Source organism: Akebia trifoliata, chromosome 9, assembly GCF_017979445.1.
Source record: "Akebia trifoliata isolate Shusen 1 chromosome 9, ASM1797944v1, whole genome shotgun sequence".
Lineage (NCBI taxonomy): Eukaryota > Viridiplantae > Streptophyta > Magnoliopsida > Ranunculales > Lardizabalaceae > Akebia > Akebia trifoliata.
The window spans coordinates 17,878,999-17,951,087 of record NC_141383.1 but is presented as its reverse complement, the minus strand read 5'-3'; the positions used below and the strand labels follow the sequence as shown (position 1 = coordinate 17,951,087).

General features: G+C 33.6%; 2 protein-coding genes and 1 long non-coding RNA gene across 3 annotated transcripts; all 3 read right to left on the bottom strand.

Moving 5' to 3' along the window:
* Positions 1–2,075: 2,075 nt before the first annotated feature.
* LOC147394472 (uncharacterized) lies at positions 2,076–13,292 on the bottom strand. Its single transcript, XM_086453748.1, is given in 15 exon segments — positions 2,076–2,507; positions 2,509–2,538; positions 2,828–3,133; positions 4,726–4,863; positions 5,184–5,459; positions 5,921–6,142; positions 7,825–7,959; positions 8,049–8,468; positions 8,768–8,908; positions 10,241–10,366; positions 10,872–10,961; positions 11,045–11,077; positions 11,605–11,712; positions 11,794–11,868; positions 12,975–13,292. Coding segments are annotated over 15 exon segments (2,478 nt in total). The 5' UTR covers positions 13,164–13,292; the 3' UTR covers positions 2,076–2,318.
* Positions 13,293–18,855: 5,563 nt separating this feature from the next.
* LOC147394471 (uncharacterized) lies at positions 18,856–26,787 on the bottom strand. Its single transcript, XR_015181587.1, has 5 exons — positions 26,613–26,787; positions 24,982–25,103; positions 23,564–23,630; positions 20,596–23,455; positions 18,856–19,198 (listed from the first exon to the last, which is right to left on the bottom strand). It is a non-coding gene; the product is annotated as an uncharacterized LOC147394471 (long non-coding RNA).
* Positions 26,788–35,123: 8,336 nt separating this feature from the next.
* Positions 35,124–39,044, bottom strand: LOC147394470 (uncharacterized). The gene is made up of 7 exons (XM_086453307.1): positions 38,850–39,044; positions 38,679–38,703; positions 38,049–38,212; positions 36,827–36,969; positions 36,214–36,430; positions 35,890–36,101; positions 35,124–35,376 (listed from the first exon to the last, which is right to left on the bottom strand). The coding sequence occupies exons 1-6, from the start codon at positions 39,042–39,044 to the stop codon at positions 35,901–35,903; spliced, it is 945 nt and encodes a 314-aa protein (XP_086309433.1). The 3' UTR covers positions 35,124–35,376; positions 35,890–35,900.
* Between the last annotated feature and the right edge of the window lie 33,045 nt (positions 39,045–72,089).

Genomic DNA, 72,089 nt, shown 5'->3' with positions numbered 1-72,089 from the left:
GCTTGAGAAACAGATTTGGTTGCAAGATGATTAAGAATATCTAGCAGATAGAGATGAAAATAGAGGAAAAAGATAGAGGAGCATTCCATTCTTAGAGCACTTTGTTGAGTTTAATCCCACGTCAAACACAAATTGCCTTGTCTCCCTCCTTATAAGCTCCCGGGCCTTTTCACTCATTGCCAATTGGTTTTGAGTTGGACTCCCAAATTTATGAAGGTATCTACTTCGGCCAAGCTTAGCCCACACGTGTGGAGACACGCAGTTCAAATCTCCATGTGCTTTGGCTAAGTCTGGCCCACACATGCGGGGGCGTGTTGAGTTTAATCTCAGAGCGGACACAAATTGCTTTGTCTCCCTCCCTATAAGCTCCTAGGCCTCTCCACTCATTGCTAATTGATTTTGAGTTGAACCCCCAAATTTATCACATTTAAAAGAGTTATGTTTCAAAATTTATGACCATTTAAATCAAATATAAATATAAATGTAACAAATGCAGGAGTGCTAGGAATTGGGAGGAGACTAAGAAAGAACAAGAGGTCTTTTGGGGTTTGAACGAACTGTGAACACAACCGTTTTACCCTATTAATAAATGAGAACTTCTAGGGGCACACCAATTTTTTTTTACTTTCAACATATCAATACTTTTAATTTTGATAATGGTTGAATTTCTATTTCATGAGCTGAAATGACAAAAGTCCGAGTTCAGTATATTGTTCATTTCAATTTCCAAAACATACATTTGTCATTTTTATAATCTACAAACTCATGAATTCATCAATTTTAGTATCTACTAATTCATAGATAGAACAACGAATTCATTCAAAATGTATGTTTTGAGAATTAAAATGAACAGTGTATCAAAACCAGAATTTGGACATAAGTCAGTTTACTTTTTGATGCGTCATAAGTAAAAGTTGGTGTGTTAATAGAATCTCTCATTTCAAAAGTTATACTTTCAACCTCATCTTTAATCCATCATTTTAAACCACAGCATAATCCCTTTCAGAACACTTTAAAATTTTATCTTAAAAAAATATTATATATTACTTTAAAAATCCAATCTTAATTTTTTTTTTAATAATTAAATTAGATTAATTTTAAGATTCCGAACAAGAATTAAAAAAAATTTACCTAAGAGATTGGAAATGAATGTTATTAAGGTCATTTTGCACAATGTCTATTAGATAAAATCAAGGTCATGAAGGCACGTTTGAGATAACATTGACTTAGGTCTTCTTTCGTAGACTAAAGAGAAATGATCTAAAAACCCATTTTTAAGCCTCTAACATAATAACAATAATAAAATTAAATTAAATAAAAAAAAACTTAAAATTTTCTCCACAAAGCCACTCACCTTCAATCACTTCAACTTCACCGGTCAACTCTAGTTTGCACCCCCAATAAGAAAATCTTGGCTCCACCCCTGAGTCGCGTTGTCTTAGACCTTCGATAGGTGGTTCTGGTACTTTTTAACGTGCTAATTTTCTAAAAATAATCAAATTAAGATGATATATAAACATCTAATTAATTACAATTCATTTTTACTAATGCACAAATTATTCGTAAATAGTCGAATTTTACCATTAATTGAAATAACTCAACCAAAGTCTTGCAATTTTATATCTAAAATTTGATTATTTTAGTCGAAATTTACTATTCACCAAAATATCTCGTGATTCCACTAAATATATACCAAAAAAAATATATCGGTTAAATTTCGTGTCGTGCCATATGAAAATGAAAATATTTCTGTATATTTCATGCACATATATCAAAATAAAATATTATGCAGAGCCCAACCCAAACACCAAGACAATTAGGTTGTGAGTTTGATAACCAGTATGAGTGATAATTCCTCGGGGCCACCCACAAGAGCACACCCTCACTTACCCGGTGCTTGTGATGTGCAGGCGTTGCACGTGCCCGGGGGATGGTGGATGGGACCCACACGCCTTGGCCCAGCCTCTGGCTCTGACTATTCCGGTCCCACTAGTCGGATGTAAGTTCAAATACCCCCATCGTAAAAAAAAAAAACCAAAACAAAACAAAACAAAACAAAAAAGACACCAAGACAATAAAATTGAAATAAGGATTTCAATTTCCACTGACAACGTTCAAGATCGACTTACATTCATTATGTAGCAGCTAACAATTACAACAGAAGATCAATGACACTTCAACTTGAAAGAGCTTAGTCTCTTATTTTATTTTAATTTTTTTCCTTCTTTTTATCAACTAACGCTACCTGTCATAAAATTTACATGGTAAGGATACAGAAACTAGAAGGAATAAATTCCGTGTAAAAAATCGTCACATACTTAGAGTTTTATTGATGTTTGAGGAGAGGGTGAAGAACGGAAAATTTCCTGACCAAGCTCATTTATCTTGTTGAGCAGCAATGTCTCCTCAGTCTCAAGTTGAACCAAGTATTCCTCCTGCACATCTTGAAGGCCCTCTATCTCATTCAAAGCCTCTGATAGTCCTTCAAGGTCCTCATCATCAATTAAAGGTTTGAAACTTCGACGTAATTTGTCTCATCTGTTCATTCTCATATATATATAAAGAAAACTTATTACGTAGAAATCATACAAGCATCTCCATGACAGATACACAAAGATGAACTAATAAAGAGAGCTTCTATTGCCACACTAACTTTTGCTAATGCCACCCTAAATGTGAGATACTTCTCTGGTGATTTACATAAGAATTGGGGTGGTGTTAGCAAAAGTTGGTGTGGTAATAGAATCTCTCCTTAATCAATCAAGGTAGGTTGGAAATTTTCCAAAGCCAAAAAAATAAATAAAAATTGTTCAGTGTGTCATCTTACCTGACCAGACATTTGATGGGCCTTACTTAAGGACGACATATTGGAATCCAAACTAGGCTTCTTTTGTAATTCTGGAATTTTTCTTGTTACTTGTATGTGGATCTCTCCCTTCTTCACTCCTTGGAGAGGTATCCACTTTTCCGCCATTTGGTTCGGAGCTAATCCTTGATATTCTACAATGCAATGACCTATACTTGATGTTGGCAGTACAGCATTGTGGTCCATCACATTCAACGATAAGGAGCTACCATCGTCGGGAAACTCTAAGATTTGGTTCCATTGAGGATGCAGAGTCCTATACATAACCTGCATTGCACGACAGAGCAACTATGGTAAAATACAACGGAAGAATAAGGAAGAGAGATTCTATTACCACACAATTTTTGCTAATGCCACCCCAATTCATATGTAAATCACCAAATAATTAACACGCCTCTTGGGATGCAATTAGTAAAAGTTGGTGTGGCAATAGAAGCTATCACAAGGAAATGCATCATGAAAAAATTATGGATATTGAACTTCATAACCTGCATGGAATGGCATTTCATATAGAGATTATGGTAAAGTTATCAACATATTCAGTCCTATTTTTCCTTATGCAAGCTTTCAAATGAAATTCAAGGGCCTCTTCTTTGAGGAATTTATCGGTAGGTGGGATGGTTGTTGGATATTTTCGTTTTTAGGCAGGTCTCCTCACTGACTTCTTGCATGCATCTCTCTCTTTTTGTTCTTATGACATCTAACACTCCAACAAAATATATTTTTGAAAGTAAAATTCATTTGAAGAAGGAAAGGCATCAAGAAAAACAAAAAAGAATAATAATATAGGTATTGCACTTCTAATGTATATTATAGTTATAAGATACAGGACAGAAACATCAACAATAACCTGGCTACCCTGCATTTGACCACATTAGCAACCATTATAGGAAAAAACAAAAGGATATGATGGAGAAAAAGAAATTACAACATATCTTGACTATTATATAATGAGAGAAGGTGTTGGACAACAAAGTTTGAGTGGCCATAAATGCCCCCACTTTTATATTTAAATTTAATATAACCAGAGTTATTTGAGTAAAAAAAACAAGAAAATTGCAACTTAGGATAGTATAATCACGTTTCTTAGTTTTCAAAATTACAAAAGTATCTTCTTTTTACTATGTAATCTTTTAAAACCCTTTAGTCAATTTTTTTAAATTACTAGGGCTTAAAACGGGTCATGTCCGGGCCAGATATGTGTCTTATCCATATCCGGATTTTTAATTCGGGTCCAAATCAAGATCCGACCGAATTAATTGATTCGGGTCAATCGGATCAGCTAATTTCAAACCACTTCAAAGTAACTTATTAAAAATTGTGACTTGATCTCAAGACCTCTCCCCTTTGAAGAGAAACTTTGACCACTACACCTGATACTCATTTGTTGATGAATGATAGACTAAAAAATATAAAAATATAACATACAACACACAAAATAATATATCATTTGGGATGGATCCGTATCCAACTCGGGTCAAGGGACATCAACCCATATCCGACCCATATTTTAATTCAGATATAGTTGAAGGAACCGAACCCGCTAAAATCGGATTCAGATCACTCAGATTTTGGATAAAATCCGACCCCTTTGATACATGTGTGTTTGCACATCACACCTTCTAGTAGTTCTAATAAAACTATGAAGCTAAATGCACAAAATATTAAAAGAAATTTATCGATAAGCCTATTTTTTATTGTTGGAAACAATTTGAGGATAAATCTCATGGGAACAAAAATGAAACATTGACTAGAAAATGCAATAAACAAAGATGTACGAACTACGAATGATGCAATGACCACCCAAATCTAAAGGAATAGGAACAAAAAATTTAAAATTAATAATAGTTCTCTCTAACCTTGGTTCTTTTCTTCATGTTTCCATATTGCACCCTCACATAAGGATCACTTGTTCCCCTCAAATCGGCAGCAATAAGGTCTTTTGCCTCGATTAGAACTAGTTCAATCCAACCACACCCCAATCCCCCATTTGCACCCTGCATAGATTTTAATTCATAAACTTGGCACGAAAGTAAGAAACTTTAAGCTTTCATCCATATATAAAAATTAACCGTTGAGATGAAAATATGAAACAAACATACCCACTAGAAGAAAATGAAAAAAAAACACACACACAAAAATTAAAAATTAAAGAGAACTCTAAATAGAGGACCATTGACAACCTCCACAAATAACATCTACAAAATTAATTTCTACCAACTAACAGCGAACAGTTCTCTTTGTATAATCCTTTAAAGTGTTGGTTTTATTTATATTAACTTTTATAACTAAGTTCATGGTTGTCTAAAAAGCATACCCTTGATCCTTCATAATCATCATTCTTCACTGCTTCGAGTTGAAGCCTTATTTCTCCTGTATTAACTTTTTCAAGAGGAACCCAGATATCCCTAATTGAGCCTTCTACAAGTCCTTCCAAATTTACTCTTGCACTTCCAATGCTGTCATCTGAAAAGGTGTCTTGACCAAAACACTTTATCTTAAGATATTCACCACCTCCAATCTCATCAAATTCAAACTTCTGATTCCACGCTGGATTCAAGACATGTGAGATCGTGCTTGTTCTATAGAGGGCCTGAAAACATTTCCAATAACATCAGTTATATAACTTTAGGAAAAAAAAAAAGGTTACATCTCCATGAACAATCTTTCAGGATTTTTATTTGCATACATGTTAAGATGTGCAAACACACATGTATCAAGATGGGCTTATCTGTAATTTAAAACATTGATTAGAGGGTTTTTGAATATTACATAGTAAAAACAAGAAAAGATATTTTTGTAATTTTGAAAACTAACCAAAGGGATTCTAAGGTCATGGGCTGCAGTTTTCTTGGTTTTTGACCAAAATGACCCTGATTATATTATGTTTAAATGTAAAGGTGGGGGCATTTGTGGTAGGATCCAAAATTTGGTGTCGAACCACTTTTACTCCACCTTCTCTCATTATAATAGTAGAGATATAAACCAAAAGTATCTGCAGTAGGTCGAATTGACAAACAAAAAAGAAATTAATTGTCAGAGGAGGAGATAAACCTTCCCATATTGTAGCTTTATATATGGGCTGCATTTTCCAAACTTATCTTTCCCCATCAGCTCCTTCCCTTCCAAAACAGTTATCTTGAGTTTCCTTCCGGTTCTTGGCTGAACATTTGATGAACCTCGTCGAGATTGATGAAATCCAAAAAGGGAAGAGTCGTTCAAGGTACTTGAACCATCAGAGAAATGCCATTCTCTCAACACAAGTCTCAAATTTATCTGTAAATTAGAAGATGGAAAAAATATATCCTTAAAGCCGTAGAAATATCTCAAGAAGTAGAAATATTCCATAACAAATTTCAAGTCTTACTATTCTAAAGAACGTAAAAATGGAGAAAAAAAATAAAAAATTCAATTGCCAGCAGAGGCAAGTAACATAAATATTCTAAGTAAATGGATTGGAAAGTTAGTTGTATTTCAAAAATTCACTAGGTATGAAAGTGACAAATGAATTAGGCTTCATTTTACATGGCGATTTCTCTAAAAAAATAAAAAAACAAAAAACTAAACCCAGAAAATGTTTGTGCCGAACGATGTATGTTGTATTTCCTAAAAAACAATTTGGTGTCTAAGAATTGTATTAATTTCTGAGGCTGTGATTTTTAGCATACATCCATATTGATATTGTCTGAACTAATGAACCTTATGGCATTTACATGTATAGGGAATTATCGTACTCATACCCCTTGTGGTCAAATTTAGATCTAGAAATTTAATGTATCTTTTGGTTATTCAGGTTAGATTACCTTATATATAAATTACTCAAGTATAACTCCTTCAACACACTTAAGATTTTCTTAGAAAATCTGTACAACTAATGCAAATAATCTCTTTCAGGAGGTTGATACTAATAATTGTGACATTATTGACATTCATAACAGAGTAATGAAGGGCTTAGCAGTTAGACAACCCAGCCTATGAAGCTCGAATACTAATTTTAGTTTTGGATACTACGGCATAATACACATTAAAGGAACTTTTGTATCCTGTTTCATAATATGTTTAAGTTTCAAGTCTGTGATAATGATATGTATGGACAAATTCTTCGGACATGTTTGACAGTAGACCAATGCATCATCAAGTGTTAAAAAGCTAAATAGGGTAATATTTGGATCTGAACATTAAGTAGTCCAAGAATGACATGAATGTAATGAACTACGCAAAATTAATCAATACATCAGTTCTTGATAAGCAATTCTTTCATCCACTATTTGATCTTTTTTTGTTGATAGGTGAGCTGCACTTGAATCCAAGATCTCAAAGTTGCTTTGCAATGTATCAAACCAACTGAGCCATGAGTCTAAGCCAATCCACTATTTGATCTTGTATTTTTGAGTAGGCAGAATACGTCATATAGTTCTCACCTATTGTTAGATAAGATGTACAAAAGAATCTTTATTCTTTTCGTTTCTTTCTCATTTTCAATCGGTAAGAGGATCGGAGAGTATTTAATGAAGACAGGTTCAACCACGTTTGTGACGTCAAGACAGACTACCAACTTTAAAGAGCTGGAAAATTTTCAAGAGAAGGCTTGTCAACAAGGAACAAGTCACAAGAATATCGAAGAATGTCAACTGCTTACAAGGCCAAAAATAAAAAGTATTGAATTGATGGGTTAAATACCAAAATCAATGTAAATTGTAATTTTACATCTTTTTCTCCATATTTCATGACTCCTAGGTAATTGGTTTCTTAAGCAAAATTTTGACATTTTGTACGTAAATCCTAAACTTTCCATAACTAATTCCAACTTCAAGAAAAACATCAATCCTGTTGGAATTTCAATAAAAAGAATTTTGATCTAATAACAATCATATACTGTTCAAGAAGAAGAGTGAAGGAGAAGGGAGCATTACAACTATGCAAAGTAATGAGTATGACAGATAAATTGAAGATTCTACCTCCCCTGAATTCATTCCCTCAAATGGCACAACGAATTCAACTTCTTGTCCAAGAGACTCTACCCGTTTGGCTAGTACACTTGATCCGGGTCCCACTGCCCAATAAATGGTGGAGTCATCCGCAACATATTTTACCTGTTAAAGTCCACAAGAACTATTACAATCAATGACAAAAAAAATTATCTTCCATACAGAACCTAAATTACCCAGTAATGAGCCATAACCTTTAATTCACAACTAGCTACATAGTCATGCTTCACACTGTTTGGAACAAACTCATAAAGATGAAATCTTAGAATCTCGCTGTCTTCATGAAAGACCATATTAAAAGTCACATCCCATCTAGGGTCTGAACCCGGACTCGCATTTGTTTTCCTCGTTAGTTGCCCAAGTTCAACTTCAACAAATGCTTGCGAAAATCCAACATTCGGGCTCCCTTCTAAAGTACCATTTCTTATAGAGCTATTTTGCCTTCCAGAATTGGATCCTTTCATGACACCCTTCACTAGTGAACTTGCTGAGATGACTGTTACAGAAATTATGCCTCCAACAGCCTTTTTATTTAAATCTATTGGCGGTAAAGAGAAACATCGGCGGCGGGGCTCAACCATTGCCTTAACTAAGGTATCAGTCAAAAGCTTCACCTGAGCAAGAAATAAAACAAATTCAAGGTAAAAATTACAGAAGATGAGCGGAATCTTTTAGTAATCTATTTTTTAAGATAACTTCTATTGCCACACCAACTTTTGCTAACACCACCCCAAATGTGTGCTAATTCTTTGGTGATTTACATATCAATTGGGGTGGCATTAGCAAAAGTTGGTGTGGCAATAGAAGCTCTCTTTTTTTTTAAGGTTTTGAAAAATAATATGACAGAGGTACAGAATACCTTGATAATTGTAGGGTGATTTCATAAAATTGAGAAACTAGTAGAGAAACGTACCAGCCAAGATGAAACACCTGGAACTTCTGTTGCAGGAAGTGATTGGCTCCCACTGCCAAAGGCAATACCTAACCTCACATCAGGAATTGATTCAAACGAATACAAAACAGCTTGTCCATCGAGAATCGGTATTAAGAAAAGCTGTGTAACATTGTATATTGGAAGAATATATGTTAGAAAGATATCATGTATCCCAAGAACCCTTGTATGCTTTTAGCTAAAACATAACAATCAGCAATTCAGAATCATTTCAGGACCATAACCAAATAAATTCTGAGAGAGCAACTCAGATCAAATGTGACATGAGAAGATACCATAAGTAAATTTGAAAATGCCACTATGTAACAGAAGATAGATTACATGTCTAACATGTCAATATCAAAACAAAAGAAAATGGAGTATACTTGTTACATAGATCAGTATAAGAATGAGTATGCTTGTTACTTGGACTACAATCCTTTTGTAAATTCCATTGAGAAGCCACAATTACAATCACTGGAAAATGAAAGATGTTCTCAAAAGTACGTATTACTTCATTCAACTATGGATATAAGAGGGTGGTCACAAGACTTAAGTGGGGTATGAAACAACCTGAGAGTAGAGGAAAATACATACTCAACACTCCCCCTTCAACCATAAGGGTGGAAAGAATCGAACCCATGACCTATACGAACCTATCACTCTAATACCATGTTAACCAACCAACTACTCCAAAAGACCGATCTGTTGGAGAGGGGGAGAACTATGAATATAAGAGGGCCACGAGAGTATGACACACCCAAGAGTGGAGGAAAATATGTACTCAACACTTTTCTCCTATATTTTTTCGCTTTCTTCTAATGTCCTTTCTAGTTCGTAATTATTCACAAGAACGCTCCCATTGCCACCTTGTCTAGTACCCAGTGAAATCATCCACATTCAAGACCTCTTATCTGGTGAAGACACTAAAAAGCTATTTCGAAAGTGTAACAGAAGAAAAACTAGACTGACTGAAGCGCCTAATAATACAGCTCCATGGGCCATGCTAAAGAAAACAATGTGAATGTAACATTCACCAAGAATATGAATGCCACAAGAATAGATACCAAATTTGATAAATAAGATTTGGGTTTGGAAAAGGAAATCATATGTTCACAAATGATCACAACCATGTAAATGCACAATCTAACGGTTGGGATTTATCTTAGAGATATTCAATCTATTTTCGAGAGATGTATTCTATTCTAACCATTGGATTTTTCATTTACACAATTGGGATCATGTGTGAGCATATGAGCTCCTTCTCCATGAGTCTTCGGATCCAAACCCATAAGATTTTATAGTAAAATAACTTAAATAAAAGTTTTCTTATGATCTTAACTGTGAAGTATCAAATCAAACTGACAAATATGTTTAAGCTTCATCAGAAATAGATCCACATAAAAATAAAAAAGCAATACAATCTAGAGGAGAGAAAAGGGCTACTTTACATACATCTCCTTTAATGTGCATGCTATTGATAAAAATCCGAGCAGTTCCAAGTAATGGCTTTGCCAACTTAGCGAGCAACATAATATTAATGTCATTTGTGTCCCACTCAAATCCCATACGCAAGATTAGCTGTTAGCATAAACAAAGTAATGGTTACAAACAAAATCAAGATAGATGAAAATTCATGATTATAAGAATTCGTGATCTAGTAAAAAAAATTGCAGTGCTAGAAGGAACTGAATTACCCAATAGCATTATATCATGTTAGGCCATGTTAAAAATTAACACATTGGCATTCAACCCTAAATCAGATCATGTTTTTGGAGTAATTAACAGCGGGAACGAACAATATACATGCATTATACTTATAAATAAAAATGAACAATAAACACATAGTTAAAAATTTTGAATGCTGCTCTTATATATTTTTTTAAGTAGTTAGGTTTGTGAAGACATTTGTAGTCCTGTATCATCCCTTCCATTCATAGTGTATTAATTGCCTCCATAGAAAAATAATTGTTTTTAATGAAGGCTTTTATAGAGATCAACGCACTTCTTTATCCCCAAATCGGTAACTGGAATGCGAGAATCTTAAAGGTGAACAAAACTTCGAAAGCAAAACCAGAAACCAAACCTGATCACCAGAAGTAAACCAACGTGTCCCTTGCAGTCCCAAGTTAGGTGGGCAAGAACCTAGTGAGAACTCCTGCAATTCGACTCTTTCCTACAATAAAACACTTTTATCAATAAAAATATTTTACTGATTTTCGATCAAGAAGGGTAATGATTACTAAAATAAAAACTCACAATAAGCCTTGGTTTTCGGTGTTTTAAGCGTTTCTGCACCAATAAAAGTCATTTAATCAGAGGAAATAATTGTTATATTATAGAAGAAATTATAAGCAATATTGTATATTCTACATAAATAGGGACTCATATTCATCTTTTGCATTGTAACACAACCAGATACATAATACTGCCAACATGACTAGATCAATAAATAAGTGAAACATTCTATATTAGATGTGAATAAGCTTGGGTAACCATGAATACTTGCAAAATTGCACCTCGTATCAACACAAATTCGCAATCAAATTAGAACTTGAAAGTCCAAAACATTAGTTGAATTTACTTCAAAACGAAATGTATGTTGGCGTGTTTGTTAAAATTGCAGTGAAGTTTCCCTTTTTTTAGTTTCTATTAGTGCAACTATATCTTTACTTATCAAAAAACAGAAACCATGAAGGACTTTTTTGGTAAGAAATTAGACAGAGCTAATGCTAGTAACACATCTCTATTATACTATGAAAGATAAAAAAGTAAAAAATAAAAATTTCAATCTACAGGAACAAGTACTGGAAGCTCACCACAACAATTGATGAAAACCTCTTTGAAAGTTTAGGATTAACGAAATTGGGCCAAACTTCCATCAAAAATTTGTTTAGCCATTCACACTGCTCTAATGGTGTCATGGGCTGTAAATTAATCAAAAACATTATAAACGATTAGTTTGTACCTCCACTTGTATAAGATCTGCAATTTAAAAAGGAAAGTACCGATGTCTTCAATATGACTTGCTTCCATCTTTTGTTCAAATCATCTACAAGAAGCTGACGTTGAAACCTTCCATACTGCAGATGAGAAGATTTAAATTCATGATTAATTCCATATTAGTTTCTAATTCCATCGTTACAAACATTTAATTTTGGAAAAAAAGAGATACAAATAGAAAACAGAAGATTAATGCCTCTTGATTGAAAAATAAATGAACATATGTAGTTTGCCCACCTATTGATCTCTCTTTTGGATGTCGAAATGTCCAAGTACCAATATAATATCACAATTGACCACCCCATAGTTTTGTTCTTAACATTTATTCCAATGTATTATCTTAACATTTAGTCTACCTACTTCTTCTTCTCTTGTCAAAAAATCGAAGCTCAAGGTTGTCGAGCGTGGTTATCACATTGTGGTTTCTTGTTTGTGACAATGGGAGTGAAAGCCGGATCATTTGTTTGGGTTTTTCTAGGGTTTGGTGTAGAGGTCTTGGTGGGTTTCTCTGGTAAGCATTAACCTCCATTGTAATCTCCTTCTTGAGTGCCGTTAAGTGCTATTTCTCTACTCTGTTTATTTCTTACACTTGCTTTGCACACACTCTTGGGATTTTGGTTGTTGGAATTAACCTATTATTTATTGGGGATATTAATTTCGATAACCGATTTTCCATGTATGGTGGGGATTTAGCCACAACAAAATCCCGATCCAAATTCAATCTTCAACAATCAAAAGAACAGTGTATCAATTTTCAAAAAATCATTCCAAAGAGGCAATAAACAGAAGAAATTTGAATCATCATGTAAACCAAAATGGAAAAATTCAGAGTACCAATGTATAAATTTCTATAACAAAGAGAGAAATGGAAAGAAATCTGAATCCAAGCAACAAGAATGAGTGTTGGATCAAAAAGACAAATACCCATCTGAATTACAACCAGAACAACCAAATTTAAACTACCCATTAACAAGAAAATTCAGTAGAAACTACAAAATTCAACCAATAAACAGATAACAACTTAAATTTCTCAAACCATAACGTCAAAATTATGGATACCCAATATTCTAAAACTAAATGAAATTTCCATAAAAAGGGAAAAATTAAATTAAAAAGAACTAAGAACAAATAACACCCAAAGTATCTAACTAGCAAAGCCAGAGTTTATTTCAGAGAGAAGAAGGACCTGAATAGTTGCCCACACCGAAACAACAAGTGGAACCCAATTTGATAAAGGCAGAACCCATCGTTCTATTGCCCAAGCAACTAAAACTAGAGGAACCAAAAGGGGAAAAAGAGGCCTATCTGCCATAACATGGTTCAAGAACTCTGTAGCCTCTTTTGTGTAAAAATCTCTCTTTCCTTTTCCCGACATCTCTCTCTCTCTCTTTCTCTCTCTCTGAGAGTACAATTCAAAGAGAATCAGTTACTTATCAGAAAAAGAATGAAGCTTAAGCTTACAGAGAATTCAGAGAGACGCCTGTCTTTTTGGAATGAAAGAAGTCAATCAGACAAAGTAAATATAGTTATAAATATGATGATATTGCCAAGCATGTTTCTTACATTACCAGGTTATGTAGAAGGGTCTCTGTTAACGTGTGCCCTAAATACAATTTGAAAATTGAATACCCTTAAAAATCTCATTTTACATAAATACCCTTAGATTCCAATTACTAAAATGTATTTATTGCACTTTAACCATTTTTAAATAATTTCTTTTGTAAATAAATTGTAATAACTAAAAATTTGATTCTTTTTTCCATATCATTTATTAAGTTCACTTGGTAGAACTAATTATTTGTTCCGCTAAATTATAGTACATGAGCAAATTCTATTGATCATGAGGCCTACGATGTCGTAAAATCCAAATGATTTGTTTAATATTTTGAAAATATTAATCTAGTTAATGAAAACTCAACCAAGTCAATCGGATTTTGTGTTTTTTATATGAAATATTTATTTTAAGGGTAGCGTTCTTTTGACAAAATCTTAAATAATATTCTAAATAAAGTATTTTATCTTAAATGGGCTAAAAGTTTCAGAATGGGCTAATTTTTTGCGAGGATGATTTCTATAGTAAGAAAATCATCCTCATAAAAAATCAGTCAATTCTAAAATTCATAATCTTAATTTATAAATTAAAGAATCGTGAACCATCAACTTTTTACTGTTAGTTTGTAATAATTTTTGTAAGAATGATCTACTCATTATAAAGATCATCATCATAAAAAGTCAGCCCATTCCAAATTTTTTTAATCATATATAACAAAACTTTATCTAGAACATTGTCTAGGATTTTGTCAAAATAATCCGACCCTTATTTTAATTATTAAAATATTTTATTATCTATAGAGTGACTAGAAAATTCACCTTAAAATAAAGATTGTAGTATATATATTAATAAATAATTTTAAATCGATATAAAGGATTTTACTCATATGAGTTAATTCAATGTTAGTGGAGAGTGAGATGGTTAGTGACTTTGATCAGATCAAGTTTTACCATATTTAAAACAAATTTAATAAAGTTGTTGATGTCCTAACTTCCTTGAATATGACCCATGGTTGCCAGGTCATTGATAGAACTTCGTTAAACTATGCTATTTGCAATCTTTTTAATCAGTACAAAAGGGGAGTATTCTATCTTAGGATGCAACGTGTGGGCTTGTCCTTGTAAAGCTTATGTTTGTTCTTTATCCAACGGTTGGGGAGCCCATTTATCTTTCGAAAAAAAGAAAAAAAGAATGCATATATGGTTTAAAAATCCTTTAGAGACCAAGATGACACATCCCAATTCGGTATTATTCATGAGATTTGATATGACTCATTCAATATTTTCAAAATATTAGTTTTGAACAAATTAGACTTGACCAAGTAAATTGGATTTTTATACCTCTCAAAAAAAAAAAAAAAATCAATTTAAATTGGGACTAAGTATCTTCTAAATCAATCCCATTTTTACTATTATAATGAGAAGTGGACAACAAAATTGGGATTTCACAAATAGTCACACCTTAACATTTAAACTTAATATAATTAAAGGACATTTTAGTTAAAAATCACGAAAAGTGCGATCACACCTCCATAAAATCACGTTGTTAATTTTCAAAATCACAAAATTATCCTTTGAATTATATAATCTTCAAAATCATCCTTTGAATTATAAATCGAGTTAAATGATTTTTCAAATTCGTGACAAGATACTTTGAACAAGTCAACTCGGTTTCCGTGGTGTTGATATCACAATCTAATACTCATTTATTGTGCCTGGCAATGTAAAATAATGTGCCTGGAATATCACTTTCCTTTCTAGTAGTGGAAACTGGCAACTTATTTGCATGTCATTTCTTAAATTGGTGGAGTCCACTACGGTGGCGCCTTTATTAGATTGTAACAACCACTCATAAAAATCTTCAACCATATGGAAAGTCTCTATTTTTAATTTCAAATGCCACTTATAAAAATCTTAAATCTTAATCACGTTCAAAATCTCTTGTTGTATTACCATTTAAAAATACATAAACCCCAGTTCCAACCGATTAAATCTTTTATAGTTAGAGATTGATAAAGAAAGCCCGACTTTTTTTGAAGAGAAACTATTGAAGTGGGTGGACGGATTTATACCCAAAGAAGAATAAATACTAAAAAAAAAAAAAAAATACATTAATGCTGAGGTGACAGGGTATTTACGGTGATTCTCACAATTCTTACGTGGGATGTGCACATAATCGTAGTAGTGTTTTCTCATAATATGAGTAAAAATTATCTATGGTTATTCTGTACGCATCTTCACGTCAGAATTGTGAGAATTGCAATAAATCCTATGTCACTCTAGCATAACCCAAAAAAATAATCATCTTTGGATTCCTAATAAAAGATCAAATCATAGATTTTTGACAAGTCGAAGAATTCTCATAACATTCTCTTCAAAATAATATTGGGATCAAAATCTAATTAAAAAATATCCACTAAATGAATAATGAGGTTTAAAGGTGTAAAATTCTAAATTTAAAGAAAACAAATATTTAATTGATTAGATTTAGGGTGGAGTCAGGATTTCCTTATAGTGGGGGCAAATTATGGTTAGTTGTATAATTGAAGAATTTGAAGATGAATGATTTTATGGAGAAATTCAGAGGTTTTTTGTTAGAAGTTAAAGAAAATGATATTTAGGTCATTTCCAACTAGTATATGAGAAGGCTGGTCAAGAGGTAATGTCATCAACAGAAAATTGAGCCAAAGGGGGGTTGGGGGATTGGAGGGAGGTGAGGGTGTGGGGCAAATGGGGAGGGAGGTGAAGGAGTGGAGGTAAATGAGACATGTAATTAATTGAAAATATAGGGGTGTCTCAAAATTTTGTGGGGGCAATTACCCCCACCAGCTCCTTGCTAGCTCTGCCTCTTATTAGATTAGACCATGTTGTCCTACCATGGCTGAACTTGATGCCTCCTTTCCTACGATTAGTAAACTATTGGATTTCTTAATCCAAACTTCCTTATGACCATTCTTTGAGCATTTGTCAGCATTGTGACTAAATGTTTCACAAGTTTTGGAAGGCTTTGGTATCCATTCATATTCAATTCATTGATCAAAAGAACTATCTCATTTTCAACAAAACTAATTTTGGAAACTCACAATTAATCCTCAACCTCTACACATACTCCTGCAAATGTAATTCGGGTAAGTTTACTTGTGAGTTCATCCATAGAAGGCCGGATTTAGAGTGGGGGCAATGGGAGCACTTGCCTCCTAAGAATTTTCTAATTTACTAAAGATTAATGAGCCATTATGATAGATAGCAGCGGCGGATAAAGAAATTTGTCGTTATTGCCTCCACAAAAAAATTTACACTCTTAGTTGCCCCCACAAAAAAAATATTCACTCTTACATTACCCCCACATGGGTAAAATCCTGGTTCTGCCCCTGCTTCCGTATACAATGGTTTCCCTACCACACTTCTCAAGGGTGTTAGGAGACCAATATTGCAATAATAGCCTAAGTAAATGAATCCACACAGGGATTGTTTTAATCAACTCTCTCTCTCTCTCTCAAGCGTCAATTTCGGATCTTCTTTTAATAATATGATTACAAGAGACTACTCCAATTGACCAAATTGTAGAATTGGGATATTTTCACAATATTCAGATAAACAAATTAGAACATTACTCATTGACAATATTTCCATCGACCCTTTTATCTTCCACATTTTTTTTCACAGCTATCTTCAAATCTTGATAGTATGAGCGCTTCCCCTAATAAGTACCCAACCAAAGAAAGCCAACCCGAGCAACTCTCAATCTCTCTCTTGAACTCTCTATCCCAAGTCCAACATATGTATCCTTGTTACTCTCATTAACTTCATTATTATAATGAAAGAAAGCCAAGTAGAAGTGGTTCTGGTTCGACAACAAATTTTAGATCCCAAAAATGTCTCGATCTTTATATTTAAACTTCATATAATCAGGGTTTTTTTTGGTCAAAAACTAAGATAATTGTATCCCATGACACTAAAATCACTTTGGACGGTTTTCAACATTATTAAAATATAATTTTGATTATGTAAAATTTAAAAACCCTATATTAATGTTTAAAAATACATATAAGCCCTTTTGATACATGTGCGTTTGCAAATGCCACCTCCTAATTTTTAGAATAACAAGATAGGTACCATATCATAAAATGAGATATTTCACAAAATTTGTTGGTCGTTTGCACAGTTGACATGAAGTTTACTTACATATTTTTTGGTTGTTAGTTTGCACAATTGACATCAAATTTTTTTTAATAGCTAAATACTACCTTGTTAATGTTTTATTTGCAAATGATTTCAGGATTTTACTAACCAAATCATAATGTAAAATACTATTTAAATGACCATCGCAGATGGCTTTGATATGTATTATACACAGTTAGCCTTAGCCAACATATTATATTTTGTTCATAAGTACTTTCAATTTATGTCCATTAAATGGGTCAATTTATCCATTTTACACTTCGACCACTTGCAAAAATTTTGTCAATTAACTTGTCTTCTTTGTTAAATTTTTTATTATCATGATTTATGTATAGGTATTATATTATATTTTCTTTATACCATAGAAACAAAATCAGTTTTTTTAATATTCTTCATAAATTCAAGAAATTCCAAATTTTTGGGCCCTGAAAATTGAAATCATTATTTGCATAAATAACAAGTAGTTAAAATAGATAATTTTTCATTTCAATTTCAAAGAAAATCAAACTACATAACTGATTTTCCGTGCAATTTCTCTGTTCATACAAACGCAAGTAAAAGATTTGTTTTAGGGGGTGAATTTACAATGGGGGCACTTGCCCCCATAAGAAGCTGTCAACTTCTATAAGGATTTCTAAGCTATTACGACATATAGCAGTGGCGAGTAATAAAAAATCCGTCACTATTGCTCCACAAAAATTTTCCCACCTCTCAGTTGCCCCCACAAAAATTATAACATACTTAGTCATGATTTGTCTTGCAAACATTTTCCTTATGATCAAACATGTCTTAATATAAAAAAATTCATATACATGAAAGCTAACACATGAAGGATGTCAGGTACACATACTTATTAAAATGTGTGTATATATATATATATATCAAACACTACAAAATTTTAGGTTTTTAGCGGGGTCAAAAACCGTCGCAAATACCAAAAAACCGCCGCTATTATTAATAGTGACGGCCACGTGTAGGTCATATAGAGCCCTATAGTGGCGGTCAAAAACCGCTGCTAATAATTGTACTACCGTCGCTATAGATCTGAGCGAGTCCTATTGTGACGGTCAAAAACCGCCGCTAATAGAATATTACCGTCGCTATAGATATGAGTAGTCCAATAGTGACGGTCAGAAACCGCCGCTAATTAATTCTTTACCATAACTATAAATATAATTTTGAATACCTATAGTGGCAGTAATGATCACCGCTAATAAGATGATTTTTTTTAAATTTCTTTTATTTTAAAATTATTTGTAATTAAATACCTATTTTTATACAACCTGTCAATTAAACACAATTACTTAGCAAATCAAATTAGTTAGAGACAAGTATAACAAAATAATAAGTCGATTGAATTAAGAGTCAATGCTTATAAATCCATGTTTATCACTCAAAAAATAAAAACTATATATCAAGGTGGTTGTTGTAGACACTGATCATTGTCGGGTTGATTGTACTACTCATTAACCTACAATTCATATACATTAATCAAATTAATATACCCAAGCATCTTTGGAGCTTAGCCACATGCTTCCCCACAAGCTGTCCATGGCTATCTCGCACTATTTCAAATCTTTCTCTTGGCTTTAAATTCTGTAATGAGAGGCATCGAGTACAGTCTCTTTTTCTCTTCAACTTTGTCCTCTCACCAAATGAACTTTGTCCAGGTTCCATCTACAAATGTAAAGTGCAATAGAAAAATGAATTATTTATCTAGATAATTATGTTTTATGTACTAATAGTGGAAAAGCATATACAACAAGTTATGATTTATTTACTACTAAAACAAGTTAGATTCACTAACACCTCATACAAGGACTAGCATTAAAGAGAAAATTTTGTCAAGTTGTTAAATTGAATCAATATAAGGTTCAGCATTCTCACATGAGTTATAAATGAGAAAACAGAAGCATCCATGATATGAATGATTTCTTAAAAAATTATCATGAATGCTAACTTTCATCCCCAACTCTTCACTTCCGAACAAGCCCATGTTGTCATAGACAGGTACAATGAATGATGATGATGAATTGAGAGCTTTCACAAAATTCAACATAAAAGAAAATATCAAATAAAGCTCTATAAGTTCAAAGTAGTTCTATAAGTTCAATTGTAGAATTTCAATAAAATATTCTATACAGAGGCCTTCCACGCTAATAAGTATCGAAATGCCCATGTTCAACTAACAATAATTTCACAGCTAAAGCACTCGCAAGTTATTAAAAATCTGACTTTTAATGTCCCCTTAACCTAGGACTTTAATCTCCTCGAAGGATAAGGAGAAGGAGAAAATTAAAAATGCATTGACTTGTTCTAATCCACCTTGTGCCTAATTCCACACAAAATGTTCTGTATAAACCTTGAAAATCAAGTAATTGGCTCCTATGAAGTAGTCACCAAAGACCAGTTCAGAATTCTTATTCTAACGATAATCTTGAAAATCAAGTTTTGCGATACCCATTCTTACAAATAATCTTACCAAGATACATAAAACCCACTTTGCTCTACTGTGAACTGCCAAATGGCGAGTCATAAAGCACCTTTGGATCTTAACACTGAAATCATAACCCCTTTCTATTCTGGGATGACAACTTCTTGGAATCTACTATCTACCAAATTATCCAGCCACTTTGTTGCATAAAATAGAAAATGCTTTGTTTAATCTTTTCCAATGTATCATCTATTGGCATTAGCATCTTAAAGGCCAAAATGAAGCATGAAGAACAAATTGAGAAGCATCTGCTATGACGGTAATGCATGTCCAAAATGAGATATTTCTAGGCCGGCATCCTAAAGGGGAAAATGAAGTATGTAGAGCAAATACATACTGGACAGCATCTCGTTCTTCCTAGTGTTACTCGAATTCCAGTAGGAACTCAAGCAGCACTTCTGCGACATAAATCTTACGGGCTGTAACTCTTTAAAACCATGTCCCTATTGGGCACCACACTACAGGAGTCTCTATTGGACACTTGACACATAAAGAAGACAACACATGTTGGCATGTAATTGATGAATGATCCTTGTTGCGAACATTAGCAGATAAAAAATTAACTAGAAGTAGCTCATACCTTTATCAGCTTCTTCAAACAGATTGTAACCCTCTCCAAGGCTTCGACATCTTCATTTATCCCCAAACATTCGAATTGGAATTTGCAAGATGGAGAAATAAGTACAGAAATAAGTTATTCTGAAGTCTGATATACAACCCTCTGTTTTTTACCATCTGTAAACCATAATCTGAATCCTGTTTTATTCATAAATACATATACTAAAATGGAGAAACGAAGTGATCTACTCAAAAGTATGCATGAAAAATAAAAAGATGTTCCTAAAGGGTTGATTATTAGAATTCACAATAAACATCCAATTGTATTTTTTTCTAAGAAAATTGGCCGAAAAATGAATGGGCAGGAATTAGGATTGATGAATTTGGTTTTTTGTTGGGAGTCATTTAGGACTGATTTGGCTTCTGTTTCTTTTATGCAGTTAGGATTGATGAGTTGTCTTTTTTAAGTTAAAAATCTGCTTCTATAATATATGTGTTACTGTTACATAACAATGTGATCTTACAAAAGTTAGTTTTCAAACGTTTGGTGATTTGGCTTCTGTTTCTTTTATGCAGTTAGGATTTAGTGTTCTTATCCATCAAGCAATTGATGTTGCATTAGAATCACTTATGCATTTGAATTCATTATTCAAATAAACATTAGAGCTTCATAACAGATAGCTTACCTTATAAAAACAAAAAACCGGTACATGTGATGGTGTTGGGTGTACAAACAAAATGAACATGAAGATGATATGAGCATGGGCCTACAATAAATGGACATCTGAGCATGGGCCTAAGATTCTGAAAAAAATATGGAAATAGAACAATAAATGCTTGTATTGTTCTAACATGGCATGATGAATTTGTCTATTAGCACAAGTTATCATGTTAAAAACAACAAAAGGGCTGTAAAAAACATCAATGCCCCACCCACTAAATGTTATCAGAAATTCTATTCTCTTCATGTTCATTTGATTTTGAGAGTCGGGATACTTTTTTGCTCATAATTATTACAAAGAAAAGTAGTTGATACAGGTTCAATCATTGTTTGTGTTTTATGACCAACCATCCATAGTCTTACACTTCCATTTTTTCTCATGTCGGAGACAAAGATACATTTCTACACTGCAGATCATCGAGTACATAATGCTTATATGAACAGAACATTTAGATCATCATTGTCGTCAGATTGTTAACCCACAAAATTTAGTGTAATGTAGATCAGAACCCAATTTCACAACAAGGTGGTGATATAAATAAAAGGAAACATAAAATGATTTACGTTGTTTGGCAGCACCCAAATCCATAGATGAGATGTGAGTGATTTACCATGTTTGACAAAGAAATTACAGCCTTTGCATTCTTTCAATACCTCTCTAGATGAATATCTAAGAATATGTAACCGAAATAGTCATAAAATTATAACTGGATTACTTAATACAAATACACACTTGTACTCTTTTACTGTTGGTCATAAAACAAAGTTTTTAAGAGCATATATGAATTTTAAGATTGAAGTAAATATAATTGTATAGGTAGAGTTAGAAGTAATGGACTCTATTATAAAGATCATGGCTAGAATTTTTTAAGGTATTAATTTTACTGCAGACCAACTTATTATTAGAAGAAAAGAAAAGAAAAAACTTTATGCAGGAGAAATTGCTAGATGAACTTTAAAATTAGGGAGCAACTACTTGTAGATCACCTAGAGCCAACTAGAAGTTTTCTAGAATGACAAACAGCAGTCAAACAGAGGTAAAAGTTTCAAATGCACAACTATACTATTTTCAAGTGATGATAAATTTTCAGATCACTTAATCAAGTGGCAGTGTTAATGTAGGGATTCCCATGCAAGACAGAGAGAGTAAATGAAACTTAATCACTAATGAGATAGAAAGTGGGATGGTTCTCGAGATAGACAACATTGGAGACATGAGAATCAGACCTTGGCACCATGATGATCAGGTGTTGTTGGGGTTGAAGGTATCACATTCCTAACATAATTTTAACAAAAACACTTTCCTTACTAGGTTAGTCAAGCTAGGCCTACTCTAATTTTAATACATAATGAGATAGAAAGTTTAGCTAACAAAATCTCTGACACAAAACATAGGAGCTAGAAATATAATAAATAAAATGGTAGCTGGTTATGAAGACTTTCTTTGATCAAAAAAAATATGAAAAAAATCGAGAAAATAAGGAAGAAGAACACACCATTTCTTGGAGATCAAGAAACAAACTGTTCCACATAATTTGGAAAGGGTATATATGCTAGGTTTTCTTTATCATATAAATTGCTAATTTTATTTTAGCTCATATTGGGTTCTACTTCTACCTTGGTACCCCTGCTGATACATAACAAATTTGACTGAGAAATCTATGGTAAATTTTATGAGTCCAACATTACATTAGACTTGGATTCGGGTTTGAATCTATACTTAATCAATTTTAGTGAAGCATTGCACCAAGTTGTACGTTGTCTCATATCTAAAGCTACACGCATTTTGTCAATGATGTCATGATCACCATCTAAGAGTTATCACAAATATTTGGGGTCAGCCGTTTTTTATAATAATGTCCAAAACAATAATATAATTGTAAATCAAATTTCTTTCTTGCATTCTCACATAAAAGAATAAGTCTTCAATTCAAATCAAGTGACACAAAACATGCTAAGAACAAAACTTACATTCAATAGTAGTGTTCTATCTCTAGATTAGAGATTAACGTTGGGTGTTAAAGTAGGACATAATACAAGAATATTTTATATAGAGTATACTACAAAGAGGAAGAGACACTGAAAAAAGGACCTTTGTCAATGTAGGCGTATCAATGGATCAGAGAATACCCCGGTCTGTTGCTCATAATCAGTTGCATTCCTGGATCAATCAGTCACCGCCATTACAGCTGAGAGTTGGAGCATAAACTCATCATGTTTATACTAAACTCATCAAAAGAAGAGAAAACCCCAAAGTTGTTCCAATGACCTTATAATGTTGTGTGTATAAAGAACAACAAAATCACCGATGGGCAGTCCAATGTGATCTGGGCACTCTGCAAAGTGCAATTAACATTTAACAAAAGCCATGTGCTATATGAGTTCTAGAATGCAAGCATGATACAAAAGGAAGTGCTTTAAGCCAGGTCGCACATATGTCATAAGTGTGCTACAGATTGCACAACTGCTAAACGAGAGCAATAACAGCCAGCACGACTTTTTGTGCTATGAACGATGAAGGACTTAGGCCTCTACGGTTTCTCCATGTGAGGAACAACAGACGGTGATCATAATTTGGTGATGACAAAGTGGTTGAGAAGTATTAGGGTAGCTATGATGATGAGAATAAAGGAAGTTGAGTAGTTCTTGTAATGGGTTATTTACTGTAGTAATGTGATTATTCTAGTTGCAATAAATATAAAGATTTTGCAAGGCTTAGTAGTGAAAGAACTTCAACTAAATCTTGTCCGAGGAGGCATAATGATCATGTTTTTCAGCAATATGATCTAGCACCATGTCACGCCATTCTTATTACAATATTTTGTTAAATTTGGTTAGACTTCATAGAGGAAATTTAATATCTAGTAGAGCAGTTAACCAGATGTAGCTACTAGTAAGTGATGGCCACATAAAGATCATATATTGTACCCTGATAAGTTTGGTTCTAGGGAATTTGTGAACTTAGTTTAAGTGTGATGGTGGGGTTTGATCCTAAAGTCTAGCACTACCGTTCACAAACTTTACCACCTCACCAAGGTGGCACCTTTAATTCTGCCCTAACTTTGCTTCTAACATTAGCAAAAGACGGAATCAAATTGGATCCAAGTAAAAATAATAATAATGATTGGTGCATCAACTTACCAGACATCATCTACATTTGTGGATTCAGACATATTAGCCTGAGAATCATCTCTACCAGGACATGAATTGGCATTTACTCTCTTTCACCAAATCGCCATTTCACCCTTCTCGTGCTTCTTTTCCCACCCAGGAATCTAAACACATTGCCCTCATATTGAATCCAATTCTGAATAGCCTTCTCAACCGTCAAGCTCTTATATGGAGCATTTGCATATGGTACATAGACACGACTCTTGGGCCATGGAAATGGGGTCACATATCCTTTAGGTGCAGGGACAAGGCAATGCAGCTTTTCTTCCTCGGGTGCACAATGTCTCTCTCTGTACTTCATATTTTCTCTAGGGAAGGTCATCGCCCGTTTTTAATCTTGGCAAGGCATGTAGTCGGTAAACTTAGCATGACAAGGTTCAAACACTTTGAATTTTATTTCAAACTCATCGATTGTTGCCCCTGCTTCACCACTATGGTGTGTTTCAAATTTTAGATTGGATATAATACTGCAATCTGTCTGCTTGGTGATTTCCAAAGCTATGTTGTCTCCCTTACCAAAACCACTCTTCTGCCATGCACCTAAAATATAAAAGAAACAGCACAAGCCAACTACAATAAATATAGACATGGAGCTCCGAGTTCTACTATCTCTCGAATTCATTTTCGCCATGGTGTACCTGGAAATAATTCCCAACCCATTTTAGTACTAGCTTAAGAGCAATAAAAAAGAAGCAATTTAAGACAACTAGAGCTTAATAAATGCCCATTGAGGATAACTATTAAGAGAACAACATTGTGATTAATTAAATGAAAAGTCATCGTTTTTCCCTCTAGAAAAAGGTCTTCTATGGACAAACCCGTGGCCAAAATGACCTCTACTATCTATCGTAACTAGTAGAACATGAGGATCGACTGCTAAAGATAAGTTTTTTTATTTTTATTTTTAATATTTATTTTTTTTGGCGAAGTGGCCAAAATGACCTCTACTATACATCATAAACTGCGATTTTTTTTTTTTTTTTCGTCTTTTTAGCTCTTCGTATAATTCCATAGTGTGAAACATGGAGTGAGTGTTCTTCCGCATTGGACTTATGTAGTTAAGTGAATAAAAAGATCGAAGAACAATAAAGTAAACCTGACCTTTTACAGCTAATTTTCCCTATTAAAAATTACTACTTCAAAATAACTCTAAAATAAGTAAAAAGTAGACAACAACACCAGTATCCATGAAATCAAGAAAGATACTGAAGAACCGTTCCAGAAGATGAACAAACGTAGTAACTTTAGTCTGTGGCCATGTTTGTAAAAATCACAAAACAATCAAATATAAAATTTACAAACTATTGCACTTTCAACAGACCTTTAGCATCTCTCTGAAGAATTCAAGAAGCTTTTCCCATATTAGCAAGAAAATAAAAACATGAACTTTTGAGCACAAACAGGTAACCTAAGTATCTAATTTCCCAAATATTATACTCGGCAAAGTAAATCTAAAGTAAAACAGATTGATCAAACTAAATAACACTGATCTACAACAGCAACTAAAAATTCACCCAAAAAAAAAGTAATTCTCACATTAAATCTAGCAAATAAAATCAGTAAAAAATAAACAAAAGATCCAACACAACGAATCATAATTGAGAAGAAATCAGATCTGTAATAAACGCTCAAGATGACTTACAAAGCTCATGTTAATTCTAGAATCTAGATCTCGTAAAATATAACTAATCACGCCAACTTCATTGTTGATACAAAGAATCTCTGCTCTACAATGGTGGATTCAGAGCAGAAAGAGAAATTACAAACTGAGAGAAGGAGGAGATCTGGATCGCTCAATTGAAGGAGATGTGTTTGCTAATTTTTCGAAACCCTAGATTTGGAGGAGTAGAAGAAGAGGAGCAAAATATGTGATTTAAAGGAAAGAAGCCTTAAAGACTGTGTTTCTAAATTAGATAGAGTCAGAGAGAGAAGACATAGAAGAAGATACCTGTTAGAAAGAGCAAATTTCCACCATTAATATCGAAAACCCTAGAACCCTAGATGGAGAGGAGAGGAGAAGATACACAGAGTGAGATGATTTGTGTTTGAAGTGTTAAATCGAGCTTAAACCATTTAATTAAATCGAATGAGAAAATACATGCAGAGAAAGAGAGAGAGAGAGAGAGAGAGAGAGAGAGAGGGAATACCTCTTCCAACAAACTTTTGCCATTAGTTTCGAAAATCCTGCATACAGAGCAGAAAGAGAGAGAGTGAGAGACGTTCGTTTGATAATTGTCGCGCGAAGGATTGCGTCTAAAAACACAAGCTTTATAGTGACGGGAATTTTGGCCGCCCCTAATATATTGTCACTAAAACCCCACAATTTTGTAGTGAAATCTCACAATATATCAAATTTAAATAATAAAAATGGAAACTAAAAATGAATCTTTTGGCTTTTGACCAACTGACATGGTTGACTGGTGGAAAAACGCTTAGAGTAGTGCTGGGGTGACATAGGACTTACCGTGATTCTCACAATTCTGACATGGACATGCATTCATAACCGTAGATGGTTTTTACTTGTATCACGAGGAAACACATCTATGGGTACGTGCACATCCCACGTCATACTTGTGAGAATAGCAGTAAATTCTTTTTTGTCATTTCAGCATTTTCCAATTGCTTATGATAGGTAACTTGAAAGAATAAAAAAATAAAATGTCACAATACATAAAAAGTTGAGGGACCCAATCAGGCACTACAACATTTTTAATCTACAGCAGCGGATTTTTCCACAAAATCCGTCGCTACAGGATATTTTTTCCGTCAGTAAAAGCAATAACGACGAATGAGCAGCGGAACCAAGATTCGACGTTGTTACCTCGATCGCTAAATGTAGTAGCGGACAACATGTTCCACTGTTGCAGGTATTATCTTTAGCAACGGATATCCGCTACCATAGGTTAATTTTTTAATAAATAGAATATAATACATGCAGCGACAGATATTAATATTTGTTGCCATAGGTCAATTTAAAAATAATTAAATATACTACATATAGCGGCAGATATTAATATCCATTGTAATAGTTCAATTTTTAACAAATAGAATATACTACATATAGCAACAAATATAAAAATCTACTGTAATAGGTCAATTTTTAATAAATAGAATATACTACATGTACTGACGGATATTAATATCTACCGTAATAGGTCTATTTTTAATAAATAGAAGATACTACATGTAGTGGCGGATATAAAAATCCGCTATAATAGATCAATTTTTAATAAATAGAATATACTACATGTAGTGGCGGATATTAATATCCGCTGCAATAGGTCTATTTTTAAAAATGGAAAATGGGGGTATCCGCACCCCCGTCTGACCTCCCACATTTTCATACATATCTATAATAAGAGAGAAAGTAAAGATAAAATCATTAGCTTCAATAGGCTAAAAAACCACCAAATAAGAGCTCTATTAGGAAATAAAATTCTTTGTTTTATGCTATCAACCCAAAAGAGATTGATGACTGGAAATGGAAGAACTAAAAATAGTCAGCTTCTAATTAAATTCAAGGCAACCCACGATATGCTAGAATGAGCTTCAAGCAAATGAAGAAACTGAAATATGACTAACATATCACACCCCTGCAATATTATTATTTATCAAAAAGATAAAAGGGAAAAAAATTGAATAAGATTGGTTTTCTATGCTTCGTGATCTTAATTTTTGTCATTCATAAAAAATTGGCCATTGGTTTAAAAGAAAAAATCTCCAACCCAAGATACCCTCAACTTTAAGACTACCCTATGTTCATAACACCAAGAAACGACTACCACTACTAGGTTTTTTTTTTTTTTTTTGTCAAGACCAACTCTGACTTGTACACTTACGTTTTTCACCAGCTTTCTCATTTTGCGTTTCAATCAACACAGTAATGAATGAACTACTTACCAGACATTTATTTGCACAAAACACGTTGAAATAGATTTTCACTTTGTTTGTGATGAAGTTGCCAATCAAATCTTGATGTCCACTTCACATCCACAAAAGGCCAAGTTGTTGATAGCCTAACAATCTAAAGGGTTTCTAAAAGATCATTTTCTCCATTAATGAGACAATTAATGTTCAGCTGGCATTTTGATTTTCAAAGATAAATACCTGAATTATTTTGGGGAACACTTGTGGGTACGAATTGGAAAAAACATAATATTTGATACATTGGGCAAAAATAGGGGAACATTAATACCAATAGCATTCTCAAAGAACTGTTCCAACAAAAAAAGATGCTTAAGGATAACGAAAGGAAATTTAAACGCTAAAAGAATATAAAGAACTGCAAAATATATCTCATCGGTACCCAAATTGCAACTCTTGCTGAAGAATTTTCACCCCATAGACTTCCTGGGAACATAAGTAACTTCATCAAAAACTACCCATTAAAGTTAGCACATTAACACACTCATTCCTAAGTTGAAAAAGAAAATAAAATAAAAGAGACGTACTTTTGGGTTTGGAATGATTTCCATCTTAAGTGCATTAGCTTATACAAGCCTTTTGATGGCCTACAAGTCCACCCATCTGCACAACAGAGGGTATAGTTACTGCAGTTATAAGAAAGGGTATGGTAACAACTTGGTTACAGAACATGGTTCTCTAATAATACAACAGTAAGTAAAATTAGACTAAATACATGATCCAAAAAGAGAGAACTACAATAGTAACCACCAACTCAAAATCCTTAAACAAAAATATTAAACTTGGAGGAAAAAACAAAATAAGTCAGTATCTGACTTTAAGATATATAATATTTCATAGAGCATAGTCTTCGGAGTTTAGCCCGATGGGAGTATCAATACCAATTTATGTTACAGTCCCAGCAAGCTATAGTGCTGATATAGTGAACTACCTAGGAAACCAACATCTCTCTACCCTGAGCCGGCAAACTAAACGAGGCAGGGAGGCCGAAGATATTTGAGGCACCAAAAGCTTCAGATTTCCTTAAATAATAACTTCCATCAAGAGGTGGCTGATTGGTCAGCAATTATTCCTAATGCAAACCCTATATCAACTGGGCTGAGGCTGTCATGCGACAACAATGAATGAACACAACCCCACTGTAGCTTCCTGTTGTCCTTTCCCTTAGTGATAATCTCAGGAGCAAGATCAATCAGCAGGAGGAAGAATTCGACCATTACATCAGAGTTCAGGTACCAAACGATTACTACTTTCATACATTTAGGGATGTAAGAGATCTTACTTGTTATGATTATAGAACAATTTTATTGTCTCGGACACTCAGACAAAGATTAATTACGGTAGTATTTTTCTTTTGATGGTTAAGTTGGACTAGAACCCCATGACCTCAAAGTTGCTATGCAATGTGTCAAACCAACTTAGCTATGAGTCTAAGCCTAGTTACGGTAGTATTAGCTTTTAAATTGCTGTTTTAACTCACTAAACCAAAGTTTTTATATATAAAAATTGATTTTTTTAGTGGCGGATACATTAATCCGCTGCTATGTTAAATTTAAAAAAAAAGATAACTCACTAAATCGAAAAAAACTTGATTTTTTTTAGTGGCGGATACATTAATCTGCTGCTATATTCAATTTTTAAAAAAAATTGATAAAGAGAACTCACTAAACCAAAGTTTTTAAATAAAAAAAAATTGATTTTTTTTAGTGGCGGATACATTAATCCGTTGCTATATTAAATTTAAAAAAATTGATAGATTTTTTTTAGTGGCAGATACATTAATCCACTACTATATTCAATTTAAAAAAAAAAAAATTGATAAGGATAACTCACTAAACCGAAGTTTTTAAATAAAAAAATTGATTTATTTAGTGACGGATACATTAATCCACTGCTATATTACATTTTTAAAAAGTTGATAAGGAGAACACACTAAACCGAAGTTTTTATATAAAAAAAAAAATTGATTTTTTTAGTGGCGGATACATTAATCCGCTGCTATATTAAATTTTTAAAAAGTTGATAAAGAGAACACACTAAACCAAAGTTTTTGTATATAAAAAAATTGATTTTTTTAGTGGCGGATACATTAATCCGCTGCTGTATTAAATTTAAAAAAAAAAAAAAAAAAAAAAAAAAAAAAAAAAAAACTCACTAAACCGAAAAAATAAACTTGATTTTTTTTAGTGGCGGTAATCCGCTGTTATATGTAATTTAAAAAAAAAAATTTGATAAAGAGAACTCACTAAACCAAAGTTTTTAAATAAATAAATAATTGATTTTTTTAGTGGTGGATACATTAATCCGTTGCTATATTAAACTTAAAAAAATTGATAGATTTTTTTTAGTGGCAGATACATTAATCCGTTACTATATTCAATTTTTTTTTAAAAAATTGATAAAGAGAACTTACTAAACCGAAGTTTTTAAATAAAAAAATTGATTTTTTTTAGTGATGGATACATTAGCCCATTGCTATATTCAATTTAAAAAATTGATAAAGATGACTCACTAAGCTGAACTTTTGAATTAAAATAATGATTTTTTTAGTGGCGGATATATTTTTCCGTTGCTATATGCACTAAATAAGCACAAAAGTATTTAGGGTGAATGTGTGGGTCCCTATAGCGGCGGATACAATTATTCGCTGCCAAAAATGTACCTATAGAGGCGGATGCTATTATCCGCTGTTATAAACCACCGCTGTACATCAAAAATATTGTAGTGAGGACTCAAGAGTGTTAGATGGGTGTTGAAACTCTTTTACTATAGAGGTTTTGTTTTTGTATACCTCAATAACTCAAATCCCTTTGATGTGAGAATCTCTTTCTCGATAACATGTTGGGGGCATCGGTGTGGTATCTGCCAAACGCTTTTCACGCTCAAGTTAGAACTAAAGTTGCAGATAGTAATAGTTAATAGCTTTCACTATCTCCCTTGTGATTTATAAGTCAACATCTTTCCTTAGTTACCCCTTTAGTCACGTCACCTCTTTTCATTATTCAGGAGGGGGTTCAAAATTATCATGTACTTATCCTCTTTTTAAATCCACGGGCTCGTTAATGGAAAGTTTCCATAGTAAAAAGTGATTCTTTTACGAAAAGATGAGATTGACATGATCAATCACTTTAATATTCTCGGGATACTTTTCCTTATTTAAACTCAAAGATAACAAGACACCTTGTCCCATTACCTTGCCTTGGTCTGGTCCACCCCTCCTTGGCTGGGATGGACAGATACTCAACTTAGCTCAATTACTCCATCTTGGGTAGAGCCGAGGAATTCCTTAGCCACCATATATCTGAGCAATGTCGGATCCTGTGTTACTTGGCCACCAAACGACTCTCAGATTCTGACATCTTTTACCTTATAAATTTACCAATGTAAGCATTATAGTGGGTTTTATAAATATGAAATGGATGGAGGTCATTCTCATTTTTTGCTTGATATAACCTACTCCTCTTGAGAGTTTTCTTTAATAAAAGTACAAAAATTAGAAGAGTTAATGAAAAATATAATTGTTGACACGAACAGACTAGTACAAAACCATATTGGCAAAATTAAGGATTTTTTTATTTTTTTTATTTTTGTTATTAACATTCTTAAGATGGAAACTATTAGTAGCTACATGTAAAATATTAAGTCGAACTCCAACATGAAAAATATGAAAAGAAAGATGTTGTTTTCTACAGTTTTTTATCTTATCTTTTTATATGAAAGTCTTGGTTTAGATTAAGAGAAATGTTGCCAAGGAAGTAAGATGAGTAGCTCCCATGTTTGTATAGCATGTCTGCTCTATATATTATGCGGGAGCTCAAAACGATTTTATGGAGTAGTGTTTCCTTGATAGCCAGCAGGGAAAATGGTAGAGTGACCAATCCTTCGTGTATTCAATATGGGTTGATTTTGATGTTGCAAATACTTGAAGGATGGGAAGAGCCAAATATACATCCCCCATGATTGCCATGTCCTCAACCTCTACAACAATTAGATTGTGTTTTATGAGTATATATATCATTATAATGGGCGGAGCCAGGATTTTCTTGTAGTGGGGGCAAACTATGGTTAGTTGTATAGTTGAAGAACTTGAATGGTGGGAAAATTATTTGTGCTGAAAAATACAATTGAAGGGAGGTGAGGGTGGGGGGGCAAATGGGGATAGAGGTCAGGGAGTGAGGACAAATGGAGCATGTAATTAGTTAAAATTATAGGGGTGTCTCAAAGTTCTGTGGGGGTAATTGCCCCCACCAGCTCCTTACTAGCTCCACCCCTGATCATCATCGATCATGGTTGTTGGTGAGTTAAAACCCATTTTTAGGTATTGAGAGGGTAGTATTCGGACATACAATGAATGGGTGACAAACATTCCTTTTTACACATGCAGTAGAAGTCCATGGTAATAAGCAACCAAAAGTTCTTGTTAATTAGTGGTGAACAACATCAACTACAAATCATTTATAATCCTCCATCAAATCAGTGAGAATACGTGACTTTACCATATGTCTTAATGAAGTGGTTGATGCAACCAACAAACAATAAAAGCAATTTCAACTAACAGCAATTGGGAAAGGAGTCTAGTCCTTATCATCATAAAAGAGAGTTGAATGGGTCATTCTAAAAGGGATGAATTTTTTTATAAAAAAATAAATTTCGAGTTAGCTTATCTATAGAAGGTTAAAAACATTTATAAACTTAAGGGGCAAGTTCTACACCCATGGCACCTTTTTCCTTTCTTAGTTTCTTTTAATTACTTTCAGATTCTATACTTCTTTTGATTTGTTGTTGAGTGCAGATTTTTTGGGCTGCATCAGAGTGGTATCAGAGCATGGTGACAGAATGAGGACATCAGACACAGGGAGTTGAGAATCCTCCAAGGAAAGCAGCTTTCGAAAATCTGCAAAATCAAAATTGAGAACTTGAAGTAGAAATTGGCAAATTGATGCGACTACTAAAGATGTGAAGACTTTCATATGATGATGATGATGATTTGGATGATACAGAAACTTCTTCAGAAGGCCCTAACCATCTCCGTGCTCCTCGTGATGAGTTGGGTTATCAAAATTTTAAAGGTCGGGAAAATAATAGCGTTGGAGAACGAATGAACAACTATTAAATTGAATTTCCCTGAATTCCAAGGGGATATTCATCTAGAGGCATTCCTAAATTGGGTCAATTTAGTTGATCTTTTTTTTTTTTTTTTATTATTGAAAGGATGTTCTAAAAAATAAGAAGGTAAAACTTGTCGTTATAGGCCTACGAGGATTTGCTTCTTCTTGGTGGGATCAAATCCAAGCAATATAGATCAAGAAAGGAAAAAAAACTTGAATGCCCTCGTGGGAAAAGATGAAGATTAGACTATGCGAAATTTTTTTCCCCCAGATTATGACCAGACTCTTTTCAACGAATACCAAAATCTCCAACAAAGTGATCGTACTTTGCAAGAATACACCGAAGAGTTTTATCACTTACAAACATGCAACACCTTTAAGAAAGCGATAAACGAGTAGTGGCTCATTATCATAGCTATCTCCATATACCTATTCGGGACGAGATTTCTCTTAACGAATTTTGAAAGTACATGATGCCTATCGATTAGCGATGCAAGCAAATATATATGCTGGAAAAAAAAAGGAATAACTCACTGTACTTCAACTATGCTCTACAATCAATCACAGGAAGTCGTTCAATAAGTCAAATCCAACTGTCAACTTGTTCCACCCCTCCTAGGATGTTGCAAAAAGAAACTAAGAGGAGAACTATTAGTGCAATTTCACCTGTTACTCGAGGTGGACATCATGTCGAGAATTCCAACCCATCTGCTCGACCATATCCTTTCAATTGCTACAACTATAGAGAACCCGGACATAGATCCAATGAGTGTTCATTATAAAAGAATACATTACTCATCACCAAAGAATGAAGCATAGGATTGTAAATACGATCAATTTCTTGAAGAACATGAAGAGGAATAAGTAGACGAGGAATAAGAGTTTGTCATTAAATCTATAGATGCTTAGACGTTCATTATCTGACGTATTCTAACAGCTCTTTGAATCCTTACTCATGAAGATTGGTTGTGAACCAATGTTTTTCGAACATACTGTTTAACTGGTGGAAAAGCATGCAATGAGATCATTGATGATGATAATTGTGAAAATATTGTCTTGTGAGAAATGATAAATAAGCTTCAACTATACACAAAAGAAAAAAAAATTATACTGGATTAAGTGGTTCAAGAAGGGGAATTAAGGGACCGTGACTAAGTGATGCCTTGTTCCCTTCTACATTTGTTCCTATGAAGACAAGGTTTGGTGCGTTATGGTTCCCATAGATGTGTGTCACTACGTCATATTTCACAAAAAACGACGGGCCAAAGCCGTCGTTTTTTAAGAAAAATGACGGCCCCCGCCGTCGCAAGAGCAGTTGTAAATAACGAAGTTGTTTTTGGTGAACGACGGTTGGCACGCGTCAACAAAGTGGTCTAAAAAACGACGGTCATAGTCTGTCAAACAAAAACGACGGCTCAAACCCGTCATTTTTTTGTCGATTTTAAATTAAATTAGTTGATATTAACGACGGCTTAAAGCCGTCGTTTTTTTGTCATTTTTTTTTTTTTTTTTTTTTTTTTTTAAATATTTTAGCCAGTATTGTTTGTTATTTTTATTATTTTTCACCTAAAAAGAAAATGACAATTTTCATTGGGCAGAAAATTAAAATCTAACAAAATAAATAAATACACCAAAAAAATAAAATTTTACATTTTTCAAATGGAAACCATATTCATTCAAATTTTACATGTGCAATCATAGTCCAACATGCCCCGTTTTCATGGCATCGATTTTAATATACATCCCAATGTTTAAAGAAGTTTTTCAAAAAATATCTTCTACCAACTTCACTTCACTTGTAGAAATCAAAGCCAACATATGTCTTTCTCGGTCCTTCACTTGTAGAAGGGTCATTAGCAATCATTCTATTGATGGCCTCCTGCAAAATAAATAATAATTAAGAAATATAAAGAATAACAACTATTTAAAAAAAAAACAAAACAAATCCCTTTTGATTTGTTTCTCAACATGATTAGAGAAGACCCACAAAAAACCAAAACCAATTGAACTAATTAAATCACATAAAGTTATTCATGAACAACAACAATCAGGTAAGGACTAATCTCATCCCAAAAGACAGGATACTTCATAGTGGATGGGGTGGCAAGAGAATTCACATTGGACATCTCAGCTAATAGTTTCCAAAGACTAGTGCTCTGATACCATGTCAACCAATGAACTACTCCAAAAGACCGATCTTTTGGTGAAGGGGAGAACTATGAATATAAAAGGGTCACGGGGATTAACTGGGGTATGACACACCCGAGAGTGGGGGACAATATACACTCCACAGTAGGGAAAGGATAAAGAACATTAGCTAACAAATACAAGTATTTATTGGTTAAACACACAAAGATAACAACCGCATGCAAAATATGATTAATGTTTATACCTGTAACTCCTTTACTTTCTCTGCTTTTTGGTCAGGCTTGGCTCAGCAACAACACTCTCAATCTCAATCCCAACCTCCTTAGCAATGGAATGTGTTGTGCCCCAATTGTCACCTGTCACCATAATGCTCCTCACATTCATGGACTTGAGAATGGATATAACATCTCGAGCACCCGGTTTTAATGGATCGGATATGGCTATTACTCCAACTACCTGCCCATCAACCAAATAACCTGAAAATATGAAATATTAATTATTGTTCAAGACTTGAAACAAAATAATACATCGACCAAATAAGAAAGAGAGGAAAAAGTTATATTCTTACCAGAGGCACAAAATACTTCGAGATACGATCAGCAAACTTCTGCACAGGAGCTTTGGCCATCTGTGCAGATTCGACAAGTCGAACAATCTGTGACAGAGCACTCTCAGAGCCAACTCTTGTAACCTGAACATGTAACACCCCGTTCTCATTCAAAGTCCCTCCTATCACCGTATCTCCTTTCCTTTTTGCCACTAGTCGGGCTTCTCCTGTTATCCAACTGGTGTGAGGAGAGGTGTAAGCCTCAAGGCTGAAGGCAGTACTAAGTGTAAGCCTTATTTAGAAGGCAAAACAATTCTACAAATCATGAAAAATCCAAAGAAATTAAATGTACACCCATGAACAACGTACACCCATGAACAATGTAGCTTGGATCTGTGATTTATTTCAATGCAAATCTCAAGGCATCACATCTCAAAGCTTAGAGATTTGCACCTAAGAAAACAGAAAAAATGAAAAATTCACATATTCAATAATCTCTAACCTAAGACCTTTGACCATGGCTGCTTCTCCAATAATGGTGCACTAAAGAAAGAAAACAAAACCACATTAACTTTTTGATGGTGATGACTCGCAATTCGTTGGATAGAAAGAAGATTCGTGGATCGAACTTTACCGTCGATTCAATGCTGACAAATAGCTGCACAACCACTCAGATTGACTCTTCCAATCCAATGGTTGAGAATGAAATAGCTCTTCGTTATTATTTCGTGTCAGCAGCACTGAATACTTTCTCAAAGCCTTTTTCCAGCACCTACTCTTTTTCCAAAAAGAGTTGCCACCATTAGTATCACTCAATCAGCCACTCCTACCACTAATTTCATTTATTTTTGCTCATCCGTTAGTGTTTCCTTCTTTGCCAATGCACAAAAAGCCACTCCTACCACTAATCCTAATATTTAAAAAGCTACCTATCTACAAGAAGCCTCATCCTCCAATTTATAAAAAGTCAATTCTACCCATCCCTAAACTAAGATCCCTTTTAAAAAACCTCTTCCACCTTAAACCACAATAATGGTTACTAGATGCAACAAATCAACAAAAAACAACCAACAACATTTTCCAACAGAAAAGAGCAGACAAGAAGAAACAAACATATAAGGGGAAAGAAAACAGAATAACATATAAGAAGAATATGCAAAGGTGAATATGCTTTAAGTCAGGTACATATACGAATCCGTATCCAAATTAAAAAAAATTCAGATATAGACATGAATATGCTCATATTCAACCTATTTTTAGTCCTATTTTAAATTCATACCGATGACATATCCCTTATTGATTAATAGTAGAAGACTTGATGCCCTCCTCCTCATCACCATACTCGTAACCACCACCGCCATCTTTTTCTTAATCATCTCATCTTCATCGTCAACATCGTCATCATCATCATAAATAAGATAACTAGTTTTGAGAAAAAATCAAGGATTTTTAGGTCATTTATTATTATTTTATAAGAGGAGTGAGGTGAAGAGGTGCGTCACAAATTTGAAAATGTCGTATTAAATCAAATAAGAGGAGTGAGGTCAAGAGGTGCGTCACAAGAAAAATATACTGAAATTGACTTGGTGACAACTAAATTGAATTGGAAAAAAGCTAAGTAGTCTCTTACGAATTTTCACAAACGGTTAGTGCACATTAGTTTGGAGGAAAGACGTTTGTAGGAAACACTCCAAAATCAGACAAAAAATTAACAAATAGAAATGCAGATTTTAATACCAATCTTCACAAAAACGTATAGAGGTATGAATCAAATCAACAAAAAAAAAAACCAGAGAGAGAAGAAAATCTAGGATTTCTCAAGCTCAATGGAGAGAGAGAGAGAGAGAGAGAACTACCTGCAAAGCTTTTGCCGGAGAAGATGGTGTCGAACTTCGCTTGATTTCGTAATCCCTTTGGATTGCTGAAGACTCTCTGTTGGGATCGAGAGAGAGACGATTGTAAATCCGAAACGCTAAATCGCGAAAGAGAATATTGTGAGCGGAGATCGAAAATAAAAAAGCTTAGAATCGTGAGAGAAGAAATCGAATCGAGTCTGAGATTTGGGATTCTAGGATTTTATGGAGAAGAAATTTCGAATCGGCTGTTGTTGAGGTTTGAGTCTGAAATTTAATGGATATAAATAATACTGCCACCATAATTTTTTTTAACGCCACACCAATTGGTGTAGCATTAGTAAAAGTGCGTGCGACAATAGTAACTCTCTTAGGTATTTAATGACGGATTAAGTTGGTTGTTAATAATCGACAATTATAAATGTCGTTAAGGGTTAAACAACTAACAAAAGCCGTCGTTAATAAACAACTGCTTTAGTCCGTCGTTTTTTCCGACTTATTTAGTCGTTTTTTCTTATTTGTGACGTAGTGTGTCACTTATTGCTGGCATGACTAAGACATTCGATCTACACACCATACATGATGGGTGTGAAAATACCTACACCTCTACACTTCATGGGAAAAAGATCATACTTGTACTACTTAAAGAGGAATCACACTAGAAATCAATATAATAGATGGTTCTAACTTACTCACTACAACGACGAAAGGATTTTTATTCTAGTTGGGATAAGTTCAACACCACCAACATCTGTTCCCAAAGAGCTAGAGGCTATGATCTAGAAGACTTACCACCAAGCTTACCTCTGATGCGGGAAATTCAACATCATATTGAACCCATCCCATGATCAAGCCTTCCGAATCAAGCAGATTACATGATGAGTTACGATGCCAAGTATCTGAGCTTACGCAAAAAAGTCTTAATTTGGGAAAACATGAGTACATGTTCTCTTCCGCCTTATTCACACCGAAGAAAGATGGATCATGAAGGATGTGCATTAATAGCAGGGCTATCAACAAAATCACAATAAAATACCGATTGTGGATTCTAATTTTAAATGACATGATAAACATGTTATCAAGATCACATATTTTCTCTAAGATTGATCTTTGGAGTAGCTATCACCAAATCTGAATTTGATCAAGTAATGAACGGAAGACTGCATTCAAAACTATAGTAAAGGTTTGTTCGAATGGTTAGTAATACCATTTGGTTTCTCTAATGTACCAAGCATGTTGAAACCTAGAGGATCACCAAGATCATCTACGTTGAGTAGTCTCTATACTACAATCAAAACAATCATTTGTCAACTTAAATAAATGTACATTCCTAACAAATAATTTAATATTTTTGGGCTTTGTGGTATCTTCAAAGGGTATCCAAGTTGATCCCGAGAAGGTGAAAGCTATCCTGGAGTGACCAACGCCTAGAAATATAGGTGAAGTCTGAAGCTCTCATGGACTTACCACGTTTTATAGGCTTTTCATTAGAAATTCAGTTCCCTAGTGGCTCCTATAATAAATTGGATGAAGGAATGAACATTTATTTGGACATCTGAAGCTCAAAACAACTTTGATCATCTCAAAGAAAAGAAGAGTTCGACCCCATTGCTCACTACGTCAAACTTTGACAAAGTTTTTGATGTTGAGTGTGATGCTTTACATGTTGGAATTAGTGTTGTAGCTAGCCAAAAAGGAACACAAGTTGCATTTTTCAACGAGAAGTTAAATGATACCCAAAAATGATGCTAGCATAGGACGTCGAATTTGATGTAATTGTTCAAGCACTTTGATATTGGAGCCATTACTTGATCCAACGAGAATTAATCTTGTATCTGAATCATGAGTCTTTAAGGTTCATTAATAGCTACAAAATCAATATACGACATGCCAAGTGGATCTCTTTCTTACAAGAGTATACTTTTGTTTCATGCCACAAAACAAGAAGTCAAAAACGTGTGGCCAATGCTTTGAGTAGAAAGGCTATCAAGTTAAGGATAGTGCGACCAGAAGTTATTGAATTTGATGTACTTAAAGACTTTCATGATAAAGATGAATTTTTCAAAACGCATTGGGAAGATACAAAGCAATGACATACAACAAAGTATATTTTACAATCGAGATTTCTTTTCAAAGGAAATTAGTTATGTATTTCTGAAAGTTCTCTACATCACACTATCATTGTTGAACTACTTACAAAAGGTTTAGTTGGTCATTTTGATCATGACAAGACCTTAACACTTATCGAGGACAAGTATTACTGGTCAAAGCATCGCCGAGATGTTATACGATTCATTGAAAGGTGACGAATATGTAAAATTTCTAAGAGAATGCATAAAACACAAGATTGTATACACCTTTACCAGTTTTAAAAGCCCCATAGTAGATGTCAACATGGCTTTTGTACTTGGTTTGCCTCGTACCCAATGTAGAGTTGACTCGATCATGGTGATAGTTGATTGATTCTCAAAAATTGCCCACTTCGTGGCTTGTAAAAAGGTCATGGATATGGGTTATATTGTGTATCTATACTTTAAGGAGATTGTCTTATTGCATGGCGCCCAAAAACAATCACTTCAGATCGAGATACCAAATTCACGAGTTACTTCTGGTAAATGTTATGTAAAACTAGGAAGTGGTTTGTAGTTATCTACTGCATATCACCCACAAACAAAGATGACTAATTGAAACCTTGATAATTATTTGAGAAGTATTACAATTGATCATTTGAAACAATGGGATCTTGCGCTACCTCAAGCTGAATTTGCTTACAATACTTTGATTAATAGATCTGCAGGCAAATCACCTTTTGAGATTGTGTATGGATGAATACCAAATAATGTTCTTGACCCAATTGCACTACCAACTATGAAGTGGGTGTGTGGGGGGTGCAGTGGTCCTTGTCGATAACATCAAGAAGCTTTATAATGAGATTCGAAAAAGGTTAGAGTGAAAAAAATTGAAATATAAAGCAATTGCTGATCTATATCTAAGACAAAAGATCTTTCAAGAGGGTGACTTGGTCATGGCTAATTTGCATAAAGAGAGGTTTTCAATGAGGACATACAACAAGCTAAAATATAAGAAGATTGGACCGTATAGAATTCTTCAAAAACTTAATGATAAAGGTTATCATATTGAACTTGTTTCGTAAAGAAATTTGGTAACGTGTTAAATGTCTCAAATTTATACACTTATCATGGGGAAAGACAATGGATTAGAAGATTATCGGTGCGCAAATTCGTTTCAAGAATTCCAATACAAATGGAGTCTTCTTCAAATAGATATGCTTATGTTTTAGGTTTTAAAGTCCGTGCAAGAATGTTATAGGTTGGGAATTCTTTAAATTTTATCTAATTATTAGTCTTCTTATTCTATCTAAAAGGGAGCTGAATGGATCATTGTAAAAGGGGTGAATTTTTTTTATTATAAAGAAATAAAATTTGAGTTGGCTTATCTACATAAGGTTAAAAACCTTTGTAAATTTACTGGGCAAGGTCTACACTAAAGTAACCTTTTTTTACTTTCTTAATTTCTCTTAATTACTTCCTTCGTAAATTTGAGTGTAGATTTTTGGAGCTGTATCTATGGACTATGGGTGGCAAACATTCCTCGTTTAATTTACATGCAGTAGAAAGTTCATATATAGACATAATCAACCAAAGGTTTTTGTTAATTAGTGGTCGACTACAGCTCAATTATAATCCTTCGTCAAATAAAAAATAATCATCAATCAAGTGGTTGATGCAACCAACAAATGATAGATTCAAATCGACAAATAAAAACAATTGCAATTAATGAGAATCCGACAATAACCATTTGACAAAAAAATATTAGAAAGCAATTATTAACCAATCCAAGGACATGTTACATTAAGCTTTCAAAAGAAAACAAATTCTTTATTCGATGAATAATCCCTATAATCCCACGCTAGCTAGATCATAAATTTGAAACTATAAATGTAAACTAAAATAAACCAATTTTCTAATATAAAAAAAAAAAAAAAAAGTGTTTTTTTTTAATTTTGGTAGCTTGTCCAAAATACTTCAAGACTGTCCAAGTCCTTCTCTAGTTGGAATGTATGTTTCCAATCTCTCCAATGTCGACCAGAATCTAGATTTACTGTTATAAAAAACAAAAAAACATTGATAAGCTGATGAACTAATGAAATGGTGCCACATGAATGGAAATAAACGTGAAATTCACTCAGAAATTTTCTCCGCAATTTTTGCACCACTAGTCAATCATCTTTTTTTATTATTTAAGTATACGTGGCATTGTGTTATTTGTTTATTAGCGAAACACCCATTTTTCTTAACATCAAATATTTATTCTGTTGACTGGCTTCATCTTTCTTAAGTCTTGCTAACGAGGCAAGTCGTCTTCTCCTAGCATATGTTGACTACGTTTTGGGCACAATAAGGGAAAGTTCCATTTTCTTCTTTGGAGTCAGACTTTGAAGCAGCGAGGCAGCTTCAAAATTTTGGAGGAACCCTCGCGTTTTATATTAATTTCACGCCCCTAGATTTTTGTCAATATTTGGAATAACTCCTTGAAATGCCACGTGTAATTCAAAGGAGAGGATTTTACCGAATTTTTTTTAAGTAGAATTGCCGTTTCAAAGTTTTCTTAAGATTACCTATTCCATGGACTGGGCTTGGCCCAATGTCACTTATTCCATGGATGCAATTTTTATGTGGTTTGCTATTTAGCCTATTAGAGACCTACTGCTCTCTCTGTCTCTATTTTAGCAAGTCTTTTGAGTTGTTTTATTTTAGGAGTTCTGTTGTCTTAGGAGTTGTGATTAGGGAAGTTTCCAAGTCCTATTTTAGTTGGCTTCCTTTATAGTTGGTTTCTTGTGATTTATGTAAGAACCGTCATAAAATGATTCCCCCACGTGACATACTCAAAATACTCACCTGATGTAGGGTGTACTAGAACCATTGATTTTCTTTCATCGGGATACACAACTGCACAGATTTATGGGGATGTGTATCCCAATGCATAAAGTCTATTGTTTTGGCACACCCCAGCTAGGTGAGTATGCCATATGGGGGAGTCATTCAATCATTACTCTTTATGTAAAGAGCCGTGATAAGCTAACTCTTCCACATGACATACTCAATCGACTCCTCTGATGTGGGGTATGCTAAAATCATAGATTTCCTTTCATCGGGATACACAATTGCACAGATTTATGCAAATGTACGGTTGTGTATCCCAAGGCATAAAGTCTATGATTCTGGTACACCCCACGTCAAAGGAGTCAATTGAGTATGCCACGTGGGGGAGTCATATTATCACCACTCTTATGTAAAACTAATCATTTCAACTTGTATGAGTGTGTTAAGTACTTTAGATCACCATTCCTCTCATTGAGTGGGCATAAGGAACAAAAAGGGTTTATACGTAACTTAAAACATTGATATAAAAAAAACTACCACTGAATTTTCACTGAAAGACATAAAAATGAAAGACATTTTGGAACTTATGCAAGTATGGTAGTGCTGGCTTTGTAATTTTTAGCATAGTCAAGGGAACCTGGGCCAAGACCAGCAAAAGCTTGCCCTATAAATAAGGCTGAACCCCAAGCCCAGCCCAAAACTTGGATTATGAAGCAAGTGCCCGGCGGCGTGCTTGAGTTAACTAGTTCAAATATTCAGCCCAAGCACCTAGAATCTATTGACTAATATAAATCAGAGCTCTAATCATTCTCGAATACGGAGAAACTCCCTTATCTCTCATCTGTGGATATAGGCCTACCTGAATAACATAAATATTATGTTTCTTGATTGTTTTCTTTTCTTGTTTGTTTCATCATATATATTATTAATCTAGGGATCTGCATTCACAGTTAGTAAACGACGAAAGGTCCAACATATTTGAGAAGAGATCTCTAAAAGAAGCCTCCCGCCCAGCCCATCGATAGATTTGAGCTTTGTTGGATGGAGATGATATTTGTAAATAGGCAACATTCAAATGAATAAAGTCCAAAGACAGTTTGGCCCACTTCGAAAAACCCATTTCATGGTTTTTAAAATGGGCCCACAGATTAAGAAGACAAAATGGTGAACATGCACAGAAGAAGGGCAGCGAGTCCCAAACTCATCTGTTGCATCCATAAAGAATTAGCACTACTAATGGACTTGGTTAGGCCTGATGTAGCAGGACTTGGCAGCATATTTTTAAATGTAGGCTAAAGCCCAAATTTCAATCTTCAAGCCCATATGATTATTGGACGAGGCTTACAACATATTGAGGAGAAATCTCAGTAGGCCCTAACCTGATTGTAGCCAGGCTTTTGAAGCTTGTGTTTTGCTCCCTAGCCCAACCAAAGCTGACATACCGAAATGTAGGGCTGGCAATGGATTGGTTCGGTATCGGATCAGTACACTCCAATACCAATCCCAAAAAAATTAAACATGTATCTGATCCAATCCAAACGGCTAAGTGAATATGTGAACCAAATCTGATCTGTTTCATTTCATCATTAATCCGAAACCAATCCAATCTGAACACATGCCTTATTTTCAAATTATCAATGTCCAAAAATTAAAAAATATAAAATCATATAAACTTTTAAAAAATCTACTTTCCAACTATAAATATAGAGGGAAACCAAAAAGACTAAAACGTTTTATCTATATGAAATTAAGAATAAAAAAAATATTAAAATATGTTCAGATCTGATTGAGATAGATCCTCCGATCCGAAATTGTTTCGGATATAAGATTCTAATCCGAAAATCCGATTTTTCATATTTTTTGGATCGGATTGGACTGATTTGGACATCGGGAATATTTTGGATCATTGCCAGCCTTACAGAAACATCAGCATTAGTAGGGCTGTTTTGTGGGACTGGCCCAGCCCGAGAGTGAAGAAAATTAGACTTCCATCCGACTCTGTAGAAATATAATTTTTTCTACATGACGGTCCCCTCCTTGACAAATGAAGCAGTTGTTGAAGGTGGCCGAAGAACATGTTCGAGTCATCATGGAATGTATTTTTTTTAAATATGTTTAGGGAAACAAACAATGCCACGGAATATTTCTTCCTAATCGATTAATCAGGTCGTTGTCTGCCTAGCCTAACCCCAATTTTCTTTACAAAAAATAATTAAATGATATGGTGTCATGACATACGAGACTTCTTTTCTTTCTAACATAACAAGATAGATTAGCAATGTGGGCTGTATTGCCTATTATATATGATCACCTCTTGGGCCCAAACGAGAGTCCAACACCCATGGTTTTGGCTTGGCGTCAGTGAATACTGAAGACTCAACCAAATAACTAAACGTGTCAAAATAGGTCAATGTTGACATCCCTAACCCAGACCCGACCCATTTAATAATCGTGCTAGATGGTTTGACATTATTGTGACCCAAACCCAATTATGACTGATCCAAGCCTACTAATTTTGTATCATTTTCAAGTCGTGTTAAGGTTGCCACCCCTAACTAATCTATATTATAGTTTCAATAGTTATAATTTTTTTCTTATTAGAAGATAGAATGATGATAATCTGATTACCCCACGTGGCACACTCAATCGACTCTCCTGACATGACAAGTTTGGGAACCATGGATCTGTATGTCCTAGGATACAAAACTGCACTTCCTCATAAAGATGTGTATCTTCAGGCATACAGGTCTACGGTTCCCGAACTTTCTATGTTAGGAGAGTCGATTGAGTGTGCCACGTGACTCTAGAATATTTGACGCTCACTTAGCAAAAGAAGTGCATTGTATTTATCATAGATAGTAAATATTCAAATCACTAAAGATCGATTCGAATTTTTCTACAAGCCAATGTGATGGACAACAAAAATTGATAATCTCACCAAAATAGCCTTGGAGACTGAGATGACTCGCCCGAGTTCTAAAATCATCTTCCAGCCCCTCCAAAGGTTTCTTTGTATCATTCTACCCCTTTTTTTTCGCATGTGCCATATAACACACGTGTGTATAGAAGTCGCCAAAATACTGTATATGATTTTGATAACAGACAAAATGATATTGTTATATATGCTTCATTGCAATATTAATATTACATATTTTATATTAAATTATTTACCTAACTCAAAATCATAAATATTCTATAATTTGATCAAATTTTCAACGGGACTTGTCGTTTAAGCTTTGATAACTACACTTTAACAGCTCTCAAACAGAAAGCCTAAGTTGGAACTAATTTATTAACCTAACCCTCTTAAACAAACTCCTTAAATTAACACTATCTGCTTTGTTTGTATTATGTTGACGTCCATCTTAATTAGTTAATTATGCACATTTCCCTTATTAACAATATTAATGTAGTTGACACTTCAAGATGACCACAATTTGATCGAAGACCAACAAATAAATTATAAAGATTAGAACAAATTTTAGACAAGTGGATTGCATATCTCATGTAATTATGTTAATTAATCTCATTTAAGCGTCTCTTTCATATGAGTTCAATCTTTTCTAATTTATTTTGGTCGATAAGCTTGTAATGGAATAATGACCTCAACTCTACGGCCCATGTATAGTAGTCATAGTTGGCAGTGTTTTAAAATGCTGAGGCACGAGACGTTATGTAGTAAAATTTTAAAATAAAATATTACAAAGGAAAAACAGATATGCTTTTATCTCCCATCACACATGTACGTACTTCCAGATCAACTATTTGATTAATGTTGTTAGAAAAAATAAAATAAAATAAAATTAGAGATCTTATGTGATTCATTATTGGGAGATATAATTCGAAATAGGAAAATGCTTTACTGCCTGCATTGGACATTGGGTCTATGATTGAGTTGACCTGGTAATGCATAGAGAACCGTTGATTTTCTAACTTATATCTCGAGGAAATATAATATTGTTATCTGTGCACTGTCAAGTCAACTTAGTGTTGGACCCAATGTCAAACGCAAGCAGTGTAGCACGATTCTTCCAAATATCACATATAGTATAATTGAATCATAAGTCCTATAAGAAAAAAAAAAGGGTAACTTATCAAGATAGAGTACAATCAAGCTAAAACGATAAGAGATCTTAAGGGGATTGAAACATCTTAACAATTATATTCATAGAACCTAAAAGCATAAATTAATTAGTTTACATATTTGATTCATTCAATTTTTATCAGAGAAACTCTGAGATTACCGAGATGTTAAAAATTTCGATAAATCTCTCAAAAATATTAATAGAATAGGTATGCACGTACACTCTGTTGCCGAGGGGAATGCACCTTTCGAGAAATGCTTTGAGCCATTTTACTTGCAAGTCGAGGTTTACACCTCACATCATTTTTTAAACACTAATTATGATTGGTAAGCATCTTGAATCAACTAATGATTTGACTGATTCAAGATACCATTGCTAGGCCTGCTAAACTTTTGTTTTACGAGTTTTTTATTTGCATGGATTAGACGACATGTCGATGCAATAAGCCCTAATTGAGCCATGTTATTTGTATTTTTATGTCAATCAAATATATATATATATATATATATATATATATATATATATATATATATATATATATATATATATATGTGATGTGTAACTGTCAAGGTGCACTAATGTCCAAAGAATAGTTCCAAATTTGTTATTCATTCAAGTTTTTAGCTTATAAACTCCCTTTATTTATTGTATTTGTTATGGTCATCTGTAAAGTCATGGGCACTAGCAATAGTGGTTGACTTGGGTCAATAGATAAGTCTAATAACATAAAATACTAAGTGTATTTTTATAGGTCTAAATTACCCTATACAATTAGAGTTAACAATCAATTATGAGATAGCAGTTGTCAACCTGGGATGTGGAAAAGATTGAGTAAGACCCTTGTTTTCTAGGGTTTCATGTGTTGCATACACGTGGCATAATCTTATTGGAATTGGATGGTCTTCCCATCCAATAACAAATGGAACTAAAACTGTCCCTTAATTAAGATAGAATATTAATTATAATGGTGTTTTACGTCGTAATCCTTACCCAAGCTTACATATTTAGGTAAAAAAAAAACTTAGATAAAGGACACCATCATATATGTAACAATGACATGGCTCACACGTGTCCGTGTATGTTCCAACACATATCCTATTATGTATCGTAATTATCTTTTTATTTTACTAAATTTATAAAAATAATTTCAAAAGAGGATTGGCGTCTTACGTCTCTAATATACTATTTTATTAAGTTATTAAACATAACTATAATTATTTGATGGTCTACTCTCTTATAAGGTTTTGTTTTATATGTTAATAAGTTATTGTATGGTTATGAGGTGTATAGAAATGTTGTCATTTACTTATATAAAAATTTCCTTAATTTTATGATTTATAATTTAAATACAAGTACTATATTATATTATAATGGATGTATATGGACATTTGTGTGGAATTTGGTCTTGTTTATATCGCTATGTCAGATACCTCGTATTTGTGTGGGATACTAACCCCCTGTCTATGTTGTTACATAGGTCATCGTTGATACTTAAAATTATTATCACCTTATAAGACAACAGATTAACTTTTGTATCATTGTCACGTAGATAACTTTTGTTGTATTCGTTAGGATCTTATCAATAAGGGGTAACACAGACCACATTAAGGCTGTGTTTGGATTGAGAGAAATGGAGAGAAGAGAAGAGAAAATAAATGAGTTTCTCTTCACTTCTCTTGTTTGGATTGTTAAGTGGAGGATTTAAGAGAAAAGAAAAAAAAAATGTGAGTTTTTTGAGAAAGTTTTCTTTTTTAGTTTCTCATACTTTTTACATTGGTGTTAAAATTATTTTTTGGAGGGAGCATCGGTTGTGAAATTTAATTTTGGAGCAAAGTTGGGATCTATATATGAATAAGAGTCCAATATTCTTTCGATCCTCATGCCAAGATTTTCATTTGAAAGTCCCTAATGACCATTTGGCTATTTGACAAATTAAACAATTTAAAACAACAACAATGTAATAAAGAGAGGAGCCCGGCCAAATTAGATGGCCCCCCCTCGTTGGTCCAAAGGGAGTGAAATGGGCACACGAGGCGCCTTATAGGTTTTGGACCTAAAAAGGTGCCTAGTGAGACCGAGTGGCACTAAATAGGTTTGGGTCTGAAAGGATGCTTCCCAATAATTGTTCCAGCATATTTTTTTTTTTAACCCAAAAATGTTTATAATAGATTTGGTACCTCAATTGATATCTCAAAAACCATTTCTGATTAGGTGTCTCTTTCGCAACATACATTTATGTAAAGATAGGGTCACTTTAATCTAATAGCACAAAAAAATAATAATAATTAATAAATAAATAAATAAATAATCCCTTTTGTTATTAAATTTAAATTTTTAACTAAGTTTGAAGAGGCATTTGTATTTCAGAGAACTTGTTTGCGGGGTTAGAACTAGTAAGGAGTTGGTGGGGGGCAATTCCCCCCCCCCCCCCCCCCGGTGGGGGGCAATTCCCCCCCCCCCCCCCCCCCCCCCCTCTTTCAATTTTTTGTTGATGACATTGCCTTTTGACCGGGCCTTCTCATATATTAATTGGAAATGATTTAAATATCATTTTCTTCAACTTCTAATAAAAAACCTCTGAAGTTCTCCCTATAACCATTCATCTTTAAGTTCTTCAACTTAACAATTAACCATTACAAGAAAATCCTGGCTCTGCCCTTGCTTGTGTGATAGATTTTCTTCAAAGTGAAAACTTTCAAAAAACATTCAATTTTGATATAACTGGTTTTGTTGTAACCTAAAGACTGGAATCACCAAAAATCCGATAGAAACTTCATTTTGAAGTGGACTGTGTTGCTAGGGTGTCTACTATTTATAAGACAATGTAATGAAATACATACTTTAGTACAAGTTCAAAAATCACCACTTATTTTTCTCTTCGTTCTTTTAACCCTTTAAAATCAATAGTGTGTTTCAATTGCAAAAGATAAGGACTTAACTTTCTGCACCATTATCACTAATTCTGTGTTTTTCTTGTCTAGACTAGTATTAGAGTATAATATGTTGCACTACAATAATGTGCATTATAATGAATCAAATCACATCAAATATGGATTAGATACAATGAATATAATTCAGTGAATCTCGTAAATTTTCATTATTGATGGGATATACTAATTATGATTCAATGTATTTTATGTACCATATTATTTTTCGAGAGCGAAAGATTGTGCGTGTGGGAAAGGTATCGCATGACACAATAGAACTTGTTTTGATCTTAAATTTAGATTATAGTCAATCCCCACCTAACCTATATTTGAGGACCCACATTTGGTGAAAATCACCATTTCCAAATGATTACCAGATATAATGTCTGGTATAAAGTTTGATAATGAAAGATTTGGCGGCACCAAAATTCTTAAATGGTCAACATTTGCACAATTTCAACAAAGGAAAAAGTTTGTGATAAGGTTATCTTGAGTCTTTTAAATCTAAAACTATAGGTATCTTCAACAAAAAGAGATTGGAAGAATAGAAAATGAAATCTAGAGTTGATTATGATGGTAGAGAGAGTCCTTTCCTTAGCTTCAAATCAACTTTTTTCACATTTTTCACAAACCAAATTGATTCACTTCCCATTTTCAATACTAAGTTATCTTTCCTCGAGAATCTTGAATTGAATTCCTTCAATAGATTTGATTTAAAAGAGAGAAAAAAATGTATGATAGATCCAAATTTCATCATTATGGAACTTTATCGTTAGATGTGGATAGATTTGAATGCAAAATAGGAATTTCATTGACCAACTTAAATAATTGAGAGAAAATACTCAACTGATGAGTCGATTATAGTGTGTTTTAAGTTTTATAGCCCGGATCCATGATTGGACCTAAAATTTATTAAATTGATTTGGTTGGACCATGGTTGGACCACAGTTGAACCTTCGTTCAATTAGGTTGGACCCATTTATATTTTATTAAGAAAATATGTACTTTTTCCTCAAGAATCTTGAATCGAATTCTTTCAGTAGATTTGATTAAAAAGAGAGAAAAAAATGTATGATAGATCCAAATTTCATCATTATGGAACTTTATTGTTAGATGTAGATAGATTTGAATGCAAAATAGGAATTTCATTGACCACCTTAAATAATTGAGACAAGATATTTACTGATGAGTCGATTATAGTGTGTTTTATGTTTTAAAACCCAGACCCATGATTGGACCTAAATTTTATTAAATTGTGGTTGGATCGGAGTTGAACCTTCCTTCAATTAGGTTGAACCCATTTACATTTTATTAAGAAAATATGTACTTTTCCCCCCCTAAATTACCTTATTAATTTTCATGAAAATATAGAACTGGCATTTATTTTCACGAAAATATAGAAGTTGCACAACCAAAACAATTTTATTACAAAATTAAATCAGACCCCAATCAGACTATCAGTTTGGTTTGATTTTTAAAACATTATTTTTTTATTTTTTTTCCTTTCCAATTTATTATTAACTAAGAAAATTTCAGATGACTTGAAAATGCATGTGCAATGACAACCGATCATAGTTCCAGGTAGAAGAATGATCCTATGTCTAAATAAACTCGAAAATTGGCCAAGTCAACTTGACTCGATTGAATTTTGTGTTCTTTGGATACTAGAATCCAATTGAACAGCTTGTTAACCTGACTCAAATATTTGGCCAGTTCAACTTAAAAATTTATAGAGTTGGTTTAGAAGCTCATTCAAGTATGTATTGCATGGTTTCAAAACTCATCCAAGAATGAGATGTATCGTCTGAGTCATTTTGGTATCAGGCGTGGACGAGACGGATGGACAAGTCAATTTTTTGGACGAGATTTATAACCTCACGTTCATTTTTATTATTATTTTTGAACGAGACGTCTCAAACATATCGAAAAACTTGTCTGAGATGACTCAGAATTTGGCCTAGACGAGACGAGACGCGAAATCGAGTTTTAAAATCATGATTTGTTGTATAAATATTTCAAAAAAAAAATAAAAAAAAAAAAAGAAAAAAGAAAAAAGTAAAAAAGTAAAAGGTAAAAAGTACAAATGTAATTGTAAACTTTAAATTTTATAATATTTAATATATTTTATTTGAATGCAATTGAGTTGACTCAATTATTTGGTGGACTCAAGCCAAGTTTTCATTTTTAGACACAAGAAGGTGCAATTAATGGAAAAAATGGCTTTACGTACAATTAAAGTGTGGGTCAATTTGCACAGATTGAAATAGCTCATTGCACCCACTTAAGTGGTTTTTGTAAAAGTAAAAAGTCAATTACCATTTTACCTTTTTATTTTGGCTAATTGCACACATCACCACCTACCGAACAAAAAATTCAAAATTCATTTTTCTTTTTATTTCTCTTTCCTTATCTTTTTCTTCATATTTGTCTTTTTATTCATCTCCATCTAAGTTTTGTGAGAAGTTAAATCAATGGAGATTAAGTTTTAGATGTTTTCTTCAAGTTATCTTATTTCTTTGAAGTTTCTTTTGCCTTTTTTGTATTTAATTATCAAGGAAGATGGAAAAATCACTATTAAAATCTCAAAATGATGATTTTGAATAGAAACCATTGAAGATATTTTGACTGTTATGTTTGGTAGATCAAGACTGAACTTGTTTTAGTAAATTTGGTAGATACCTATCAAATATTATCAAACAAATTCGATAGGTACTTATTGAACAAAATCTTCTCATGTGAACGACTTTGACTTGATTGGAAGTGTTAGGGTAAGACAAATAAATAAGATCAAAACTTAAAAATCTCATTGAAATGTTTCTAGATGCATGGAAGAAGAAGAAGAAAAATGATTCAGTAGCTTTTTAAGTGGATGAAATAAGCAATTTAGATTATAGTACATTTAATAGATGTGTGTAGATAGTTATTTTAAACATAAGGTGGGTATCAGAAGAAAATGGGTGTAAGTTGCAATTTTGATATGTGCAAATAGAACCACTCATAATTAAATGGAGGAACAACATTCATTCAATCAACCCTTAATTTTTTAGGGTGATTTATTTATTTTTATGTAAATTTAAAGATCGAGACCATCCCTTTGCTTGAAGTAGGGAAGTAAATGGTCTAAGCCTTAAATGGGCTGATCCAAATCAAACATCAAAATCCTAGCTCGAACCCTTCCAATCTGATGGTCGGGCCAAGAGATAACAAAATGTGTCCATGCCCGGGTTGCCCTGCTCATATTTAGGCTGGCCAACAATTTTCAAATATGGCCTAACTCCGAAACCCGAACTCAGCCGACCCCTAAACATAAATCGGCCTAGCCTGGCCTGACTCCAAACTCAAACGGATCTAATTACACTATCCAAACCAAAACCCGGCCCATTAATAGCCCTAGCTACAAGAGCAGTTCAACGGGGGACAAAGGCGCCGCACAACATTGTACCCCAATGCACGCTCAACATTTTTGTTGTAAGAATGATGGGAGCACGATATTGAAACATGCGGATTCAAAAACTTCAGAGACACGGGAACATAGATTAAAGAGGTTTAATTGTGCGCATGAACATGAGCTTCAGCTCAAGTGGCCAATTTGGTCAAATTAAGAGGAAAAAAAAAATTATAAACAACATGGCATGCAAGGAAATAGAGGTTGGACTAATGGTCGACAAGCTGAAACCACCGAGAGAAAAGATTAATTAATAGGTCTAAACAATAATGAGATCCTACATTCTCATGTGTCATCCAACACTCCAAACACAGTCATAAATGAAGGCATTTGTGAGGTTTGAGTGAGACAACACAAGTGAAAAACATTACATCGACATAAAAGCACTAGGAATTTAAGGGACCATTTGGTTTTTGTGACTTAATCACCCTTAGATAGGGTCAAGCCGCCATCCCATGTGCACTCGGAAATAGCATATCTACGACGAACTCAATTAGATCAAACTTTTCACAAGCAGCAAGAGTTGAAATCAGAGAAGAGGAGAGATCAGAAAATATTTCGTTAGAGAGATCAGAAAGTATTCTGTTTTCTGTATTTTAAATAAAAGTTCACAATTTTAGTTCATAATAAATCAAACGATTGAGATTAAATAAAAGTTTAGCAAAAACGGGCCTATCACGCGCACCCACGTGAGGCTTAAATCCCGAAATTTGCACCCCCCCTGCGCGCGCATCGTATGCGCACACGCGCACTAAGGGTTTCCGACGGGTTGGCCCCAAACTCAATGGGCTGCAGTCCCACAGTGCCTTGGGCCCCCATGTGCGCGCGAGGCCCAGTCTCTAACTCTCTCACACTCAAGCATTAAAGAGAGAGGGATCATAAATAAGTTGAGAATTTTCCTTGTATTTACCCGATGTGGGACTAAAGAAAGTAGTGAAGTTTTTACAACTTTCAAAACCAATAAAATAAAGTAAAACAAAAAAAGGAAAAAGAAAAGAGTTCTTTTATGTTTCACCAAAAAAGGAAAGTACTACTTTTTACAATAAAACACTCAAAAGGTCTTGAGTTCAAAACTTATTCTCAACAATAAATGAATGAGATATTAAATGAAAATAAAACTATGAATTTTACAATATATTTTTGTAGGAAAATAGTCATAAAGTCTAAGTCGGCAATGAGAAAATTCAAAAAAAAGGAAAAAAGGGGATTTGGAAAATTTGAAAAATGGGGAAACATAGAGACAAATGAAAAAAGATAAAAATCGACGAATTTTGGAAAGTTTGAATAAAAAAGGAGGAAACAGAGGTTTAATCTTTTTGATCTCATATCATTTTTTTTCAATAAGTTATGTGGCAACTTTTTGAAAATATTGCAAATTCGGTGAAATTCGATCGAGACTTTTTCAAGAAGTCATCATTCACAGAAAAATCATGATTTATTTGGTAGAATTGAAATTCATGATTAAAGCACAACTTCTAGAAAAAAAAAATTTCTCTATATGAGCGTCAATCCAACTCCTCCTTGCTTATGTAACTTTAATGTTCTCCAATTTCGCTCATATATTGAAGAACTATATGATTTACTTGAGATATTATTAAAATCTTCTTAACATGAACTCAACATAAAAATATTATATGAGCTAACTGCACTATTAGCAAAAGTCTTCCTAAATTAAACATGAAGAACAAATTCTATTCCTTAACTGAGTAAGATTTTGCCCCAAGACTCATTATCTGAAAAGTCTAGAAAGAAGGGGAGAGAAAAGATAAAAAAAAAAAGGGGATGAAAGAATAAAAAAACTAACTTCCTAGCTAATCAATAATCTTGGGCTTAAATAATGAATGATAGTTAATAATTATTTAATGGTGAAGTCGTGAAGTATAAGGGGAGAATAAGAAATATAAATATAATTAAAGAAAATTATAAAAAAAAATTATATAGTTCATGCATTTTTATTGCATGTTACACAAAGTTCTTTTAATTTATTTAATTCAAAAACTAAATAATTTGTAAATAATTTGAAAAAGGTCAAGAAATCACAAATTTTTGTAAATATTTGAATTCGATGATAGTTGTAATTGATTCTTGTATCATTAAAAAAATTATCTATAATTTATGAATTATGATTATTACTTTTAGTAGGTGCCAGCTAGTCAAATTGGTAAAGTCTTTGGGTGATGATACCAAAGACTTGGTTCACATCCCCCCATTAGCAAGTTATTGAACTCATTAAAAACGAGCTTAGCAATAAATTTTTTTTTTTATGGTTTTTCATTCTCTTATTATTCTTGGGTAACCTAGTTAAAAGTATAATTGATACCATGTGATAATAGATTTAGGGATGATTAATATTGTCATCAATTTTGAGAGCAAGGCAGAACTAGTAAAGAGCCAATGTGGGCAATTGCCCCCACCAAACTTTGAGATACCCTTGTGTAGAGGTAAAATCTCAGATTCTATTAATTCCTCGAGATTTATCCTTAACAATCGATCTTTATTGTTCTTGATGCATTTAAATGATAAAAAATCATACAGAAAAATAATCAAAGAAAACGGAAAGAGAGAAAGAAAACAAGAAGTGAGATTTGTTTATGGGATTCATCCAAAAATTGAACTACGTCCCTGGGCTCCGAAGAGCCATTCCATTATTCTTCAAGCAATTTACTAGATTTACAAATCCTAACCTACTCTCCTCTTTCTTTCTCCTCAAAGTCTCTCTCTCTTCTACTTAATCCTTTTCTTTATATAGATAGAGAGACAAATCCTAAAAGAAAAGTCAAACAAATCCGGATTCTCTATAAAATTTATCTTTATCTAGAAATAGATATTTTCTAGTCAATTAGGAGAGTTTCTAATTCTAGATAGGATTATAATCTTAACTAAAAAACTAATCAAGGATATATCAATGCCTCAAATTATGCATTAATTATCGTGTGATCAATCATCGATATTCGTTTTATTTATGTCACGTGTCCAATACCAATTTCACCATTTACACCTTGTATTTTTAACTAATTACATTTCCTATTTACCTCCACTCTCTCACCTCCCTCCCCATTTGCCCCCAACCCCTCACCTCCCTCTAATTTTTGCCCCCCTCTTTAAATTTTTTTAAGATGACATTACCTCTTGACTGAGCCTTTTCTTAAGGACTAATAAGAAATGACCTAAATATCATTTTCTTCAACTTCTAACTAAGAACCTTTGAATTTGTCCCCCTAACCATCCACCTTCAAGTTCTTCAAGTCTACCATTAACTATAGTTTGCCCCCACTACAAGAAAATCTTGACTTTACTCCTGTGCGAGAGGGATGATGAAAGTTGAGTGATGCACACTTATCATGGAACTTAGGATCCTTCAGAAAGAATAATTATTAGATACATTTAATCCTGCATCTAAATTAAAAAAAATTCACAAAATTTATAATTTTAGTATGAAAATAATTAATCATGATCCAAAAATTCATTACAACAAACATGATTAAACTTAATTAATAAAAATTCTAATAAAAATCTATAATTGAGAGAGAAAATAATTACCTAACCCCAATAAAACCCAACATATATGGAGTTCAACTAGCCATATTTAGTAAGGATCTCACTCTAAGGATCCTTGGGCTCACTTTTTGGCATCCAAAAACATGATCTGATGCTAGAGACTTGCAGAGGACAAAATTCTATGAACTTTGAAAAAAACAAAAAAAATATTATTTTTCAGCATTAAATTTCAATTTTAAGTTTGGGAGTTAGGTGAAAATTCGTAATAGTCGTCCTTCTTTAAAATATCCAAGTTCGAAACAACTTATTTTTAGAAAAAAAAAAAAAAATTGGTTAGATTTGAATTTTTCAAAGAAATTTAGAGGGCTATGATGTTAGATCGCTAATGTGATAATCCATTTCAACAAAACATCCCCAATAAGATTCAAAATCTTACTTAGGTGGTGTTTGTTTGCGCTATTTTTCAGTGCTTATTGCTGAAAAAAATTAAATTCAGCACTTTTGTCAAAATAGCGCGTTTGTTTACTCGTGCTTATTGCTGAAAATAAGTGGAAAAAATTCAGCACTATTTTGATGCTGAAAAAAAGTGCTGAAGCGGTAAGCACTTCGCTTTTTCAACACGGACAAGTATGCCCTTTGTTTTTTTGAGCATGGACAACTATGACCTTATTCTTAAAAGGATATTACCTCTTATATCCCATGGATAAGTATATAGACACCCCACAAATTAATAAACCCACACCATAGCTAAATTATTTTGTCTTATATGGGTTAAAAATTTTGGAATGAGTTGATTTTTGGTGAGGATGATCTCTACAATGAGGAGATCATTCTCACAAAAAATCAGCACATCTTGAAACTTTTAACCCTATCAAAACAAGTTCAAGAATCGTAAATTGTCCATTTTTTTTTTTTTTTGAAAACTATTTTTAAAGAGTTAGAAGTTTCAAAATAAACTGATTTTTGGTGAGGATGATCTCTAGACCATATAAATTATCCTCACTTAAAATTTGGTCACTCCAAAAATTTTAATCCATATAAAACAAAACAAAAAATGGTTATAGTGTGGGTTGCCCTTATTAATTCATAGGGTGCTTTTATAATTACACATCCTTCATTTCCATCGAAAATTATTCATAAAAAATTAAGTTCTTTTTAAGTTGATTTCAAATTTTGGTGACTTGTATGACATTATTATTTTTAATTTGAAATTTGTGGGCTTTTATAAATAGAAATTATTATTTATAAATTGAAGATTTGAGTATTATTTATTATTTAAAAATAAATTGTATTTTAATTTTATAAGAAATAATATATTTTATTGTGTTTGATAATAAATAAGCATTTAAAACATGCAAACAATGTATAATATGATTGTAAGGGTAACAAAGACAATTTATCAGTTTCAGCAATGTGTAACAAACATGATTCAGCATCTAAACAAACAACTTTTTTAGCACTTAAATTCAGCGCTTATAAGTTTCAGCGCTTAATGCTATTCAGCACTTATTTTTTTCAGTTTAACAAACAGCACCTTAGTAAAGAACTTATTTAGCATATATAAGTCATCCGTTCCATAATGGACCCAATCCTATTGGAATTCCATCCATGACAGTCCTACACATCTCTACTCGCACGTTCGTACCTAGTTGGAGCTTTCAATACCACCAATCTCATTCATCCATAAGACTAGCTTATAGCTATCGTGTCATGATTCAAGTATTATCATGTGGAAGGAACGTACCATTTTCCTATTTTAAAGGAGAAAGTACCAAAACGGCCACGTATGAGCTTAAAGTTACTAGTTTAATCATATTTTTAAAGAGTCCTAATAAAATGACTCGCAAGGTGACATACTCAATCAACTGGCTGGCGTGGACAAGTTTGAAAACCATAGATCTGTATGCCTCAAGATACACAACTCTCTCGGGCTACATTTTTTTATGAGGAAGTGCAATTGTGTATACCGAAGCATATAGATCTATGGTTCCCAAACTTGTCACGTAAATGAGTCAATTGAATATGCCACCTAGCAGGTCATTTTATCAAAGCTCATTTTTAAAAGAATCTTGATAATCTGACTAGCTCACATGGCACACTCAATCGACTCTCCTAATGTAACAACTTCGAAATCCGTAGATCTGTACACCTCAGGATACAAAATTGCACTTTCTCATAAAAAAAATGTATCCTGGGGGAGCCATGTATCCCGAGGCATACAAATCTACGACTCCCAAACTTGTCACGATAGGAGAGTTGATTGAGTGTGCCATGTGGGGTAGTCATATTATCACGACTCTTTTAAAAATATTTATCAAAAAAATATGTACCCGTTTTGATATTTATTTAATTTCTTCAAAATGAGAACACACATGATCTTGTTTCTATTTTTTGACAAAATTATGAAAACACCTGAGCCAGGGGTGGATTTACAGTGGGGAAATTGCCCCCCAAGAATTTTCAAAACCTATAAAGAGTTATAAGTTATTGCAATGGACAACAATGATGGATAAAAAATATATATCGTTATTGTCCCCATATAAAAATTTCACTTGCTTTTACCTCTACAATTTTATTTTATTTTTCCGTTCTTAGTTGCCCTCACATGGGCAAAATCCTGACATTACCCTTGGCCTCAACCATATTCGAGGGTGGGTTTATAATGGGGGCAATTGCTCCCTAGAAAATATTTTAAAAATTATAAAGATTTATATGCTATTGTAATTGATACCTATAAAGGGTAAAATCGGTAGTTTGTCAAGGCCCTACACGTATCCTAGTCAAGACAATGACCGCCATTCGAATCAGAGTGACTATAAGGTGGAGGATAAAAGTTACCTCTGACGAAAAGATAGTGGTTCAAAGCTTGGTGGATTCGAAAATTATAGAGGTTCAGGTGCAAGGAAGAAGACTTCCACAATAATTTGAAATTTGCCAAGGAACTTAATTTATAGCCCCAAATGATGAAAATGATGTGCACCCTTGGCACGTGCCTATAAACCCATCCGTTTCGACTTTAGGGTTTAATGAGGCACTCAATGGCACATGTGTAGTGCTAAAGATTCAACCCACATCATCTCGTCCACCCAAAATTTGAAATGGAAGGTCATTAAATGTGAAAAGATGTGAAGCATCAGACTAATGATTAGAGTTAAGGGGTGTGTGCTAATAATGATACCCATTCGAAACAGGGAACATTTCTTGAGATGATGACGAGACTTCGTGTCTTCTCGAGAGGGGGGTAACTGTAAAAAGTAAAATTGGTAGTTCATCAGGGTCTTACACGTGTCCTAGTCAAGACAACGATTAGAAGAGTAGAAAGGAGACTGCCTAAAGCAAGTGGTACCCAAATCAGGTCAATAATCTAGGCCTATTTGGTGGGAAGTAAAGATAAGAATAGGTGTTTGCCCTGATAACAGGGCAGAAGAAAACCAGCATACACGCGCATATCTCAGTCTGTACCAACCTCTAACACTTAAGGGAAATCCCAAAAATCCAAGGTTGTAAGAGGAATGATTCTAATTCGGTTAGCATCCCTTTGTTTGTGAGATTCTCCATGATCAAATCCCGGATTACTAGGAATTGAGGAGGAAACCATTTTCTTAGGGAAATCCTATATAAGGGAGGGAGGATCAAGAGTTAAGGGGCTTTTTGGGCTCTCACTTCAATCGAGCTAATAATTAAATTAATCTCTTCTTCTACAATTCTAACTTGATTGTCGGAGGATTATTGGTAGGTACCACACTAGTGCCATCACGAAGGAGCGAGGAGCATCTTGATAGAGCAACAGAGCTAACTAGATGAAGGTAGACATAGAATTACTTCTACAATACCATTGGTGAAAAATAAAATCTGCCGACATTGGCTCCACAAGAGTTTTAAAAGTTTGTAACGATCTTAGTTTCCTCCACGTAGACCAAATCATGGCTTCGTCCTTAACTGTACTTAGGTTGAAGATTTATTTTAGGTTGAAAATAAGGGTATCAAAGCTATTTTTCGCAAGCAATGAGCTGCATGGTTTGCTTAAAGAAACCTTGGGAAAAGTAATGAACTCATCACTTTTGAGACGTACTAGAAACCTCGCATGGGATAGATATTGTCAAAATACCCAAAATGCATATATTATCAAGAAAATTAGGCATTCAAACCAAACCTTACACTCTTTAAGATTATAGTTCTATCTTAATGCTTGTTTCACTAAGAAAATATATGCATTTTAGGAAGAACTATCCAATAGTGAGATCTTTTCTTCTCAAAAGAGACAAGCTCGTTGCTTTTCCCAAGCAATGAACTTGTCGCTCGGTTTGCTTAAAGAGACAAGCTCGTCGCTTTGAAAAAATTGTAAACTTGCCATCAGATAAATCTTCTCGAAATATCAAAATGAATATATTATCTTGGCAAATGGGACATTTGGATCAAACGTTATGTTCTTTTAAAGATTAAGGGTTAACCTGAATGTTTGTTTTGCCAAGATAATGTACATGTTTTAGTTATTTCGAGAATATCCACCTAGCAGTGAGCTTGCCATTTCTCAAAAGTGAGGAACTCGTTATTATTCCCAATATATATGATCTCGCTTGAGAAAGTGATATTTATGGTACTTTTAAATTCGTCTTAAGTGCAGGGGATATTTAGAAATAAATATTTTACTAACTGGATTATTAAGTTATTACCCAAAAATTAGGGGTTATTTAAAAATAAATCCCAACCTTAAGGTCAAATAAGTAATTTTTTCAAAACTAAAGGCATGATCATGATTTTGAACAATACATGTCAGAGTAAATTTAGGAGTATCAATTATGGGCACCCCTTTTAACCAAAATCGAAACTGATTCACTTTTACCCGAAGGCACCAAAAACCGGTTTAATTTACCTTTTTTTTTTCTTTTTTCTTTTTCCACATATTGCAAATTGTTGAAGGCTTTCAATCTTTTTAAAGTTAATATAATATATACTAGTAGGTGCCAGGTTGCATGTTCAAACACTCATTTACCATAAGGGCCTTCTGTTAAAATAGAGAAAGAGATGTTTTTGTAATTTTAAAATTTTATTAACGTGATTATAGGGTCGCGGGTTAGGCGCACATCACGGGTTCGATTCCCTTCTTAGTTTTTCTCATGATTAAACTGAGGGACCATGGCGGTGGGTTGTTGTGATAGTCCTCCCGAAATTAGTCGTGGTGCGCGCAAGCTAACCGGGACACTCGGTTAACAAAGAAAAAAAAAAGAGATTATAGGGTCGTGGGATTATAATTTTATTGATTTTGAAGAAAATAATCTTTGATAGTATGAAGTTTAAATGTAAAAATAAAGGCATTTGTGATATCCAAAATTTAATGTCTAACCACTTCTACTCTACCTTCCTTTGATACAATTGTAAAGATCACATTAAGTTTTTTAAATTTTAATATAAATTATGAATTTTAATTTAAAATGTCCATCTGTCAGATACATTTATTACTTTTAAAGGAGGTGACTTTTAGTTTTTTTTTTTTTGTGACAAAAAAGTGAACTCATAGCTTTACTAGAATAAATTTAATTATGTTATGTTGTCGATGTTTTTACAGAAAATGCATTGTGCTCGTAAAAGCACAAAAATAGTTTTTGTAATGATTCGTAAAATATAATTTCTTATATTTTGAGATGAAAAAAGTTGCATGTAAGGATGGAATACTATTATCACTCGAGATGTTTTTTTTCTTTCTTATATGTTTCTTTAAGAGCTGATATCTATGGGTATCAATTGTTTTTGACGGTTTGGATTTCATTTACTTAGAATTTGAATCGTAGCCGACAAAAATGAAAAATATGATGGTTCCAATTCTAAGTAACTTAAGAATCAAACAAGATCCAACCCATTCCATTGACAAACACACCCCTAGTAATATTATGTTGGTTGGGCCTTCTAATTGAATATTATTAGGTTGAAGATAATACCATCATGAAGTACTTTACTTGATTTCTTGTGTACATATTTTTCTTTTACATTTTTAAGGTATGTACGGTGGTGATTAAGATTGAAGCAACAAGATTACCAACTTTAGATGGGCCCAGAGGAATAGAATGATGTTGACTAAACCTTCCATTTCAAAGCTGGTGATTTTGACCAGCCATTTTGATGTTTGACATTTTGCCAAATAGATGATTTGGTATCCACCCATGGTGGACACTTAAGTGTATCAACCACATCAACAATTGAGAGGTCATTGATTAGCATAAGAAGGGGTCAAGCGGTTTGAATGATCTTACCACTTAGCTAAGTGGTCCTTCTTTAAAAATCGATTATCTAGTGTGGTGTTTCTCCCTTAAACCACGCCATGACTTTTTTTTTCCCAAAAAAAGAAGCACTATTTTTGACCGACTTTTTAACTCAATAAAATACATTATATTCCCAAGGTTTGGTGAGATGGCCAAGATCACGTTTCAAGAAGTGTAGGTCTTGAGTTTGAATCTTTTTTTAGGAGTCACTTTCAAGGATTTATACCAGAAATTACATAATGCATAAGAAGGGGAAGCGGTTACTGCATGTGCTCCGAAGATTAGTCGAGTGGTCTAATTGGCTTGGATAAAATTCTAAAAAGAAAAAAAATACCATTCTCCTGTGTTACGAAATCCAAGGACAAGGATTCTTCTTAGAATATATGTCATATTAGATCTCAAGATATATATATTTTGTTCTGGTCAATAGATTTTGTGTTTCAACAATAAGGATTTCATATTTGTTAACGAGTCATCCGATCCTCACCCAGTAAATTATAAACTTGGTTTTAAAATTGGACAAATGGGAGACAAGATCATAGAGTAATAATTGAGTTTACCAATGTAAGTTAGGATTTCTATTGCTTCGAGTCTCCACAAAAAATTAATTTAATTTTTTTTTAATTTTTGAAAATTTTGATCAATTTCTAAATAATCGACGGAATCAATTGGTTTCAATAGATGTTAAGTGCCTAAAATTGTATATTTTCTCATTGTTTTAGAGAGCACTTAACCATATTTTCTAACATAGAGCTACGATTTCTTCATAAAATCATGCATAATAGTTAATTCATCATAAGTTACATTCTACTGACTAAATTACATGTATTTTCGTGAATTTCGATGATTTAATTATATGTCCAGTTCTTATATATGAAATAGATAGAAAATGAAAAACTATCAAAGTCAAAATTAAAGATCAAAGTCCAATTCAAAGTTAAAGCACGGTCTAAGAGATTCAATATTCCCAAATTAACATAATTAAGTTTTCTTTCCCTTTGAATCTTTCACATCATAAAATTTTACTCAATTTTATACTCTCTTATCAAAATAAAACAAGGTCAATGTTAAAAGGTTAGAAAATTGATTCAGAGGAGAACAAGTTCGTACTTTACGAAGCAAGTCTAATTTAGATATTGAATTGGTAAAAAAATATGTAATAAGTCAAAAACTCCAAGTCTATCGCGTTTCAGCATTTTAAACATAAATTTTGATTCGGTTATTAAAACGAGGCAATGTTAATAGGGTTAGAACTCTAATTGAAAAGGAAAAATAATTATATTTCATGAAGAAAATATAATTCAGACGAAAACGTATTGCCTAAGAAACCCTAGTTTTTGTCTATAAAAAAATATGAGCTCTCTAAGCTTTTGGGTTCTCCTATCTCTCTTTCCTCTCCGAATCTATTTTTATTCTCTTTGTTATTTTAGGTTTTAGTTATTATTTTCTACAAATTATAAGACACATATTTATTCAATTTATTTCAGAGATCAATAAATGATAAGTTATTTTTCCATCTGTTTAATTGTTGATTTTCTAGAATGAGTTGTGACTAATTTCTTAATATGGGGATTGACAAAGCCAAGATGTTTAGTTAATTTAAATTTTTATTTTTAAATTTCTTACATATTTTTTAAAGTTCTTAATAAATTTCTTTTCAACAAATCTTGTTTCTAAAATTCTGTTATTTATTTATTTTTATTCTTCATCTCAAGCGTGATCTGTTACTATTGGGGAGAATCTATTATATCGGATGCTCGATATGATGTAGGATCATTGAGTCTTAAAACTTTTGAAATGAAGGAAATCTTAGTCGATTCTTAAATTTATAAAAAAAAAAAATTGATTATTAAACTTTCAAAATCAAGAACCTTTGTCAGTTTCTTGATTTGAGTTATCTAAAAAGAACTTGAAAATAAATTGATTTAAATTAGTCATTTTTGGTGGATTTAGTCTCCTTAGATATTTTTCAATTCAAATATTTTTTAATTAATTTAATTTGTTTTTAATTTAATCTTCAAAATCACACCATTTTTTCTTTTGATTTATAAAATTTGGAATATTAGTCTTCCAATCCTTAGTGGAACGATCCTACTTACTAATCTAAAGTAGGTTTTTAATTTTAATTTTATATTTTATTCTTTTCTTTTTCAAAGACATCTTCACAAGACGAATGAATTGGCATTGTTGTGGGGGATTAAGCCCTGGTCACTTGTGTGACAGGCACTGAGGGAATGGTGCCTTAGGCACATAAGTTTGTGATGATGGGTCACTAGATGGCTCTTGCTCATTCTTCTTCTCTTTCCTAGGGGCCTTGGGTCCCTAAAGTTCAAAGGGTTTACTAACTCTATCTTCATGGTTTGTTACAATAAGATGGACTTGGTTATCCATTTGCCTTGCAGACCTAAGGATGTGAATAGTCTGTGCTAGACTTACTACCTGTCTCAGACTGGCCTTAGGTGTTATTGGTTTATTGACATGGCTCTTAGGTTGGGTACCATTTGATTAGTAAAATAACCACACACTCTCTCTCTCTCCCATATAGTCTGTGGCAACTCATTTGAACTTCAAGCTTGGCAATAGCCTGAGTCTAATAATGCTGATCTTGCATCATCTTTATTTGTTGGTCTTGCATCATCTTGAACATGTTAGTCATCATGGATTCCATTGATGATGTGTGTTGGGGGGGGGGGGGGGAGGGCAAAATAGTTAGGCGTACTATTTGAGACTAGAGATCTACACTTATTAGGTTGTTGAGTCTATTGAGACTGATGTTGAGGAATTGGGTCATGATGGTTTTGGGAAGAATTTTTGTGAAATAGGGGGGGGGGGGGGGGAGGAGGGCAAAATAGTTAGGCGTACTATTTGAGACTAGAGATCTACACTTATTAGGTTGTTGAGTCTATTGAGACTGATGTTGAGGAATTTAGGCGTACTATTTGAGACTAGAGATCTACACTTATTAGGTTGTTGAGTCTATTGAGACTGATATTGAGGAATTGGGTCATGATGGTTTTGGGAAGAATTTTTGTGAAATTCAAGAGGCCCATCTTTAGATTGATTATGATCATTCTATTGATAGGAGAAGTTGGAATGATACCTAGTATCAGAGTAGTACATTTGACTATAGAAGTTGGGCGTGGGTTTCCTAAATATACTATATGAGTTGATAGCATTGGCCTGCTTAGTCTTAATTGTTGAAAAGCTTGGACAGTACTCAATCGTGTGTATAAATCTTTTGCATAGAAAGCACATGGTTCGATGTTCACACCCTATGTTCATAGTTGGGTTGGGTTCTTGGAACTGAACTTTGGGTTGAGATGACACAGCCTAAGTGTCGATTTTATGAGTAAATTCTGGACTCTACTGACAAGGCTGACCATAACATTTTTCAATTCAGGGTCAGACTTGACCTCATAAATATTTAGCCTTTGAGTTCCTAGATCCTTTTTATCATATTTGTCGCCTACATTATTCCAGTTCTGGGCGCTCTCGGCCAACTTGACTAAAAAGTCATAAACCTGATTAGGGATTTGGTGTAGGAATTTTCCCTTATGCATGAACTCAATTAAGGATTTCTGTGTTATTGGCAAGCCCTTGTAAAAGGAGTACACCAGCTATATTTTGTCAAACTCGTGGTGTGGGCATTTAACTTGTAAGTCCCGAAATCTCACCCGAGCTTGGGCAAATTCCTTATCGGGACTTTCCTTAAAACTTCTATTAGATTTCCTAATCCTTTTAATTTTAATCGCAAAGTAATATTTGACTATGAACCTGTTTAGGACTTCATCCCATGCGTAGATGGGATCTGGAATGAGTGAGTTGAACCACGTAGCTGCATGATCCTCTAGTGTAAGCGGGAAAAGACGCAACTTGACATTCTCGTCATCCAAATTCTTTTCTTGAAGGTGTTTCAAATTGTAAATAACTTGTTGAGATGTGTATAGGGTTGTTCATTCTCTAGCCTGTGAAATTTGGGCAACAAATTGATGGTAGCCAAGTTGATTTTGAAATTATTTACCTCAACTGGAGGCAGAACTATACAAGAAAAAAGATGCGTCAATATGGGAGCTAATAGCTCATGCATGGTTCTCTCTCTTGGTAGTGGAATACTCGCTTTATCAACAAGATTACCCTAATTATTCTCTATGTTTTATTCGAAAAATGTAGTACCTTAGGTACTATAGATAATAGAGATAGTTCTTTCAATCTTGTGGTCCAACGGTAAAATGTTGTTTCCAAGATTACATCTACCGAGCATACACCAATGTAAATAGAAACGGGATCAAACAAACTAGTTGACTTGCTATAAAGCTTGACAACTTTTAATCGTTTAGAAACAACAAATCAAGCCTTCCAACTTGGTTCTCTGAAGTCAAAATTGACATGTTAGATCTCCAAATAAGATGTGGCACGCAATGCGTAGCAAGGGCACTCTTAAATCACCTCTAGTATAGAATAAACATAGTATATCCTCCTCATATAATAAGGTACAACGGAACAAAATTGTTCATAGGCATCTATTAGGATCAATAACAGTAATTGGGACAACTTGAAACAGGTCTCTCCTATTGAACTCGAAGGCCTTAAAGTTTAAGTCTATTGAATTTTAATTATTAATTTGGGTTGATTTGAGTGATTTAATTTAATTATAAAAAGTAAGAAATCAATGATGAAATTTGATTCTTATCTTATCAAGTATCTTCCTTATAGGGGTGCCCTTTTACTATAATAGTGCAATCAATGTAAGAAAAAGTAATAAAAAATCCACTTGCAATACATTCGGTGGGTGTTAGAAGAACTGACTTCATGTTTTAGACGAGAGATGACCTAGTTGAGTTGACTCAGGCCACCGATACTAGTTTCGATGTACGAACCCGGGTGCTGAGATAGTTATGTCCCACTATCACTTCGTCGTACGAACCCGGGTGTCGAGATAGTTGTGTCCCACTATCACTTCGTCCTTAATTCTATTACAATCCGGGCTTTCCCATATAATTAAAAATAAATAATGAGTAAAAAAACACTATTTCTAAAAAATTTAAACCTAAATTAATGCTAATCTACTTCTAAATTGGTCTTGAAAACAATTTGATCTTCTTCTTCATTCCACCTTCAAGATCCGTTTCCTATAAGGGAAAAAAATTTAATCTGAAATAAAAACTAAAATAAAAGAAAAAAAACTAAAAAAATAAAAACTAACAAAATTAGAAAACTTCATTCATTTTCCTTGATTTGGAAAATTAATTATGTTAATCCCTGATAGTGGCGCCAATTTGTTCGTCGTATAAAATTGTTCTCAAAAGGACAAGAACATGCTAATATATATATGTATAATTTGTTATCAAATAATAAAGTATTTATATCAATGACATACAAACCACTCTATTTATTAATTAAATGTCAAATCTAGTCTAGATGGCCCAATTTAGATTCAAACGATGTTCTAAAAAAAACAATTTTCATCCTAAAATACGGTTCCTAAACTATGTTTATAAATCAAATCCTACACTAAAGTAAACCCAAGATTCAAAAAAACACTCCATCAAACCAATGGCTTAATCTATGTTTTTCCACTTATTATTATTTATTAATATTAATTACTTGTGATGAGGCATCTTATTTTCCATTGTGTGTGTGAGTAAGATAGAACTAGGACTTAAACTGAGTTGAGTTCGGGTCGGATATGAGTATTTCCATGTCCATATTCAAAATGTTTTTTATCCATATTCGAATCCTAATCCGACTTGGATCCTAATAGCTAAATCCATATTAGAACCATGTTATTTTCATTAAATTCATATGCGAATCCGATCCAATTGAATTAATTGATTCAGGTCGGATAATGTCAAACATTATTTTTAAATAAAATTATTAAAATATGATCAAATGGTAACTTAAACTCAAGACCTTTTCATTTTAAAAAGAAGCTTTCACCACTACATAACACCATTATTCATTGATTATAGTTAATTTGAAAAATATAAAAATACAACTTATAAAATAATATCCGAACCATAATTTAATTCGAATATAGTTGAAATAATCAAACCCGCTAAATTAGGATTCAGATCACTTTGGATTCGAGATAAAATCCGCTCCATTTTAAGTCCAAGAAGAACAAAATTATAAAAATGGGAAGAGAGAGAGAGAGAGATGCAATGCGTAAGCTATAATCATTCATTTTCTCCATGCGTACCTATTGTTAAGAAATATAGGGTTATTTTTATTTTTGTTTATTTAAGGGTAGAATAGTCTTTTCATTTTCTTTGACTTAACCTATATATAGTCTCTTTGTATTTAGGTTAAATCATTCTTTTTGTATTCAATTGCTTTTTGTAGAATCAATAAAACAGGAGCTTTTTTCTTTTTCTGTGTGTTTTTTGGATTGTTTAACATGGTATCAGAGCGTTCATGGAACGAGGTTTGATTTTACACAGAGTTTGATTTTGAGACGATTTTGAGAGGGATTTCGTATAGTTTCTGCAATCTGAAAAGAGACGATTTCGATAGGGTTTTCGTTCAGTTTCTGCAATCTGGAAAGAGACGATTTCGATAGGGTTTTCGTTCAGTTTCTGCAATCTGGTATTTGATTTTCCTTTCTTTTACGATCTGGTTATCTTTGTTTCTTTTTATTATGGCTACTGAAAGAGACGATTCGCTTCAATCTGTGAGTGTGAGGTTGGATGGAAAGAATTATTCGTATTGGAGTTACGTGATGAGAAATTTTCTTAAGGGTAAAAAGATGTGGGGATATGTTAGTGGAACTTCTGTGAAACCTAGGAATACTGATGAGGGTTACGCTGCTTTGATAGATACCTGGGAAGCAAACAATGCAAAAATTATTACTTGGATTAACAATTCTGTTGAGCATTCCATAGGTACACAGTTGGCGAAGTATGAGACAGCAAAGGAGGTTTGGGATCATCTGCAAAGGTTATTTACTCAGTCCAATTTTGCAAAGCAGTATCAATTGGAGAATGACATACGAGCTCTTCAGCAGAAGAACATGAGTATTCAGGAGTTTTATTCTGCTATGACAAATCTTTGGGATCAATTGGCTCTTACAGAATCGGCAGAATTAAAGGCATGTGGTGCCTATATTGCTCGGAGAGAGCAGCAACGATTGGTACAATTTTTAACGGCTCTTCGCAGTGATTTTGAAGGACTTAGAGGTTCAATTTTGCATCGTTCTCCACTTCCTTCTGTTGACTCAGTTGTTAGTGAGTTATTGGCTGAAGAAATACGTCTTAAGTCTTATTCTGAAAAGGGAATTCTTTCTACTTCTAGTCCTTCTGTGTTAGCAGTACCTTCTAAGTCCCCTTCTAATAATCAGAATAAGCCTTACACACGAGTTGCCTTCGATGAGTGTAGTTTCTGTAAGCAGAAAGGACATTGGAAGGCTCAGTGTCCTAAGTTGAGACAGCAGAATCAATCGCAGCAGCAATTTCAAGCTTGGAAGCCTGGCAACCAGTCACAATCTAATGCTCATAGACCATCTCAGGGTTATAAACCACCACAGTCTAATACTGCAGCAGTAGTTTCATCAGATCCCTTCACTGATCCTAGTACTCTGGCTGAGCAATTTCAGAAGTTTCTCTCCTTACAACCACAAGCTATGTCTGCTTCTTCTTCAGTAGGTCAGTTGCCTCATGGTTCTTCAGGTATGTCACATTCTGTATGGGTCTTGGATTCTGGTGCTTCACATCATATGTCTCCAGATTTTTCATCTTTTACTTCTGTGTCTCCTTCGAATTCTATTCCTGTCATGACTGCTGATGGCACTCCTATGCCTTTAGCAGGTGTTGGTTCTGTTGTCACACCGCACTTGTCTCTCCCTAATGTTTATCATATTCCTAAACTCACATTAAATCTTGCTTCTGTTGGTCAGTTATGTGATTCTGGTAATTTAGTCACGTTTTCCTCTTCTTCTTGTTATGTGCAGGATCTGCAGTCTCAGAAGCTGATTGGGACAGGCCGTAGGAAGGGAGGATTATATATTTTGGATGAGTTAAAAGTGCCAGTTGCTGCTGCTACTAGTGTTGATTTGTCTTCTTTTCGTTTGAGTCCTTCTTCTTCTAGTTTTTATTTATGGCATTCTCGCCTAGGTCATGTTTCATCTTCTCGTTTGAGATTTTTGGTTTCTACAGGGGCTTTAGGAAATTTGCAAACTTCTGATATTTCTGATTGTAGTGGATGTAAACTGGCAAAATTTTCAGCTTTACCTTTTAATCGAAGTATTTCTATTTCTTCTTATCCATTTGACTTGATTCATTCTGATGTATGGGGACCTTCTCCTGTTGCCATAAAAGGAGGGTCTCGATATTATGTTTCTTTTATTGATGATCACACTCGTTATTGTTGGGTTTATTTAATGAAACATCGTTCTGAATTCTTTGAGATATACACAGCCTTCCGTGCTCTTGTTAAAACTCAACATTCTGCTATTATCAAATGTTTTAGATGTGATTTGGGTGGGGAATATACTTCTGATAAATTTTGTGAGTTGCTTGCCTTAGATGGAACTATTCATCAAACTTCTTGTACAGATACTCCTGAGCAAAATGGTGTTGCTGAAAGAAAACATAGGCACATTGTTGAAACTGCTCGTTCTCTCTTGTTGTCTGCTTATGTTCCTAGTGTGTTTTGGGGTGAAGCTGTTCTTACTGCTGTAAGTTTGATTAATACAATTCCATCTTCTCATACTTCAGGTTTTTCTCCTTTCGAAAAGTTGTATGGGTATGCTCCTGATTATTCTTTCTTTAGAGTTTTTGGTTGTACTTGTTTCGTTCTTCGTCCTCATGTAGAACGCAGCAAGTTGTCCTCTCGATCTGCTATTTGTGTTTTTCTTGGTTATGGTGAAGGTAAAAAGGGGTATCGTTGTTTTGATCCAATAACTCAGAAACTTTATGTATCTCGTCATGTTGT

Excerpts from the sequence above, each read along its gene's own strand:
- LOC147394470 (XM_086453307.1), bottom strand. The coding sequence starts at position 39,044 with ATGCACATCCTTCATGATCCATCTTTCTTCGGTGTGAATAAGGCGGAA. Across the intron at positions 38,213-38,678 it reads TTCCTCTTTAAGTAGTACAA|CTTTTTTATTTTCGATCTCC; the intron begins GTATGATCTTTT and ends CACGATTCTAAG. Across the intron at positions 36,970-38,048 it reads CTCCGGCAAAAGCTTTGCAG|AGTAGGTGCTGGAAAAAGGC; the intron begins GTAGTTCTCTCT and ends TTTTGGAAAAAG.